The sequence below is a fragment of the Acomys minous genome (genome assembly GCF_964271855.1).
Source record: "Acomys minous genome assembly, chromosome: 20".
Lineage (NCBI taxonomy): Eukaryota > Metazoa > Chordata > Mammalia > Rodentia > Muridae > Acomys > Acomys minous.
The window spans coordinates 10,124,675-10,191,695 of NC_140502.1; the positions used below are offsets into that span (position 1 = coordinate 10,124,675).

The 67,021-nt window shown below is 52.7% G+C and overlaps 6 protein-coding genes across 15 annotated transcripts in view; 1 reads left to right on the plus strand and 5 right to left on the minus strand.

Annotated features, from left to right (window-relative positions):
* The window catches only part of EPS8L1 (EPS8 signaling adaptor L1), a 15,791-nt gene extending 13,203 nt beyond the window's left edge, over positions 1–2,588 (plus strand). Inside the window, exons 15-20 of one of the 4 annotated variants that reach the window (XM_084770316.1) lie at positions 696–825; positions 950–1,081; positions 1,223–1,334; positions 1,452–1,626; positions 1,887–2,019; positions 2,129–2,588. In XM_084770316.1, coding sequence (XP_084626442.1) covers positions 696–825; positions 950–1,081; positions 1,223–1,334; positions 1,452–1,626; positions 1,887–2,019; positions 2,129–2,215 — 769 coding nt within the window. In that variant the 3' untranslated portion in view covers positions 2,216–2,588. The remainder of the gene's footprint in view (positions 1–695; positions 826–949; positions 1,082–1,222; positions 1,335–1,451; positions 1,627–1,886; positions 2,020–2,128) is intronic. The other 3 variants (XM_084770317.1, XR_014777007.1, XR_014777008.1) reach the window with 3 other exon arrangements.
* Positions 2,589–4,751: 2,163 nt separating this feature from the next.
* On the minus strand, positions 4,752–26,284 carry PPP1R12C (protein phosphatase 1 regulatory subunit 12C). 2 transcript variants are annotated; one of them, XM_084770312.1, is made up of 22 exons: positions 25,841–26,284; positions 22,022–22,152; positions 21,823–21,941; positions 13,687–13,846; positions 10,136–10,280; positions 9,966–10,040; positions 8,959–9,032; positions 8,757–8,884; positions 8,567–8,640; positions 8,204–8,356; positions 8,044–8,111; positions 7,248–7,379; positions 6,950–7,040; positions 6,686–6,769; positions 6,555–6,615; positions 6,333–6,415; positions 6,202–6,242; positions 6,020–6,122; positions 5,817–5,921; positions 5,616–5,666; positions 5,474–5,524; positions 4,752–5,394 (listed from the first exon to the last, which is right to left on the minus strand). In XM_084770312.1, exons 1-22 carry the CDS (start codon positions 26,165–26,167, stop codon positions 5,308–5,310), a joined length of 2,343 nt encoding a protein of 780 aa, XP_084626438.1. In that variant the 5' UTR covers positions 26,168–26,284; the 3' UTR covers positions 4,752–5,307. The 2 variants fall into 2 exon arrangements, with proteins under 2 accessions (XP_084626438.1, XP_084626437.1); XM_084770311.1 differs by having other exon boundaries at positions 6,333–6,418.
* A 3,313-nt stretch (positions 26,285–29,597) lies between these two features.
* On the minus strand, positions 29,598–39,680 carry TNNT1 (troponin T1, slow skeletal type). 2 transcript variants are annotated; one of them, XM_084770363.1, is made up of 10 exons: positions 39,651–39,680; positions 38,536–38,557; positions 35,336–35,399; positions 34,977–35,093; positions 34,586–34,663; positions 34,094–34,207; positions 33,551–33,660; positions 32,649–32,739; positions 32,512–32,552; positions 29,598–29,734 (listed from the first exon to the last, which is right to left on the minus strand). In XM_084770363.1, the coding sequence occupies exons 4-10, from the start codon at positions 35,073–35,075 to the stop codon at positions 29,689–29,691; spliced, it is 579 nt and encodes a 192-aa protein (XP_084626489.1). In that variant the 5' UTR covers positions 35,076–35,093; positions 35,336–35,399; positions 38,536–38,557; positions 39,651–39,680; the 3' UTR covers positions 29,598–29,688. The 2 variants fall into 2 exon arrangements, with proteins under 2 accessions (XP_084626489.1, XP_084626490.1); XM_084770364.1 differs by having other exon boundaries at positions 38,536–38,554; positions 39,651–39,679.
* A 6,218-nt stretch (positions 39,681–45,898) lies between these two features.
* On the minus strand, positions 45,899–49,778 carry TNNI3 (troponin I3, cardiac type). Its single transcript, XM_084770355.1, has 8 exons — positions 49,634–49,778; positions 49,212–49,224; positions 48,956–49,042; positions 48,466–48,507; positions 48,066–48,197; positions 47,488–47,577; positions 46,826–47,002; positions 45,899–46,045 (listed from the first exon to the last, which is right to left on the minus strand). The coding sequence occupies exons 1-8, from the start codon at positions 49,642–49,644 to the stop codon at positions 45,962–45,964; spliced, it is 636 nt and encodes a 211-aa protein (XP_084626481.1). The 5' UTR covers positions 49,645–49,778; the 3' UTR covers positions 45,899–45,961.
* Positions 49,779–50,306: 528 nt separating this feature from the next.
* Positions 50,307–58,933, minus strand: DNAAF3 (dynein axonemal assembly factor 3). Of its 3 annotated transcripts, none has more exons than XM_084770313.1 (12): positions 58,799–58,933; positions 58,609–58,697; positions 58,134–58,276; positions 57,402–57,495; positions 55,969–56,126; positions 55,485–55,667; positions 55,109–55,234; positions 54,862–54,984; positions 54,372–54,483; positions 52,190–52,301; positions 51,752–51,826; positions 50,307–51,674 (listed from the first exon to the last, which is right to left on the minus strand). In XM_084770313.1, exons 2-12 carry the CDS (start codon positions 58,691–58,693, stop codon positions 50,684–50,686), a joined length of 2,202 nt encoding a protein of 733 aa, XP_084626439.1. In that variant the 5' UTR covers positions 58,694–58,697; positions 58,799–58,933; the 3' UTR covers positions 50,307–50,683. The 3 variants fall into 3 exon arrangements, with proteins under 3 accessions (XP_084626439.1, XP_084626440.1, XP_084626441.1); XM_084770314.1 differs by having other exon boundaries at positions 58,609–58,713; positions 58,799–58,893; XM_084770315.1 differs by having other exon boundaries at positions 58,805–58,881.
* Positions 58,934–64,434: 5,501 nt separating this feature from the next.
* The window catches only part of SYT5 (synaptotagmin 5), an 8,672-nt gene continuing 6,085 nt past the window's right edge, over positions 64,435–67,021 (minus strand). For all 3 annotated transcript variants that reach the window (XM_084770521.1, XM_084770519.1, XM_084770520.1), the window contains exons 7-9: positions 67,001–67,021; positions 65,949–66,082; positions 64,435–64,983 (exon numbers count right to left, since the gene is read on the minus strand). The exon at positions 67,001–67,021 is cut by the window's right edge. In XM_084770521.1, coding sequence (XP_084626647.1) covers positions 64,783–64,983; positions 65,949–66,082; positions 67,001–67,021 — 356 coding nt within the window. In that variant the 3' untranslated portion in view covers positions 64,435–64,782. The remainder of the gene's footprint in view (positions 64,984–65,948; positions 66,083–67,000) is intronic.

The following is a 67,021-nucleotide window of genomic DNA, read 5'->3' on the forward strand; positions in this document are numbered from 1 at the left end:
GGCGGAGGGGGAATTACCGGTGAGATCTCTGGAGAAGGACGTGAGCAGTGTCCAAGCTCACGGAAGTCAGGGTAGCTCCAGGAGAGTCGAGTCTGAAGAGGATTGGTATACAAGCATGGGCGTTAGCTACCGTTTGTACCCTACTCATTCTCCTAGCGAATTAGAGGCCTGCTGGCTCTAGCTGTCCTGGGTCTCCCTGGTCTCACTTGTAAAATGCAAGTGAAGGGGCTGGAGAGGTTGCAGAGGACCTAGGGTCAGTTCCCAGCGCCACATGATGGCCCACAAATGTCTGTAACTCCAGCACTGGGAAGCCAGCTTCCCACAGAGGATGCCCTCCTCTGTGACTACTGTACACGCGTGCAGGCAAAACACACACACAAATAAAGTTAAGAACAAAAAGGCAAAAGGAAGTGAGGGGCTGGAACTCAGAAGTAAAGCACTTTCCTAGCATGCACAAGGCCCACAACCCCATAAAGAATTAGATAGTAATCATATTACATCATGTTTACTGCATGGTGCCAGGCAAGGAAATGAGCTAACTATAGTCAAGCTGTGACTCCAATGTCAAGTCTGTATTAACATATTAACCCTGGGCCCCTGCTTGGCTCTAACCCCACCTTCACATTAGCACCTTATAATCCAGACCAGCAAGGCTGGCTATCTCCTCAATCTCCTGTCGCTTTCATTCTCCCCAGTCATCAAGATCCAGGACTGGAAGCTGAGCCCCAGCTAGAAGAGAGAGCCAGAAAGTGGGTTCTGTGTAATTATGACTTCCAGGCCCGAAACAGCAGCGAGCTGTCTGTCAAGCACCGAGATGTGTTGGAGGTTAGGGGTGCGCGGGGGGCGGGGGGGGGGGATTGGGAGCTGAGACCCTGGAATTGGCCAGTCCAGCATAGACTAGGCATAGGATAGAACCAGGGCACAAATTTTCTGTTTCTACTCCACTTAGGTCCTGGATGACAGGCGCAAATGGTGGAAGGTTCGGGACCATGAGGGACAGGAGGGCTATGTGCCCTATAACATCCTGACGACCCACCCTGGACCTCAGGTGCACCGCAGCCAAAGCCCTGCAAGAAACTTAGTAAGTCAGAATATTTTTTTTGGCTACTTCAGGGAAAAATCGGGGCGGGACCGTAGGTCCTTGGAAAGTAGAGTTGTTTAGGTGTTTGTTGAGGAAGGGGCTGGAAACCTTATTCCTCCCTCTCTCCTTATTCCCCTCCAGGAGACTAGCACCCCTCCTCCTCCCCCACCTGCCCCAGCTCCAGCCCCTACTCAGGTGCGGCCCCAGTGGGACAGCTGCGACAGTCTCAACACTTTGGACCCCAGCGAGAAGGGTGAGTAGTGGAGGGTCACTCTGGGAAGTGATCCTTGCCTTTGCTTTTCAGGCTCCTCCCGAATCCCTGGCCCCGGCGCCCTGAGTGCGCACTCCCTTCACGGTTTCCCTCCTGCAGAGAAATTCTCCCAGATGCTCTGTGTCAATGAGGAATTGCAGGCGCGCCTGGCGCAGGGCCGTTCGGGTCCTAGCCGGGTAGCCCCGGGGTCCCGCGCCCCGGAGCCCCAGCTCAGCCCGCGCTCTGAGGCCTCGGCGGTCCGTGCCTGGCTGCAGACCAAGGGCTTTAGCTCTGGGTGAGTGGGGTCCCGCTGCTAGTCTGCTGAGAGACAGTTAGCGGAGCTGGAAGTCGAAGCTCCAACTGGTCCAGGGGCGGGGGGCGTGGCACTATGGTATCCCCCGCCCCTTAGTGAAGCCCCTGGTCTCTAGAGCCTGAACCCCTCCGCCCCAATTTTCTTGCTTGAGAGCTCTGATTGGACCAGCAGATAGGTGGGTGTGACACGATTGGTGGGGCTGTGGATGCTGAGCTGGGAATGGTCCCTGCTGCCTTGCTCAGGACTGTGGACGCACTCGGTGTGCTGACCGGCGCACAGCTCTTCTCACTGCAAAAGGAGGAGTTGCGGGCAGTGTGCCCCGAAGAAGGGCCGCGAGTGTACAGCCAAGTTACTGTGCAGCGCGCGCTGCTGGAGGTGAGAGAATCACTCGCCCCCACTCCGCCCCCGGCCTCCCCCCAGCCCACGAGGCGATGGTCACCCAGGATTCACATATTCAGGTCTTGATTTCCACCCCACCCTCCAGGACAGAGAAAAAGTGTCAGAGCTGGAGGCCGTGATGGAGAAGCAAAAGAAAAAAGTGGAAGGCGAGAGCAAAACAGAAGTCATTTGATCCTTCCTGGCTCGTTTACAAAAAGTGATAAGACGGCGCGGGGTTCCCAGCGCCCCCTAGGACTCCTCCCCGTTGCCAGCGGCTGTAGATGCCCTAAAGGATCTCCCTCCGACGTCTCCCCGCTACCCTGGCAGGCAGACTGCACTGACAGAGGGACTGAAGGGACCGAGGGAAGTGGGTAGAGCATAGACACTACCAGAGAGGCACACCCAAGAGTCGCAGTGGGGGACCTGTGCGTTGTGGTGTGTTATAAACAGCCTCCTTCTAGGTCGTGTCCACCTGCTGCCCCTCCTCACTTGCCGGCTACCAAAGAGCCAGGAATCTGGAAGGTGCCACACATTTTCTCTCCATAAACCTGGAGATTCCAACCCAGGCTTTCTCCTATTCATTCGTCTATTCTCGCGCTAGGCCCACCTACAATCTCTGTCTTGTTCAAAACCCTTCCCTGGCTCCTCACTGTTCTCAGTCCTGTCACTGGGCGTCAGGGGCCTTAGGTTTTTCTTTCAAACAGCAGAAGGTGTCTCCACCCACCCTCCCTTTTTTGGCCCAGCCCCTTCAATCACAGGCATTTCACACTTCCTGCCTCTGCTTATTGGAGTAGGTGCCAGCCTCTAAGGATCGCGCTGTGGAGAGCTGGGTGCTCACTAGGGTCTTCCTGTCTCAACAACGTTCCCCCTGCAACTTGTCCGGGCTATTTAGGCAGCTGATAAGAGATGGTTTTCTCATTCAGATTAGGTATCTCTAAGGTCTGTCTTTTCCAGAGTGGCTCTTCTTTCTGTATCCCTGAAATACACTTCCAAGAGTCATTCTCCGGTCCCAGAGCAGTTCAGTTCTTACCTGGGCCACCAGAGGGCGCACCCCAAATCCGACCCAGAAGTTAGCCTTGGGCTGACGGCAAGTCACTAGACCACCTTCCTGCGAGAACGTGAGCCGCTACAGATCTCCAATATGCCTGACTTCCCTGTCCACTCCTCAAGCATGTCCCTTGGCTACTCCTGACACATGGGATAACACCTAACTCCAGCATGACAGGTGATGGCCTATGACCGCTCCAGGCTCAGGGCCCCCCGCCTGCCTCTTCAGGGCTCCAGGCATTGGGGCCAGGGCCACCACTCCTTATGTTAGGCTATTTGGTTTTGTTGCACAGTCTGGCTATAGCCTCAAACTCTCTCCATCCTCCGGTTTCAGTTTCCAGCTGCTGGGATTACTGACAGATGCCCCGCTGCCATCCTCTTTTCTAAAAGAGAAACCAAAACTGCAAGCAGTTGCCCAAACTGTTTTTGACTGCTGCAGTGAGCTCCTGGGCTGCAGGCTGAAATGCCGGCAGGAACCAGCTGGCTTGCTGGGACATCAGATGCCTGTAGGTCTCCGTGGTCTGGAATCTGATCGTTTCTGTCTGCTCATCCTGACCTCACCCTTTGTTGACCCCCCCTGTCACTCCTCCCATCCACACTGGTGTACAGCCAGAGGGACCTGCAACAACTCAAGTCAGATGGTAATCTGGTAGCCAGACCTCCCACCTCAGAGTTCAGAGTTCAAGTCCCTGCACAAAGCTATCACCTCAACACTAACCTTTGCTACCTCCTTTCAGCCCCAAGTTTCTTCCTGCACCTTAGCGTGCCAGACCTGCTCTACCCCATGCAAAATACGCTTCCTCCAGCCATAGGCCTCACCCTGCCACCTTCTAGGGTCTGTGCTGCCTGCTGGCTATCATAAACACCACACACAAACACGCGCGAAGCACACCACGTACAGCCCACATCCACACACATGCACAGTCCACCCCAGACAGCACCCCCACACTGCCCTCTCCCCCTTCTCTGCTTTCTCCACAGCACTGATGCTGAAATCCATACATTAGCTGCCTCCCTCCTACAGTGCGCACTGGCTCCTGGCCCAAGCTCTTCACTCCTGGGACACCAGTGAGCACAAGAGAGCCCAGCTGGTGGTGTGGGCAGTCACTCCTAACTCTAAGGATGGAGGCCCCATGCTTCTCAAGACTGGCTTCTTGGGGAATACCTGTAATCTCAGCAATCAGGAGGCAGAGGCAGGAGGATCTCTGTGAGTCCAAGACAGCCAGGACTACACAGAGACTCAGAGAAACTCTGTCTCAAAAAACTTAAAAAAAAAAAGACAGACAGACAGACAGACAAGACAGACTGGCTCCTGCTCTGCTCCAGTCGTGTAGCCATGAAGGGCTGAAGGACTACCTGCCAACGCTTACTCCTTTCCCAGAGAAGCTAAGCTTGCAGATTTTTCTATGTGAACCAACCCACATCTTCAATGTCAGCCAGCGACTCCACTCCTTTCAGAGGAACTGAGGGCACATCTGAGCACCCCAACCCCACATCAGCGCCACAGCTTCCTTCTGACCCTTCCCACCCGGTCCAGCTGCTCACTTTAGCAAGGTGGCCTCCCCACAACTGTGAGCACGCCCCGAGCCACCCCCTGCACCCATCAGAATGGACCAGTGGTTTAGTCAGCCTGAGCACACAAGCAGGAAACAGCACCCTACATCCAGCAGGAGACCAAGTCGCTGAGTGGCAATGTCACGACTTTATTTGTGGTGCCTGTGCTTTGTCTCAAAAATACCTTCTCCCCCTCCCCAGACAATGGGTGGGGAGGAGGCAGCAAAAATAGAAGACATCCCTCCCTATTGCACATGGACCCTATATACAGGCCCACCTGGCAGAGGCCAGTGGGACTCTTGGCACATTCCTGGATCCCTGCTGGGGAGGGGAGGGGTGCTGGGGAGCATCACACGTGAGGTGGGACCCGGGGGCAACCACTCCGCTCCTGGATTCTGATCACTGTGTTTCTTGGTCCTTGCTTCCTTCTTGGTCCCATCGCTGGTGCTTGTCCACTCTCAGCAACATCTCCCTACCTGGCTCAGCTTCCCACCTCCATCCTGGCCTCAGAGGGCTCCCTCTTGGTTCCTGGGGTCTCTGTGCTCTCCTCCCGGTTCTGAGATCCCGAGAGGTTATGGCTTCTCAGCAACTTCCCCCGGAGCCCTGTCACTCATGTTCACTCGGGGAAAGGGGTGCGTGTGTCGGAAGCAGCTGTATAAATACGGTGCGGGAACTCCTCCAGAGTCACTTGGATAGTTTGCTAATGACGCGGATCAGTGCTGCATTCTCATCCTTGAGCCTCTGGTTGTCAGCCCGGAGGTCAGACAGGGCCTAGGACACAGGGTGGAGTCAGGTGGCTAGTGCTAGGCAGGGCAGCCTCCGGCCACTGCCCACCACAAGCCCCGGTTACCTTCAGCTCCTCCTCCAGCTCTGCTGCCTTGCGCTCCAGGGCCCTGCGCTCCTGCAAGGCATCGGGAAGGCTCAGAGCAGGGAAGGGCAGGGGACAGGGTAAGGCGGGGACACTGCAGGCCCACCCCAGCAGCCCAACTCACAAATCTCTCCAGCTCCAGGAGGGCGGGCCTCTCAGCAAAGCGTTCCTGCCGCTGCAGAGGACAGAGAAGGCCTGGTCAGGAGCTATCTCCTTATTCTACTAGTCTAGCCAGAGTCCTGACCCCAAGGGAAGGAAGCTCCAGCCGGAGCCAGGCACCTCACCACTGGAGCTCTGCCACTCACTAATCCCAACACATCTGTACCTGCGTGGCCCGCTCCAGCTCCACCTTGAGTTGAGCCAGCCGCAGGGTGGTCTCCGTCAGGGCCTCACGAAGCCTTTCGTTCTCTCTGCGAAGCTCCGTGTACAGCTGGGAACACAGAGGGCAGACGGCTCAGGAGGGGCAGTGAAGGGGCTGGATGTGAAACCCAAACAGGGGAGGATGGGGCCTGGGGTGGGATACTGCACCTTCCGGAAGCCTCCATCAGGCTCTTCCTGCTCCTGCTTGGATTCTAGATTGAGCTCCCTCTGTGAGCGCTGCCTGCGGACCGTGGGGCCGCCATCCACAGTGCTGGACAGAAGGGACGCGCCTTAGGGACCCAGCTCTGCCCCAGAGATGTGCCCCAGCTCCCAAGCATGACCCAGCCTACCTGCACTCTGGGCTTCGGTCCGCAGGCCCCGCCTCCTCCCCCTGCAGAACAGTCCCAAGAGTTTAGTCTCTTCCCACTGTCCAGGCCTGCCCTCCCTCCAGCCCGCCTACCCTCCACACAAGTGTCCTCACCTCTGCAGGCCCCCTCCGCTCATGGCCGACTTTCCGGTGCTCCCTGGCCGCCTGTGGTCCCTGGCCCTGCCCGTCGGGCGCCTCTGCTGGGGAATTGGCGGGAATCAGCCCTTGTCTACTGTGCAGGGAACTGATTGATTTAGTCCCCCAGTTAACAAAAAGACTCTATGGGAGAGATAGGATGGCTCCCTGGGGAACTACTTCCCCAAAAGCAGACCTCACCTCTCTGGGCAGGGCCCTCAGCGTTCTCCACTCCTGGGACCCGAGGTCTTCGAGCAGGGTCCTGCCAGGAAGAAGCAGTCAGAAACATAGAGATGGGTCCCACCCACGCCACCACACCTTACCTTGCTCACCAGGCTGGGCAGGACAGGCTGCTCTGGCTCTGGGGCCTTCCCTGCCACCTTCTCTGCTTCCTTCAAGTCTGTCAAAGTCACACCCTAGCAGAAAGAACATAGTCAGAGAAAAAGGCCTACACCGACAGGATTCCAGTTCGGGTCCCCAACCCTTCACCCCCATACTCAAAAGCACAGACCCCAGCCTCCTCCCTCAGACCCAAGAGTACAAGTCCCAGCCTCCTCCCTCAGACCCAAGAGCACAGGGCCATCCCAACCCCACACCTGTGTGGACCTCCGAGACTGTCGCATAAGGCGGGAGCGAGCCTTCCGCTGAGACTCGGACTCCTCATCACGCACAGGCATCTGGTAGGACCTGCATGGAGAACTGTTATATGAGAGAGTGTCCTGTCCCTTGGGTGCCGTCACACCCATGAATGACATTTTAGAAGGGTACGCATTCTGGCAGAGAGCATCTCAATTCCCATAGCCCCTGGACAAACAGTACGCCAGGAGCAGACCCAGGGCCCTGGAGACACCCAAACACCGCCACCTGAGTGCTGTTTTCCCCTAACCCCTTTACCTCCGACGATCCCTGGAGTCGGCCAGGGGTGCCGCAGAGGCTGCGAGGACATTTGGCTTCACAGGGGATCCAGGCTCCTTCCTAGAGGGTGGAGCGGAGTGGTCCAAAGAAGGAGGCGTGGCAGCCTCACACCTGCATGGATTCATTCATCAGCAAATATTCCACACGCCTGCCGTCTGTGCCAGGCATGGGAGAGACCACAGAGAGTTAACTAGTCATCACTGCTCAACAGGGTCAATTCTGGGCAAAACAAACAAAACGCAAACAGCAGCCAAAAAGACAAGTCTGGAGCATGGGAGAAAGGTGCTTGGAGAAAATAAAGAGAACAAACCAGGGCCAGGTACTATGCCAGTACTAGCAAGGCAGGCCTGGCAGGCCCCAGGGAAAAGGTGGCATATAAGCAGACACAAAGAGCTGAGGAAGAAGAAAGATGGCTCAGAGGTTAAGAGCAAAGGCTGCTATTCCAGAGGTCCTGAGTTCAATTCCCAGCAACCACATGGTGGCTCACCACTATCTATAATGAGATCTGGTGCCCTCTTCTGGCCTGCAGATGTATATGCAAGCACAACACTGTATGCATACACAATAAATAAATAAATAAATCTTAAAAAAAAAAAAACAGCTGAGAAATAGCCCTATAGATTCTACACTAGTGCAAAGGCCCTGAGGCAGACAGACCACAGTGGCCTGGGAGTTTCACAGTGAGCATTTATTTGATGTACCCTAAAGACTTTGTCAGGATCTCAACTACCAGGATAACATAGACTTGCCCCCTTGCCCTGGCCTGGGTACTTACAGGGTAAAGGGCTCTGGCACTTTCTGGGCAGGGGTAGGGGTTATTCTGGCAAGACGGGGCTCCCTGGCCTGTAGAGACAAGAGAGAAACAAAAGAAGTACTCTCTGCCCCAAGGCAGGAGCCTTCCCGCCCCCCACCCCACCCCACTTCATGACACACACCTGAGTGGAGGCCCTTTCAAGGACCGAGGAAGAGGCTGAACGCTGTAGACCAAGAACTCCCTCTGTGCCCCTCCTTTCTGAGGGACCCAGGGCACTAGAGCTCCCTGTCTTCTGGAGACCAAAGCGCCTGGAAAAGGGAGCCTCTCCTGGCAGCTGGGAGAAGAGGAAGGTCTCCATTACTGAGCAAAGCAATGACCCCTCTCCTGAGAACCAGAGTGAATCTCAGGCAGGGCAGGTGCCACCAAGAAAACAGTTCTTTATCATCCACGGGGCCTAGGAACCAAGCCTGACCAGAGGTGAAGTATTTACAGCATCCCACGCACTGCCCCAAACCTCACATCTGCTCAGGGTGCTCAGACTCACCACAGGGCTCTTGGGGCTGGAGGACACAGGGGAAGACACACCATTGAGGGCCCTTGGTTCCACAGGTGGGTGCTCTGTGGCACAGGAACAGAAAGAGAATGCCATAGGAGACGCCAGCTGCCTCTGATAGTTAGGAGTCACAGGAATCCAGGAGCAGCCCCCTCCCAGGCCCGGGGTCTAGTGTCCCTACCAGCTGGGGCTTCTTCTCCCTCGTCCTCATCCCGAATCAGGGGGCCCCCTGCCCCACCAGGCCGGCGCTCCTTCGACAGATCCTGCAGAGAGATCTTCTCACGGCTGCTCAAACGACACACAGAGCTCCTAGGGAAAGGACAGGGCGTCAGTGTCCACGTCTGGTGCTAAATCCAACCCACTCCAAGCCTGGCATTGCATACCTCCTGTGCTTGCTGTTTGACGGCACCTGTGGCTCCTGGCCTCGGCTCTGAGATGCTGCCTTTTGGTTCCGAAGCTACAAGGATGGAAGGGGGCAACTGGGGAGGGCCAGAGAGCACAATCCCTCCTGGATCTCCGGGCTGGCCCCTCTCTGTGCCACCTCCCCACCTCGATGGCCGTCAGGCATAAGTGGGTAGCCACACTTTATGCAGGTCCTGCAAACATTGGGAACTCAGTGTCCTGGCAGCACACCACATCTGGAGCGTATCCAAGCTCTCCCAGGCTTGGCCTTGTCCAACTGTCCCTGGCCTGCAGTTTATCCCAGAGGGATGCTTCTACTCCCTGGGGCGAGCCACTTGCTCACACCTCCTCCCTACCCTTCAGTACATGTAGGATGCTGGGCAGCTGTTAGCAGCACAGGCCAGGGCAGGTGACTGTCTCCTTTACGGTTATCACAGACAAGCTTCAGCTCAATGACAGTAGCCATTATCCCAGACTAAATAAAGTCTGTTGTCGTAAGTCCATGTCTTGTCACAGCAGCACTCTACCAGAAATGCCACTTGCCCATACCCTCCTTGCATCTCTGTATGCCACAGGACTCATCTGTGGAGAATTCTCAATGGTTCTTCCTGGCTGGCTCCCACAATGCCTGGGCCACCTCACTAAACACAGGAATTGCAGCCCATGCCATCTGCCTGGACCCACATCCATGGTCCCTTCACTCTGCATATTCCTAGCAAAGTGCTAACTAGAGACATCAGGGAGGGCAGGTCCAACTTGTGTCATGGCTGTCTCCCCAGCAAGCAGGCTGAAACTCTGGGCACAGCCTCATCTCCTCCATGTACCCAGAGGTGCCCCTTTCACAGACTTCCACCAGAGCTGGGCTACTAGGAAGGAACAGCAGGTCCCAGGACTGAAGGTATCAAGGGACAAAGGATGTCAGGCCTCCCAGTTACTGTTACCTCCTCAGAGCTGCCAAGTAAAGAGGCAAACTAGAGTCGAGACTCACGTCCTCCTGTTTCTGGGCTAGTTCCTCCAAAAGATTCATCACTTCCTCATCAGCCAGGTCACAGGGACGCTGCCCCTGAGTGGGGAAAGAGGTAGATGATGATGATGATGATGATGATGATGTAAGGGCTTCTCTCCCTACCCTGCCCCACCACCTGACATGGCCCTCACCGCATGGGTCAGCGAATCCATGCCCCCGCCATGCTCAGCCAGTAGACGGCAGGCATCTTCCACACCCCAGTGGGCTGCTGCGTGCAAAGGTGTCCAGCCATCTCCATCCCGGAGCTCTGTGTCATAGCCAGCTTGGAGTAGCAGCCTAAGGGACAGGGAGGCTGGGGTCAAGGGTCAAGCGAGGCCAATGGCTGATTTCAAATTCTATGCTGTGGCCACAGTACTACTGATCAATACAAAAGCACTGCTGGATTTGCTGGCAGCCATCCCTCCCTTGGAAAAGCAGCTACAAATCAAACCTGCAAGAGGCTCCTCGTATCACAGGGAAACAACTCTTCAAGATCCCCAGGTTAAAGACTTGGAACAGGGGTGAGAGGTGATGTGGTAGGTGCAAGACTCCCCCACTAAGCCAAGCCCATAAAGAGAATGTGACCCACAAAAGGGACTGTGTAATTCTGGGACCAAGCTGATTCAGAATACTGGTTCTCTCCCTCTCTACCTCTCTCCCTCCCTCCTCTCCCCCCCCTCTCTCTCTCTCTCTCACACACACACACACACACACACACACACACACACACACACACACACAGCTAGGAAGATCATCCCTGGAATCCTAACTTACAAATAGAGACAGGCAGCATCAGGGGTCGGGGCTGAAGAGGCTGCTCAACATCCCGCAACATGCAGGACAGCCCCACCCCAGAACGACCAGATCCAAGACATCAGAATGCTGGATCTCAAAGAGCCTGCCTCAGCCAATGACGTTCCAGGAAGTAACACCAGGGAACTCTCCAAATTCAGCCCGGAGCAAGGCGCTTTGTTCTGTTCTGTTTTGTTTTGGGGTGTGAAAGATAGGGAGTTTTGAGCAGGGGTTCTCTGTGTAATGCTGGCTGTCCAGGAACTCGCTCTGCAGACCAAGCTGGCCTCCCACTCACAGAGATCTGCCAGCCTCTGCCTCCTAGGTGTCGGGATTAAAGGTGTGCGCCACCACTGCCTGGCTGCAAGGCCTCTTTTGACAGAAGTAGGGTGAGGTCCTATGTCAGTCAGCAGGGCCTCAAGCACAGGGAGGCGGAGATACTCAGCAGACTGCCAAGGCACTAGGTCCTGTCTACTCAGTCCCTTGCGCTTCCCAAGACCCCCTGCTTCCCTGCCCCAGGGCATGCTGGGCTTCTTGCTATACTCCCCCATGCTGGGGCTGGTGTCAGGACTAGCTGTGCTCCCCGCTGGAGCGCGCCACCTAGTCACGCCCCCTGATCCGTCAGCACTTCCTCACCCAGCAGGCCCTCCCTATTATATGCTATTTATATCCTCCAAGGCCAAGGTTTTCTTTTTATAAACTTAAAAGTCTTATTTGCTGTTATTGTATATGTGTCTGATGTGTATGAATGTGAGCACACATGCCACAGCATGTATGACAATCAGAGGACAATATCCACTGGACTAGTCACCAGGCTCTTGTGTGGCAAGCTCTTTTACCCACTGAGCCATCTCATTGGTCTTGAAGCCAAGGTTTTCTTTTTTTTTTTTTCTTTTGGTTTTCGAGACAAGGTTTCTCTGTGTAGCCTTAACTGTCCTGGACTCGCTTTGTAGACCAGGCTGGCCTCGAATTCACAGCGATCCACCTGCCTCTGCCTCCCAAGTGCTGGGATTAAAGGCGTGTGCCACCACGCCCGGCTGAAGCCAAGGTTTTCAACTGGACCTTGCTACACCCCCAGAGGACTGTGGCAGTGTGCGAGGCCATCTTACAACTAGGTCAGGGGTGCTCTGGCACCTGGCGGGCCTCAATGGACAGGACAGAACAGAATGACTCAGCCCACCGTGTCTCACTGTTGCCTATGGCGGCACATATCTGAAATGCCAGGGAGACTAGGAGGGTAGGCAGTTTGAGACCAGCCCAGGAGGAGAGCACTAACAGACATCAAGTAAATGTTTACCTCTACTTCAAGGAGAATAAATAACAGAGTACCGCAAACGCAGTAACAGACAAGTGTAAACACGAACCCACATCAAGCTATCAAACATCAAGCTAGTCAGGACTACACAGCAAGACCCTGTCTCAATTTCTTGAAAAAAAAGAAGAAGAAACTATGGGGGAGGGGGAACAAGCAGGTGGCGCTCACCTCTAATCCCAGAGGGAGGTGAAGGAGGAAAGATCAGAAATTCAAGACTAATGAACTGGAGGCTATCCTTGACCAACATGAGGTATTGACTGAAAAGATCAAATAAACACAACAGTTGTAACCGGTGCATTTTTCCCCAGGCCTGGGACTGGAACCCAGAAGCACATGGTGGGCATGTGCTGCAGCACTAAGTCACAGCCCCAGGCTCTCACAGGCAGACTCTAGGTAAGCACCTGATGAGAGGGCCTGCGCCCACAGCCAATGGATATTGCTGAGCCCTGGTGCTTCCGTTCTGTGACAAGAGAATGAGGCGGTCCACAAGCATCAACACTTTCTCCACTTAAGAGCCCTCAGGAACAGGCCCAGCATCCACTTAAAAACTGAGTGGACATGGCAGCACATCTATAATTCCAAGAGGCAGAAAGCAGAGACAGGAAAACCTCAGAGGGAGATGGCCAGCTAAACATGCCAAAAAGGCAAGCGCAGGGTTCAGCCAGAGACACACATGCACATCATACAACCATTAGCCAGGCACACGGCTGGGTGAAAACAAACCTAGTCTTCCTTGATGAGAATTGGGTAAATGGAACACAGGCATTAAGAAGTGCACACACCTCTGGAATGTTCTCCTGAAAAGGAGCAGACACTCGCTCCCTCTGCCTCTGCTTCTCACTGACTTGGCATGGAGATGTAAGACAGGTGAGGCAAGTCACAGTGGCTCCCATGCACACAAGGGAGGCGTGTCTGGAGAAGGGATGGGCTCGGGGCTCAACCTCAGCCCTGGGACTCATCCCGAAGCCTCTCCCTCAGGAACAGAACTATGCAGACAGGCTGTAAGGCTGGGGGTGCTGTGAAGTCTTAAATCTGCCAGTATGAAAAGCAGAGAGGAGCAGAGGTTCACCTGATGCTATGATCTGGGGTTCACAGGATCCCTCTGAGGCACTAGCCTCAAGCTCAGCATGTAGACAAACTGGCCTCAGAATTCCAGTAATCCTCCTGCTGCTACTTCTCAGGGCTGTGATCACAGCACTACCATCACGTCAGGCACTCTCCTTTCCTTCTTTTTTTTTCCTTGAGACAAGGTCTTGCTATAAAGCCTGGGCTAGCCTAGAACTCATAGCAATCTTTCCTTGACCTCCTAAGTACACTAAGGCGTGTACCACCATGCTGGTTTAACAACATTTTTTTAAAGGTTGATTTATTTTTATGTTTATGAATGTTTTGCCTACACGTATGTTTGTAAACATACACATACATACACACACACACACACGCATGTGAACACATGCACAGTAATAAATTACTTTTTAAGCCTCTTGAGCACAACTAGAGAAAGGGAAATGCTTCATTTTAGGTGTGTACACTACAAGAAAAGGACAAGAACCACCAAGAAGCTTCAAGACACGAAACACACGCTCTGGCCTAACTTACCTCATCACCTCGATGTAGCCCTTGGCAGCAGCCACGTGCAGGGCAGAGGCCCCAGTCCGGGGGTGCCGGGCCTCCGGCATGGCACCCCCATTCAGCCAGCACCTGGTGTCATGAAGCAGCAGTTCCTCTTCAGCCCGCTTGGCTGCCTCAACATCCACACCTGGGAGCATGAGGAGAAGGTGACAGGTGGGTTCATGCAAGATGCTTTGGAAACCTAGGCGACAGTCTCCAGTGGGCACAGCGTCGCCCACGACTTGTCAAGTCTCTGCCATCCAGTTGCCTGCTTGGCCTCAGGAGGCCTGCTCTGACCCAGTGTTTCCCAACTGTGCTCTCTGCAGAGCTGGGTACCACCGAGGGGACCCAGACCAGGAATGGAAACCCCAGGTCTTGACCCACATCAGTCAATAACCTATTTATGGTTTTTTGTTTTTTAAACATAAACCCTCAAGCTTCCCAAGCAAACCCAACACCTGACTCCATTTAAATCTTCCTATTTCTCCCACTATAATCCATAATCCAGCACCTTTACACACTGACCCCTTACCAGTTCCTCTCTTTCCTAAGGGTGATAAACCAAGCAAATTGAGAACAGGCTGTGCCACATAATGAGTTTCTTCCTTCCCTTTCTTTTTTTGTTTTTTTTTTTGTTTTGTTTTTCAAGACAGAGTTTCTCTGTGTAGCCTTGGCTGTCCTGGACTCACTTTATAGACCAGGTTGTCCTCGAACTCTGAGATCCACATGCTTCTGCTTCCCGGGTGCTGGGATTAAAGGCATGCGCCACCACACCTGGCATGGCTTTTTCTTTAAAAATGTGTGTATATATATGTAAGTATTCTTTATTCTCACATGCACAGCTCCAACTTAAATGCAACCTTTATAGCACGTATTTGATGAGGATCAAGATTTAAATGTCTAATGATTTTTCCCCTCTTTTTTATATTTCTTCCACAATATGTGTGTATACACACACACACACACACACACACACACACACACACATCCTTTTTTTTTTTTTTAACATCCCAACAGCAGTTTCCCCTCCCTCTTCGCACAGTGAGTTTCAAGCCAACCTGGTCTAAAGAGTCAGATTCTGTCTTTAAAAAAAATAAAAAATAAAAATAAAAGCAGCAGGCTGGAGAGATCGCTCATCAGTTAAGAGCACTGGCTGCTCCTCTAGAAGACCCAGGTTCAATTCCCAGAACCTACACGGCAGCTCACAAGTGTGTTTAACTCTCGTTCCCAGAGACCCATGGCACCAGAATGCATGTGGTGCACATATCTGTTCATGTAGGCAAAATATCCATACACATAAAATAAAAATTTTATAACAAAGCAAAATATTGCAGTACGTGGGAGGCAGAGGCAGGTGAGTATCTGAGTTCGAGGCCAGCATGGACTACAGAGTGAGCTGCCCAAAATTTTCCCACCTCACTTTAGGACCTGTGAGTACACATCTACACCAGTGCCACCAACTTTTTACAGCGGTCCTAAAGATGGAGACCTGGGTCATAAGGTCTCCTAACATAATGCACCTAACATTTTATTGTCTCAGCCACCTCCTCAGCTCCCCTGTTTTAAATGCACTCAATTTGAAGACTGGGTGTTGTTTTTTTGGGGGGGTGTGATATAAGAGAGAGAGACATAGACAGACAGACAGACAGACAGACACTGACTGACTTATATATCTCAGATGGGCTTCAAACTCACTACACAGCAGAGGATGAGCATCTGGTCTTCCTAACTCCAGGTCTGGAGTGCCAGGACTGCAGGCCTGCACCACTACATCTAGCTTACGCAGTGCTGAGGATCAAACTGAGGGTCATGTTTACCAGGAAACTCTACCAACTAAGCTGCATGCCCAGCCTTTGTGGCTCACCCTGAATTTCCCCTGGGTACCACTCGCAAAGACCTTTAGGTTCCACCTGGCTTTTAAAATAAACAAAAAAAGGGACTGAAGAGATAGATGACTCAGCCACTAAAAGCTAGGCTCAAAACCAAAAACACAAAAACCAACACAAGGGGGTAAAGTAAAGACTCACTAGTTCAAGGCCAGCTGGGACTAATAAAGCAAGATCCTATCTCAAAACACCAGCCATCAGGGTCTCTCCAGTGGCAGTGTGCGTGCCTGGAAATAGGGGCCTCAAGTTCAGCCCTACACACAGTGTTCTGGTTTTTAGTCTCACTACACTCCCTCATAACCAAAGGTACCAACTGCTCCCTCAACACACGTACTGTACACTTCCACCACACAGCTATAAATGAGATCCAAGAAACAGTCCTGGAAGTTGGTTAGGGGTGTCCTTCCTCATCCCAAAGCAAAACCAACTCCACGCAGACATCAGCTGCAGCTTGGTGCTACCTGGCAGCAGCCGGGTCCTCGCCCTGGTCCTCCAGACTCCTGCTTCCTTACAGGGAGCCGCCCACAGTTCTTTCTGAGGCTGCAGGGAAGGGGAAGGGCGGAGTGCCCTTGCTTTCCTTCAGCCACAGCCAGTGTTCTTGTGCATGCTCAAGGGTGCCCTGTGCTTTCCACACAGCCAAGACCGGCTTGTGCTGCTCCAAGTTTTTCTTGCATAGGCTCTTTTGGGCTAGCTGATTTTATGTGTTCCTATGTATTACTTGTGTGTATGTCTGTATACATGTGTGCCTGGTGCCAAGGAAGGCCAGAAAAGGGTGTCAGATTCCTCTGGATCTGGAGTTACAGATGCCATGTGGCTGCTAGGAACTGGACCTGGGTCCTCCAGAGGACCTGCAAGTGCTCTTAACCACTGAGCCACCAGCCCTCCACTTGATGCCTTGAGAATGGCTCGCTCACTGCTTCAGCTAGACTGACTGGCCTGCAGGTACCAGGGATCCCGCTACACCTGCTTCCACACCTGCTAGGATCACAGGTGCTGGCTGGGCGTGTCTATGCGGTTGCCAGGAATCCGAACTCAGGACTTTAGTTTGTAAGGTTTCTCTCTACTCACTTAGCTACATTCCAAAGTCCTGAAAATGGATGTGTGTGTGTGTGTGTGTGTGTGTGTGTGTGTGTGTGTGTGTGTGAATTTGCTGTAAGAAAAATGTTTATTACGTTTACTGGGTCAATGTCTATGCACTCGTGCACACATGTGCAGTCAGGGGACAGCTTGCAGGAGTTGGTGCTCTTCTTCCACCAAGTGGATCCCAGGGGCTGGAATCAGGGTTCAGGCTTGGTGGTGAGCGCCTTTACCCACTGAGCCATGTCACCCGCCTGAAAATGGCATTCAGCCACATCTGGTTTTTCTCATCTTATCCCTGGCTCATTTCCCTGTATAGCAGCTGGTAAAGTCATTATAACAGGGACTGTATGCCCTGTAAGGCCTGAAATATGTACTGTCCAGCCTTCACTGGAAGTCAGCTGACCTCTCCCTGCTGGGACCACTTGCTCATAAGTCAGGGTATCGTCCGCCGCCTGATGGAGGCGCCACTCTTTCAGTCCTACCAACAATAAACACTGTGCAGCATTCCTACACACTCACACCACCTAGGAGCACAAACGCCAGGAGAGGAGCTCAGGTCTGCAGCATCTTCCTTGTCCAGCTTCTGCCGGAGCGTTCCTGCAGGCACAGCCTCCCTGTTCCTCTAGCCTGCGCCTGTAACTATCACAGTCCCCTGCGCCTGTCTCTGCATGCCGCAGTCGGCAGCTGTCTTCTTCCACCAAGCACATCCAGGAAGGGAGATCTCCGAAGGAGAGGGCTTCACTTCTCACTTTTTTACTTCGTAAGTCTCCTTCCTACCCTGTCCTCCTCAGGGGCTTTGCCAAGGGCCGGGCTCTGCAGCTGGACCACAGCCTAACTGCTAGGACCCAGCAGCGTCCACTCTTCCTCCTTCAGTAACCACATCCTGACTTCCTTCGCCCATATGGCTTCCGTGTGACTCTGCTCAAAGCCTAGTCACAGGGTGACAAGTCCTCCTGCACAGTGATGGACTCCAGGTCTGACATGAACTCATGTGCCACAGCGTCACACAGAGAACCGTGACTCACCAAGGAGGGTCAGGTTCTAGTGCTCCAGCTGGGCAGCATCGGCCTGCACTGCTGGGAGCGTTGCTAAGCAGCTCAATGAAAAAGGTACCTGACATGAGGCCAAAGCAGCTGGTGGTATTAGGAATCCATCTCCAAAGACTGAATCACTAGGGCTTGAAAAGATGGCTCAGTTGGTAAAGTGCTCAGCACACAAGCATGGGAGCCTGAGTTCCACCCCCAGCACTGACGTTAAAATGCCAGGCATGGTGGTATTCCTGCAATCCCAGCCCTGGGGAGGCAGAGACGGAGGGTCTTTGCGTTCACTGGCCAAACTAGCCCTGTCATCGAGCTCTAAGCTACTGAGAGACCCTGTCTCAAAACTCAAGGTGTGCAGCTGAGGAACATTCCAGGTTGCCCTCTGGCCTCCAAACATACATGCATGCATCCATGCACAAACAGGCATATGAAGACCTAAAATTCTGCACACACTAAACAGTAACTTTATCCTCCCACGTTTTTATTACATTCATTTATTCATGGGTATGTGTGGGTATCTCACGACAATCTGTGGGGTCAGCTCTCTGCTTCCACCATGTGGGTCCGCGGGATCAAACGCAGCTGTCAAGCTTGGCGGCAAGCACCTCTACCTACTGCACCACCGAGCCAGCTCCTCCTACCCACTTTGTTTGTTTCCTTCATTGAGTCAGGGTTTCTCTGTGTGGCCCTGGCTGTCTTGGAACTCACTGTGTAGATCAGGTTGATCTCAAACTCAAAGATATACCTACCTGCCTCTGCCTCTGCTGGGATTAAACGGATGTGGTAGGATTAAACCCAGCACACCCAGCCCCATTTCCAGGGCTGTCAGCACCTGGAGAGCACATCTGATGCTCTGTGCCTATGCACTTGGGAGAGCTACTATTTTGATTATTCTCAGTACCTCACACAAATGGAAACTGCGCACTTTACTTCATTGAAGCCCTTAAGGTCCATCCACGTAGGTAGATGTGCCAGCTTCCTCCCTTTTAAAGATGAACAGTATGCGTATCCGTATAGAGTACACTTTGCTCATCCATCCATTGATGGACTTCCTATCCTCCCTGGTACTGGAATTCACATACTAGGCCACGTGCCACAGGCTGGACTACTAGGCCACACCCAAGCCCTAAGCTATTGTAAATACGCCTGCAGGCAGCTTTCTCTTATTGCCCAACACCACAAAATATAAATCAGAGAAGCCAGCATGGAGGCTCAGAGCTGCAATCCCAGAGGCTGAGGCAGGACGGCCTCAAGAGCACACTGGACTACATGGTATGTTTCATAACAGCCGAGGACAACTAACTGAACAGTACAATAACAGACACTGTGGGTCTGTATCTTGGGATGCTTGTTCTGCTGTGTTGTGGTGCTGGGGATTGAACCTGGGGCCTCGCCCATGCTCAGCAAGTGCTCTATCCCTGAATAGCATCCAGGCCCCTCACCTATATTTTTTTTAAGATTTTATTTTTATTCTTTTTAATTGTGTGCATGTGTATCTGTGGAGGGGCAGATTCCGGTACCAGAAAAGGTCAGAGATATGAGATTCCCCCAGGTGCTGGAGTTACAATGAGCCCAGATACTGGTGTTGTGAACTGAACCTGCTCCTCTGGCAAAGCAGAAAGTGCTCTCAGGGACTGAGCCACCAGCTCGACAGGGTTTTTTGTTTGTTTGGTTTGTTTTGGGGTTTTGTTTGTTTGTTTGTTTGTTTGTTTAACTTTTTGAACAGAGTCTCACTAAGTTGCCCAATTCTGAACTCAGTCTGTAGTTCAGACAGACCTTGAACTCCCAACTCATCAGGCCTGGCAGAATAGAGTCTGAGAATGCTGTATCACCACAGGCAGGGGGAAAGCAAAGCTGACGGCCTCAATCTCACTGACGCCTCTAAGTGGGAGAAGCTAAGGCCACAGCAACAAGCTACCTTGTGGTACCCAAGGTAGAAGGCTAGGCTGCCCCGCCTCATTGTTGGAAAGGGTAAGGCAGCAGGACCTGATGAGGGAGGTACTTCCCACTATCTGGGCAGAGTCTACAACATCAGCAACATAGTCTCAAAGGGCTGAGGAGTCAGCGGGAGGAAGGCAGCTTACAAAGGGAAAAACAAGGAAAGTACTGATGCCCATGTGTATGGAAGGGAGGAGAGCAGGACAAGACAGTAAAGGGCGTCTGTTTAGACTGTGCAATTTCATCTCTGCGAAATGTCCTTAACAGATAGATTCCCTAAAGACGAAGGCCTTAGAGGCTGCCAAGAGATGGGGTGGGTGGAAGAAGGGGGCTAAAAACTATAGGATTTCTTTTGAGGGTGACTTTTAAAAATGCTCTGAAATAAACGTGGTGTTGACTTTATACCTCTGTGGGCCACAGCACAACCATGAACTGAGAACTTTGAATAGGTGAACTGCTCAGTGTGTTAATTATAGCCTCAAAGGTTGCTTTATTGGGCCAGGCAGTGGTGGTGCACGCCTTAAATCCCAGCAGTCAGGAGGCAAAGGGAGACAGATATCTGTGAGTTCGAGGCCAGCCTGGTCTACAAAGCGAGTCCAGGACACCCAAGACTAACACAGAGAGAAACTGTCTTGAAAAACAAAAACAAACAAAACAAAAAGTTGCTTTATTATAAAACCCACTGGCAGGCTAGCGGGCTGGCAGGTTGGCAGGCTAGCTCAGCAGGTAAAAGTGCTTGCCACCAAACCTGACAACCTGAGTCCCATCCCTAGGATCCAGATGGTCCAAAGGACAAGTTGTCCTCTGACCCCCACAGAGCACAAGCATTCACATGAATAATAAATTAAATAAACCTAGTTTAAAAAAAAAAAAAGATTTTAGAACAGCAGCTGGAGTGCTGGCACACACATATAATCCAAGTACTCAGGAGGCTGGGGCAGGATGGTTCCAAATTCAACAGCCTGGTCTGTATAGTAAGTACCAGACCAGCCAGGACTACATAACAAGACCTGATCTCAAAAATGTAAACATGGCTAAAGAGATGGGTCAGTGGTTAAGCACACTGGGTGCTCTTCCAGAAGACCTAGATTCAATTCCCGGCACCCAGGGTGCTTTACAATCATCTCTTCTGGCCTGTGCAGGCAGCAGGCAGGCATGAGGAATACACACATTCAAGCAGCCCAAACACCCATACACATAATTTAACAATTCTGTGATAAAGCCCAGGCACTAGTCACAGTACTGGGGCAACTTTTCTGAGTTTGAAGTTTTACCAAACTAAAATAAGGAAAGGGGGAGGGGAGGTCAGCTTGAGCACTGTTACTCCCTGCTCCACTGCAGCCCAGGGAGCCTTCCAACCTGAGCCCCCTCTCACATCCCCAAGTGAATTCACCATGGTAAGGTGTTGAACCCAAGTCTTTCCATCCTGGGTGGTAGCATGCAGGGACAGGGAGCCAAGACTACGCTTCCCATGATCCGTGTGTTCTCTGTCCCGTCTCACCTCAACTGGGCTCTCCCCAGTGTGGACCTGAATCCTGGGTACACTGGCACCTTCTGCTGCTGCCTGATCCCCGTCCTCCCAGGCCCTGGACTCTGAGCTGTCTGTGTGCTGACAGGCCGCCTCATGCAGCCCAGACTGGCCTTGCACTTACTATTCAGGGAAGCAAGGACCTCGAACTCCTCCTGACCCTCCTGCTTCCAAGGCTGGGATTCTAGGCGGGTGCCACCACACCTGGCCCGCACACTAGCTTTTCAGGCAGGCAGGCTGTTGGGAACACACACACCCCATCCAGGAAAACGAATAGGGCCAAACATGGAGATCCAAGGGGCTCCTAGTTCTCACCGAAAGAAACCAGGACATGATGGTCCTGGAAGCTCATGGCAGAATCCACTACATGTCCAGGCTTCCTTACTCCTAGACAAGCCCTCGCTCACAGTCCCTCCATCCCTCAGTGCCTCAGGGCTGAAGTGAAAGATACACTCACAGCAGCTTGGGCTCTTATTTTGTGTCTGGCAGCATCCCAGTAGACCCTTGGCAACCCTGGACACAGGCACCTCCACTCCCACTTTACAGGAGACAAAACTAAGGCACAAAGAGAGCCTGAGTCCAAGGTAATGAATGAGCTGAGCCTTTGAGCCCTGACTCCCAGATTTGAAAGCGCTCAGTCCCACAGGCCCACCTCGGCGGGTGATCTCTGCCTTGAGCAGCCCCTCCATGGCATCCGACTCAGCCAGGTCCAAAGGCAGGTCCCCGTCACTGTTGACAGCAGCAATGTTGGCCCCATGGCTCAGGAGGTACCTAGGGGCAGGGGAAGGTCAGAGCTGCCAGGCCTGAACCCAACATCGAACCCAAGCCCTGCCCTTCAACCCTCACCTCACCTGGCAATGTCCAGGTACCCACAGGAAGCGGCCACATGCAGAGGCGTCCAGCCCTCGTTGTCTGCCTGGTTCACAGTAGCACCCTGCTCCACCAGGAAGCGCACAACTTCCAGGTTCTCATCTATGCAGGCCTGAGGATGCGGACAGGCCCATCAGCTCTCCTCTCACCCAGCCAGAGCCCCAACAAGGAGACTTTCCCCCAAAGGCAGGCCCAGGGACTCGGGGCCAGCGAGCGGTGGGGAGAACAACGCCAATGGCCTCCAGCATGGGTCCCAGGGGTCCTCCAGCCACCAGCCACTTAGAACACCCCTAATTACCCCATGCTTGGGTCACTAGTGCATGAAGAGTTCATGGGGACTAGGAACAGGCTCCAGAAGCCAGACTGAAAACATGGACATGGAAGAAATGCGGCTGCCATCTCCACATGCGACTGCCGAACACATCCTGTGAGATGGAGGAGCCCCAGAGCCCAGCCATGTTCTCCCAAGGGACAGGGCACCTTGGGCAGACACACACCAGGGATCATCTACTGCGGAGAACCCAGGCCACAGAGGCTTAATAAAGTCCATGCCCAGGTAGGTAGGGCTAGGACGCTCACCCGTCCCTGAGTTCCAGCCACAGCACAGGGGGAAAGATTATCACCACAAAGAGATGCATGTGGAGCACATCCCAGACGCAGAGCCACGGGATGAGTCCGTTATGTTCCCTGTGCCCAGGAATCCAAGCAGACCAAGCTCTGGGTCACTGAGGGCCTACCTTGCACAGGTTGCCTCAGAACATCTTTTCCAAACACCACACACCACACTACACCCCTACTTCCTCACTCTTAGAACTGACAGTCGAGGAGAGGAAGGCCTCACCCTAGCCAGGACAGCACCTAGGGCTGGTCCCAATCCCCAAGGACATTGGCTGGACAATGGAACCACTGAGTCTAGGGAGGGGGTTGGATCCGGGACTCCTGGGTCCTCATGAAAATTAACCCCCTTCTTCAAGCTCAACCATCTGGAGAAAGAGGGAAGGAAGCTACGAGGGCCAAGAGCATGAAGTCATGGAAATTTAGGCTGCAAGAGGGGGGCCACACGTGCCCTGGGAACGGGATGAACTCTGGGCTTCACTCTGGGCTCAGTTTATTTCCACCCTGTTGTCATGGTGATGGGAGGGGGGGCAAGGAGGCAGATGGGCCTTTCCCTTTCAAGGACCTGGCCGGGCACCGGCATCCATGTGAAAGATGCCTGAGGCTGGGCATGAGGGACCCAAGAATCCAGACCCACCCCCTCCTCCCTCAGACACACAACTCTGGCCAATGCTCCTTCCTTAGACCCAGGGTCCACACTTGCCCCTCCTCCCTCAGACCCATGTGTTGAGCTCCCAATTTCTCCCCTGCTCAAACCTAGGACTCTTAACTCCAAGCCCTGCCTACTCCAGATGCAACTCATAGCCATTATTGGACAAGGCAGACTATTGAATAAGGGAAGAGAAAGGGGTGTCCCTGCCTTGCTGAGGTACAGGCTGCGGCTCAGGGAACACCACTGCAGGAAGCTGACGGCTGAAGAAGGTTCAGAACTGAAAATGTAGGCCCAGGTGTAGAATCGGGAGCCACCAGAAATCACCAGATACAGACCAAATGTCCCTGAGACTGAAACTAGCTCCAGGAACTCTCCCTGCTAAAGCCAGAGCAGTACCAGGTAGTGACACTACACTCTAAACCCCAGCTCCCTCGGCGTTCTGGCCCTGTAAGCCAATTGCTCTTTTGGAATCTGCTCCCCCCACCCCCACCCCCATCTTCCAAGCCTCCTGCAAAGCCTTGAAGAGTGAGTTTACCAAGACCTCTCCATGGTGGGGGGAGCGTCTCATCTGGAAGGCTGCCTGGCAGGCCAGGCCTGACATTACAGGTTCCTGTCAGAGGAGGTGGTCTAGTGGCCTCCAGCACACGCACAAGGGTGCAGTCAGAAGGGAAAGCTTAGGAGGACCAGGGACCTGGGTGATGTGCAAGTGTGAGCTGCTCTCCTGGGCTGGTCAAAGACGCTGAGACCCTGAGAGGGGCCTCAGGGAAAGTGTGCCCTTCTGTGTGTGGAGGAAAAGGACCCAGACAGCACTGGGAGCAAATTCCCAGGGTAGACCTGCAGCTCATGCAGGCCCCCAGAAGGAGTTTTCCACATGACACCTCTCACTATCGACAGAGGCGGTCACTAGTCCCATCCCACAGGTAAAGAAACTAAAGGACACAGAGACAAGATCCTCAAGAGATAAGAGCCAAGGGATGGGCAGCCAAATTGACAAGAGGACTTGTTTGGGTTTGAGTTTGTGACTAGGTCTAATGTGGCCTAGGATGGCCTCATGCTCGCTGTGTAGCTAAGCTGACTCTGAACTTCCAAGCCTCCTACTTACCCTTTCCAGTCACCTGGCTTCCTGCGTGCTAGGCAAACACTCTACCAGAAGCTACATTCCAACCCAGGATGGACAGATTCTGTTTTCCTCTACCTGGATGTGTGAAAATTGAATGTGTCAAACATCCTCCCCTTTATTTTTAATCTCCACAGGCAAGCCAGGCTTCCCTTGCAGGATCTCCTCTGTTTCCACGGGTAACTAAACCACGGGGATCCTAGCAGGGAGTAGAGACTACCACCCAGGAGATGGAGGTTGACATGAAAGTGAGCTGCCCACCAAAAGACTGACAGTGGACCAGCACTGAGACCAGGCGGGAGAATTGGGATGTAGGCTTTTGTCTTGTCTCTGGTCATCCCAACTATAAATCAAAGCATCCTGAATCCAGAAGAATCCAGGCAACACAAGGTGGTCTTCATTCTCCGGCACAGATCACTGGAAAAAAATAATCACAGTGTCTCGGATACCCAGGGTTTTAGTGACATAGAATCCTAGAATCCTCTAGGAGGTGATAGGGAGGAAGTCTAGGAGAGAGGCCATATGTTTTGAAGGATGCTGCCCAAATAAAGTCTAAGAAATGACCCAAGGATAGGTGAAGTGGCCATGCCTGTAATTACAGAAATGAGGGGGGCAGAGACATAAGGACCTGCATTTGAGGCTGTCCCGGGCTACTTAACTAAGGCCCTGCCTCAGGAAAAACAACAAGAGTTCTAGGCCAGCTTGGTGTACAGAGCAGGTTCCAGGACAGCCAAGGCTACACAGAGAAACCCTGTCTCGAAAAACAAAACAAAACAAAACAAGAGGAGTAGCCTCGCATCTGAAAGAGTGAATGCTTAGTACTTTCCAGAAAGGCAAATAATGTGGACAGAGAAAGAAAGAGTTGAGGAGAAACCTCCCTAAGAAGTGGCACGATTCCCCAAAAGGGGGATGAAGAAAGAACTGAATTAAGATGACATGGGAGCTGAGGGTAGGAGAAAAGATAACCGTGGCATGGGATGACCCAACGGAGGAAGTGTCTATTCATGGGAACAAAAAATATTGCCTAAAAGGGAAAAGACCATCCCGAGGTCGCAGCGGACAACACAGGTCATGGGAAGAAGAGGGTGGCACAAGGTGAACACTCAAAGAAGTGACCCTGAAGGACCTGGGCCTAGAGAGAGAGGACAGACTGCAGGAGAATGAAACCTCAGGCCTGGGTCAGGAAAGACTGCAGCACAGCTAAGCAAGTAGCAGCCAAGAAAGGAGAAAACTGGCCGGCGTATGCACGGAAGTTAAGTAAGCACGGCTGCAAAAGATGCACGGGAGAGAGATGACAGCACAGATGACAGAGAAGAGGCGGCCCAAGGGCAGGCGGGGTCCTCAGCGAGGTCGCTCCGGGCCGAGGATGGAGGACGCCTGCCCGGGTGGCGGAGATGCGGGGCGGGGGGCGCTGACCTGGTGCAGGGCGCTGATGCCATCGGCGTTGGTGGAGTCGAGCACGGAGCGGGCAGACGGCGGGAGCGCGGGGTCGGTCGCAGCGCCGGAGCCCGGGCCAGGGTCGGCTGCGCGAAGCATCAGGCGAGCCTCGTCCAGATCGCCGCCCGCACAGGCCGCCAGGAACTCGGCGGCGCGCTCGAAGCGGACAGTACGGGTGCGCCTCTCCCCGGGGCCCGGCTCAGCGCCCGCCCGCGCCCCCCATTGCCGGAGCTGCTCCTGCCGCCGCTCACGGGCCGCCGCCGCCGCCGCCCCCGGTCCGGCTGCCGGGCCATCCTCACCGGACATCGCGCCGGCGGCTCGCCCGCCCGCCCGCCCACCAAACCAGCGAGCGAGCGCCGGGCGACGAACAGTCGCCACCCGCCCGCCCCGGGGGCCGCCGGGAACGGCCGCGCCACAAGCACCGCCCAAAGGTTCGCCGGGCGCTCCCCCCCTCCCGCTCGCCCGCCCGGCGCGTGACGTCGCCGCGCCGGCGCAAAGACCTCTGGGAAATGGAGTCCCGGTTGAGGCGCTTGCATAACCACCGCTTGAGAAGTGACGGCGAGGAAGGAAACCCCCGCGAGGCAGGCTGGGAAGTGAAGTCCCCATTGAGGAGACTCACAGAACGAGCGCAGAGAAGTTTAGAGAATGAGGCAGCAGGCGGGCCGCCAGGAGGGCTGGGAAAGGATTCTATAAGCGGAAGTTTTCGCTAGACTCGCTTTATCCTGTGGCATTTAGAAATCTGGGCTGGAAGGGTCGGATGGAAAGCGCCAAAAAGACGTGCCTTTAATCCCAGCACTTGGGAGGCAGAAGCAAGCAAATCTCCAAGTTCAAGGCCAGCCTGGTCTACAGAGCGAGTCTCAGGACATCCAGGATTACACAGAGAAACTCTGTGTCTGGGGGAGGAAACCTAGAAACAAAAAGAAAACTGCCTTAACGAGAGCATGCCCCCAGGCAATGCTAGAAATCAGGGTATCGCGACTGGACCGGCTATCCTGGAGCATGCTGGGAAATGTGTGCTTTGTAAAATGACTAACCGGTGGCTTTGATGTGAGCGAGCAATAAAGGCGGATAACGGATCCTGAAAGCTACAGAAATACATTTGCATACTCTTTGTGGTGTGGTTTGAGATAGGTTGGACCTCGACCTCACTTTGTAACTCAGCACGTTCTTTAAACTTCTGATCTTACTGCCTCCGTCTCCTAACTGCTGGGATCACAGGCGTTTCTTTTGGGTTTTGTCTGAGAATAGGCAATAAAAAAAAATATTTAGAATGAACGAATGTGCTCCCTAGGGCATCAGAAAGACCCGGCCCACAGGAAATTGAGTTCTCAAACAAGATTAAAGACTGTCACCGCCAACCATGTAGATAACCACTCTTAACAATCTGCAATAAAGCTCCTGTGCAAAATTCGAGGAAATCAGATAGCATAGGGCAAGCTGGGAAATGTAGTCTCAAGGCCACGCCTCCAGGCTTCCGCTCCAGATTTCCAAATGTACCTCAGAACCCAAGGTACCCTGGAAGTTAGTTTCCAGATCAAGAGAAAGCCTACGGTTTCTAAAGGTAATAACCCCGCAAACACACCAAGAGGAGGACTCCCAAACGTGACCACAATGGCCACACGCTTTTCTTCAGGACACCTGGGGTTTCAGAGAAGACTATATATAATTCAGATTGTATCGTGCTCTCCTGGCATGCTGAGATTTTGTAGTCCAAAACGTGTAGCTCCACTTGGTTTGAAGGTTTTATAATAGACCCAACAGATAAGAGCACCTGGGTTCGGCTGGAGAGATGGCTTAGAGGTTGAGAGCACTGACTGTTCTTCTAGAGGTCCTGAGTTCAATTCCCAGCAACTGCATGGTGGCTCACAACCATCTATAATGTTAAATGATGCCCTCTTCTGGCCTGCAGGTGTACATGAGGGTAGAGCACTCAGAAGTGATGTGCTTTTAAAGGTTTGGGATTGAATTCTCTCCTATATGCAGCATCTGGACTTCGTGTGGAGAATGAATTTCTTTCTGTTCCTTAGTTGGAGGTGTCATTTGAGGGGACCCAACCTTTCAGGAGGCTAATAATCTTAAGATATGCTTCTTGTAAGCTCACATTCGTGTAGGGTCACAGGCACACCATCCAAGGACACTGGATCTCCTGTAGGAAGAGTTACAGGCTATTTGTAGCCATCTGACATGGGTGCAGGCAACTGACCTTGGGTCCTCTCGAAGAGCAGCAAGAAACTCTAACCATTGAGCCATCTCTCCAGCTCCAGAACTACATCTCTCTCCTTTTTTTTGGGGGGGGGATGTTTCAAGACAAGGTCTCTCTGTATTAGCCATGGCTGTCCTGGACTCGCTTTGTAGACCAGGCTGGCCTCGAACTCACAGCGATCCACCTGCCTCTGCCTCCCGAGTGCTGGGATTAAAGGCGTGCGCCACCACGCCCGGCCAGAACTACATCTCTTTTGTTACTCATTACGCACTGTAGCCTTCGCCGTTTCCAACCCTTCTTTATTTCGGGTTCTTTAAATGCTAATACCTCCCTTCCAACCCACCTGCCCTAGATAGGAGAGAAGGGAGACTTAGGGGAACAAGAGAAGTAGATCTTGTTGCATTCAGTTCCTGAGAGTGATTCCCCTGGCGTAGTCGGCAGGATTTCAGCAGACCAGCAATTCCACCAAAGTTGCTGCTGGAACCTGCAACAGTAGCCCGTGCCCAAAGCCCCTAAGCATTCTGGGGCATCTCGAAGTGGAGCGATAAACAGCCAAAAAGTGCCAAGACCCAAAAAGCTCCAGTCTCCTGTTTGGGGTATATATATTCTCTCAGAGTCTGTACTAGGATGTTTTTCAGCTGGCAAAAGTCAAGCCCCGCTCCCCCCCCCCCCCCACACACACACACAAAGTGGATAACCATCACCTGTTCTCTGACAAGTCTGTTCCCCATCCCACACTTGGGATCAAAACAAAAACATGTTTACATCCACTACAATACTCATTGGGACGTTTATGCTCATGCTGCCAACACACATGGAGGTCAAAGGGCAACTTTACAGGAATTGCTTGTCTCCTTCCACCATGTGGGGTCCCGGGGATCCAATCCAACCCAGGTGACAAAGCTTGGGGGGCCACACTGCTGAGCTGTGCCCTGCGCCCTGGAATCACATCTTACAGATCTATCTACTTGCGTCTCATTTGCTTGTTTTTATTGTTCCAGCGCTTGTTTATTGTCATCCTTTTATTTCTCTTTTAGTTGACTGGTGGTTGGTTGGTTGATTTTGTTTTTTGGTTTTGTTTGTTCTTTTTTTTTTTTTTTTTTTTTTTTCAAGACAGCGTCTCTCTACTTATCCCTGGCTGTCCTGGGACCCACTCTGTCGATAGGCTGATCTCAAACTCAAGAGCAATTCACGTGCCTTTGACTCCCAAGGGCTGGGTTTAAAGACACGTGTCACCACCACCCACGTTATTTTTGAGTCGGGAATCTCACGTAGCCCAGGACGGTCTTGAACTCACTGTCCAGCCAAGGATGACCTCGAAATCCTCCCCCTCCCAAACGCTGGGATTACAGTCACTCACCATCACATCTAGTTTAAGCAGAACTGGAAAGTTAAACTAGTGTCTTCCAGCCATCATGACTTGAAAAATCTCTTTAATGACAGTTAGAGGGCTCTCCCAGGCAACCATGGAGCTGTCAGTCAACCCCGCACAGCCAGCCACACACGGCAACAGCCCTGAAGAACTCAAACAGATGCCTGGGGAAGTCTTTATTTTGAGTTACAGACGGCACACGCTCCAGGCGACTCCTGGGCTCCGTACAGTGGGGGCAGCGTCCGGGCAGTTTCACTTCCAGCGACCTCCAACGCGACCCTTCCCGGCCCCCTTTCGGCTGTGGGAGAAGAAGGTGGTGTCAGGAAGAGGCTGTGAGCCTCCAAGATAAGCTGCACACAGCATGTTTAAACTTCAGGAAGTCCAACAAATACCCACCCCCACCCCCCACCCCCACCCCAGAGGAAGACAGGAGCAGAGGCCAGCTGTTTCTTTCTTTTTTTTTTTTTTTTTTTTTTTTGCACTACTGAACAGAGTCAGAGCTTCACATGTGCTAAGTAAGTACTCTACCACTGAACTACAACCCTAGCCTTTCACCGGGAGGTTCTGGGTAGTGGCTCTACCACTGAGCCATTGCCCCCCCCCCTTGTATGCCACTCTTTCAGATAATGCCCAGTAATGGTTGGTGGCCAAGTGGGAGTTGACTTTCTTGGGTTAGTTCAGAGAACTCAAGCAAATTTATAAGTAAGGGCCTGGATGGTGAAGGAAGGGTGAGGTGAAGGTGGTGACACGCAGCAGGGCTCAGGGAGGCAGCTGGAACAGCACAGAAAAGGCTAGAAAAAAGAAAGAGGCAGCCGGGTGTGGTGGCGCACACCTTTAATCCCAGTACTAGGGAGGCAGAGGCAGGTGAATTGCTGTGAGTTCAAGGCCAACCTGATCTACAAAGCGAGTCTAGGACAGCCAGGGCTACACAGAGAGACTCTGTCTCGAAAAGAACAAAGAAGAGGAAAAGGAAGAGAAGAAGGAGAAGGAAGAGGGCAGGGAGAGAGGGAAGGGAAGGAAAGAAGAAAGAAACACAGAGAGAGAGAGATGCTGAGCAGGAAGCACAGAGGAGCCCGGACATGGTGGCCCTGAAGAAGATGAGGCAGGAGGATTGCCAAATGTTTGAGGACAATCTGGCCTATATAGCAAGGATATCTAAAAAAAAGAAAAAGAAAAAAAGAAAAGCCATGTATGATGGTTCTGTAATTTCTGTGCTTGAGAGGTGGAGGCAGACAGGTGTCAGGAGTCCAAGGCCAGCCTCAACTACAAATGAAGTTCCAGGCCATTCTGGCTTACAGGAGACCTTGTCCTAACGGTAAGAAATAGAAAGGAGGAAAGCAGGCAGGAGAGGGAGGACAAAGAGACAGAAAAAGAAGGAGAGGGGCCAGTGAGGTGGCTCAGCAGGCAGAGGTGCGTGCACCCCATACTTAAGACCTGAGTTTCATCTCTGGGACCCACATGATAGGAAGAGAAAACCAAGTCCTCCAAGTCACCCTCCGAGCACACTCGCCATGGTGGGTAGTGCACAACCGCCTGTAAGTCAGCTCCAGGGGATCCAAACCTTCTGTTCTCCATGGGCACCCGTATATACTACATAACACACACACACACACTCACACACATACACATACATATGCACACACACATTCACTTACATACACATGCACACACACATAGATACACACACATGCATGCACGCACCCATACACACACACACATGCACACACACCCATATACACACATACTTACACATACACAGATACATACACATGTACACATACACTCACATACACATACATATACACACACATGCATGCACTCATACACCCTCACACACATATACACTCACACACACACACACACATACACTCACACACACTCACACACATATACACTCACACACACACACTCACACACACTCACACACACTCACACACATATACACTCACACACACACATACACTCACACACACTCACACACATATACACTCACACACACTCACACACATATACACTCACACACACACACATACACACTCACACACATACACTCACACACACTCACACACATACACTCACACACACTCACACACACATGCATGCACTCACACACACTCACACACACTCACACACACATATACACAGAAACATATGCATGTCTGAAGAGATGGCTCAGATGTTAAGGGCACTGACTGAATCCTGAGTTCAATCCCAGCAACCACATGGTGGCTCACGACGCCCTCTACTGGCCTGCAGGCCTACATGTAGGCAAAACACTGTGTACATAATAAATAAATCTTTCTTTTTAAAAAAAATTTAACTCAGAAAGGGTGGGAGGCAGAAACCTAAGAGCTGATAAAGAGGAGCAAGAGATTGTAGTATAGACCAATAATCCCAGCGCTAAGGAGGCTGAAGCCAGAAGATCAGGAGTTCAAGGCCAGCCTCAGCTACCTGGCGAGTCTGGGCTATGTGAAACCTTGCCATAAAAATGAACAGTCTGACTCAAAAGGCAGAACTGGCCAGTCATGTCAGTCATTGCAGCGTTGCACTGGCCTGAGGCAGGAGGATCTGCTCACATGGTCAAAGTCAGCCTGGGCTACATAGGGCGTTCCAGGCCAGCCTGGGCTACAATGTAAGACTTTGTCCCAAAACAATAAACAAACTAAACAAACTAAAATAAATAAATAAAACCACAGACCAAAAAAAAAGAGAAAAGTATCTCAGGGAGCAAGGCACAAAGACAGAACATGCCAAAAGGGCAGTGGTGTGCAGGGGCCACAGAAGGAGGGAAGGACGGAGGGAGAGAAGGAGGGAGGGAGGGTGGGAACAGAGTCTTATAGCCGGGCGGTGGTGGCGCACGCCTTTAATCCCAGCACTCGGGAGGCAGAGGCAGGTGGATCGCTGTGAGTTCGAGGCCAGCCTGGTCTACAAAGCGAGTCCAGGACAGCCAAGGCTAACACAGAGAGACCCTGTCTCAAAAAACCAAAAAAATAAAAAATAAAGAAAATGAAAGAAATCACCAAAAAACTTTTAAAAAGGGGGAGGTCTTATGGGGATGCTTGGGGTGGCACTTACAATTTCTGGGCGTGGCTGATGCGGTTGTACAGCACATTGATCTGCAGAGCGAGAAGGATGGAGTGGATGGATGCCCAGCCGCACCCCTGACTGCCACCCTTTCACCCCGCCTGTGCCCGAGAGAGGCAGGGTCCCACCTCGTATTTCTGCTGCTTCAATTTCTCCATCAGGTCAAATTTCTCTGATTCCAGCTGGTGGATCCATTCTGACAGTTCCTGGGCCTTCTCCCTGGCGAGATGAAAAGGACCAGGGATGCGGCGAGCTCCGGACTGTGTTCTGGGTCCAGAAAGGTTGAGCTACCTACCTACCCCAAGCCACACAGCAACTCTCTTCGGCTTTGGTATTGTTGGTGTGCACTCTTGTTAAGATAGAAGGCTAAAGGTTTATAGCTGGGTGGCCACGTTCCTTTCTGGAGGTCTCCAGAGGAGAGAAGAAAGTGACGGCTGAAGCCCTAGAGTGAAACTTGTTGGTTTTTTATTACGTATGTATTTATTTATTTTGTGTGTGCGAGTGTGTGTGTGTGTGTGTGTGTGTGTGTGTGTGTGTGTGTGTGTAACCCAAGCCTGGCCTCCAACTCAATATACAGCAGACTTTGAACTTTCTTTTTTCTTTTCTTTTCTTTTTTGTTTTGTTTTGTTTGTTGTTGTTTTTTGTTTTTTTGAGATAGGGCTTCTCTGTGTAGCCTTGGCTGTCCTGGACTTGCTTTGTAGACCAGGCTGGCCTCGAACTCTCAGCGATCCACCTGCCTCTGCCTCCCGAGTGCTGGGATTAAAGGCGTGCGCCACCACGCCTGGCAGATTCCTCCCTCCTCTACCTCCTGAGTGCTGCAATCGCACCTAAATGCGGGAGGAGGCACTATGAATGCCAGACAGCACAGGCCATCCCAGCCACAGGACAGCTTGCATCTGAGTGACATCTTGAACAGAGAAAGCAATGGTAGCCCAGAGAAGAAGTGCCAGGCGCCTAAAGTAATACGGGCACCAAGGCTCAGACTCAGAATGTCGCCCGTGGAAACCCCGCGAGAGCCGCCAGCACCTACCGGAGCTGGTCCTCGCCCATGTAGTCGATATTCAAGGGCTTTTTCCTCTCGGACAGGATCCTGAGTTTCATCTCCCGGCCGGTCTGCCGTTTCCCGCGCTTCTGTTCTGCCTAGAGGTGGGGAGGGGTCCCAAGCAAGGGATGGAACCTGGAGGCTAAGTCCACTTAGGGTCCTGCAATCAAGGCCAGTGCCTCCACCACATGCGCAGAGTCCACCTTCAGCCCTCCTCCCTCAGACCCAGGGACCCAGACGCCCGCCCTCCTCCCTCAGACATCGGAACGCGGGGCCGCACTCTTCTTCCCTTACACCCAGACACCACCAGAAGGCATCATGGACAGAGGATGGATAGAGCCTGATGGGCAGGCGTCCTTCCCCCCCCCCCCCCCCCCCACATACGTGCCACGTACTATCTAAAGCGACAGCTGCCCTGAATGGGATCCAGGCTCAGTCATCCTCCTCAGGCCCAGCGCTCTGAAGCTTCTCTCCCCTTCGTCTCGTAAATGCAGACCGCCCCCCCCCCGGGCTTCCATAGGCTAGACTCACCTTGACCAGGTAGCCCCCAAAGTGAGCCCCCATGTTGGACAGAACCTTCTTCTTTTTGGCATCGTCCTCTGCTCGCTTCTTTGCTTCCTCCTCCTCCTTCCTCATCTTCTCTTCCTGTGGGGACAAAGGGGTTCGCTCCGTGTGATCCTAGAGACCGTAGGGAGGAAGACCCCAGCCTGGGAACTTTGACTTGGGGGCCACGGAGGAAGAATCCACTCCGTAAGTTGATATAAAGTTCAAGCTAGCCTCAATCAAATTCCTCTCCTGCCTCAGCTTCTCCGCCACTGGGATCATAAGGTCTGCGCCCACCACACGCGCTCAGTCTTGGTGCTACGGTTTCAGTCTCTTGATCCTTTTTATTTGTAAGCACTGTTGGTCCTTCCAATAGAAAAATCCTTACGCTACACACTACGGGGGACTTTCTGAGAACCGCAGAGTATACCAAACGTGAGAAATGAGGTATTCTTCCATAGGGAAGGGACAGACACCCACCGCCAGCTTAGCCTGGCGTTCCCGCTCCTTTTCCGTTCTGAAGCGCTGTTGCTCGGCTCTCTCTGCACGACGCCTCTCCTAGGGGTAGAAGGGAAAGAAGAGTTGGGGGGCGGGGCGATTGGCCCCTCCTCCAAGTCATCCCTCCACTAGTAGGCAACAAGCAAAATATGTATGGTTTCTTTCATCTTATTTCCTTCTTTAAGGCAGTCTCATATAGCCCAGGCTGGACTCGAACTCGTGGCAATCCTCCCGCCTTGGCCTCCAAAGTACACACTGGAGTGCAGCCACCCAACGTCCCCACTGTTTCTCCTAGAGACCCCCAAAGCACTGAATGAAGGGAGGTAAGCGGGCGTGGGTGGGAGGACTCGAGGCCCCAGGCTTCCTGGCTCACGATGCGGTCTTTTAGCGCAATGAGCTCCTCTTCCTCCTTTTTCCGCTGCTCAAAGTGCACGTCGATGAGCGTCTGCAGCTCCAATAAGTCTTTCTCCATGCGCTTCCGGTGGATGTCCTGAAGAGGGAGCCCGTGAGACCACCAGACAGGGCCCTATGGCCCGCCCTTCCCCCTAGGGATGATTGACAAGCAGCTGGGACCGTTTCCAGCATTTGTCAGCAAGGAATGCTTTGCTGACAACAGGGCATTGGGATTTGGGATACATCCAGGCTTTTAAAGGAGGGAGCAAAGAGGGGCACCTGTCCGAAGGCGCCAAGGATCCTGCAGCTGAGTCTGGGGTAGGGACACCTGTCACTTACATCAAAGTCCACACGCTCCCCTTCTGGAATCTTCGGGGGGATCAAAGGAGGCACCACGGGACGGCTGTGTGGACAGAAATGGATAGAGTTCATCAGCAGGCTGGCCTCCCTCACCTACCTTGCCACATGCTGTTCAAAGTGACAGCTAACCAACCCCCTGTGTCCGTGTGCATACCACAGTCAGAGAAATACGCAGTTTGAATATGTTGGGTTTGATAAAACATGTAAGACGGTTTGTTTTGTCTGTTTTGACATACTTGTAAAACGGGGGGGGGGGGGGGGGGAGGGGCAGGACCTGGTGACCCAAACCTATCATCCTAGATACTTGAGGGACTGAGGCAAGTTCAAGGCCTCCCTGGTCTAGAAGGAGTCTAAAGGCCATTCCTGGAAACTTATGAGATCCTGCCTCAAAATAAAGAGTAAAGACAGGACTAGGGATGGAACTCAGCTGTAGAGCCCCTGCCTAGAATCCCCCAGTGAGGGGCTGGGGTGTGGCTCAGTGGTAGAGCACCTGCCTAGAATCCCCCAGTGAGGGGCTGGGGTGTGGCTCAGTGGTAGAGCACCTGCCTAGAATCCCCCAGTGAGGGGCTGGGGTGTGGCTCAGTGGTAGAGCCCCTGCCTAGAATCCCCCAGTGAGGGGCTGGGGTGTGGCTCAGTGATAGAGCACCTGCCTAGAATCCCCCAGTGAGGGGCTGGGGTGTGGCTCAGTGGTAGAGCCCCTGCCTAGAATCCCTCAGTGAGGGGCTGGGGTGTGGCTCAGTGGTAGAGCACCTGTCTAGAATCCCCCAGTGAGGGCCTGGGGGCGTAGCTCAGTGGTAGAGCACCTGCCTAGAATCCCCCAATGAGGGGCTGGAGTGTGGCTCAGTGGTAGAGCCCCTGCCTAGAGTCCCCCAGTGAGGGGCTGGGGTGTGGCTCAGTGGTAGAGCCCCTGCCTAGATTCCCCCAGTGAGGGCCTGGGGGCGTGGCTCAGTGGTAGAGCCCCTGCCTAGAATCCCCCAGTGAGGGGCTGGGGTGTGGCTCAGTGGTAGAGCCCCTGCCTAGAATCCCCCAGTGAGGAGCTGGAGCACTTGTCTAGAACACATAAGGCCATAGGTTGAATCTTTGCATTAAAAAACAGGCAGGGAACTAGAGAGATAGCTTGGCAGTTAAGAGCACTGGCTGCTCTTCCAGAGGTCCTGAGTTTAATTCCCAGGAACCATGTGGTGGCTCACAACCATCTATAATGTGATCTGATGCCCTCTTCTGGCCTGCAGGTAAACACGCAAATTTAACACTCACATAAAATAAATAAATCTTTAAAAAGAAAAGAAAACAAATGTATTTGAAAAAAAAAAAAGCAGGGATAACTTAATAAGCAAAGGCCCAAGCACCAAGCCAGATGGTCTGAGTTCCAGTCCCTGAGACCCACATGGTGGAAAGAGAGAAATGACCCCTGTAAGTCATCCTTGGAACCCCACATTTGCGGCATGAACACACCTTTGTGCTCACACACTCACACACAAAATAAATAATAAAATATCTTAGTGTTTAAAAGTACTGCTTTTTTTTTTTTGCACATACTCCAAGATACTTTGCTTTCTTTTTAACTGCTTTTCTTTTATTTTATGTGTGTGTATGAGGCTTTGCCTGCTCTCTCTAGAGCATGTGTATGGCCAAGTGTCCACAGAAGCCAGAAGAGGGCATTAGATCTCATTAGAGACGGCTGTGAGCCACCATGTGGTTGCTGGAAATTGAACTTAGGACCTCTGGAAGAGCAGCCAGGGCTCTTAACCTCTGAGCCATCTCTCCAGCCCACTTTACTTTCTTTTTAACTTTTTCTATTTAACATGTATATGGCTGGCCGGGCGGTGGTGGCGCACGCTTTTAATCCCAGCACTTGGGAGGCAGAGGCAGGTGTATCTCTTTGAGGTCAAGGCCAGGCTGGTCCACAAAGCGAGTCCAGGACAGCCAAGGCGACACAGAGAAACCTTGTTCTCTGGTGGGGAGAGGGGAGAGACCAAAAAAAAAAAAAAAAAAAAGACAAAACAAACATGTGTATGGCTAAGTGCCCACAGAGGCCAGAAGAGGGCATTAGATCCCTGGGAATAAAGTTACAGATGTTTGTGAGCCACCACAGGGAGTCCAGAGGGACTGAACCTAGGACCTCTGGAAGAGCAGCTAGTGCTCTTAACCACTGAGCCATCTCTCCAGCCCAGGGCTCATGTATGCTGAGTTCCATAAATGTTAGAGATTTATCTTCTCTAAGTAACTTAGTGTCGTGTGCCTGCCCCACCACCACCAGCAGCTGTGTTAATACTTTGCCGTTGGCTGTTTAACATATTTAACAGCAGCGGCTCATGGCTGTAACAAGAAGCATGCCTGTATGCTCGCTCGGGACACCTACAGCTTCTTTATATAGCTGTGATTTAAGAACGGCAAAACCCACAGATGCTGAACTTGGAATTACCAAGCCCTACTGCGCTGAGGATGCAGTGATTATGTGCCCGGCTGCTCACACTCTTTCCCAAGACCCAAGTTAGCAGAAGCCTCCTGAATAATTCATATGTCACCACACGCCATGCCTTGGCAGGGTTCATCCACTTCGTGTCTCTATGGTCCTAGGTTGTCAATCCCAGAAGCCCTTGGGAACCGCCCTTCCCTTCCCTCCTCTCTTCCCGGGCATCTCTCTAACTAGCCCGTTCACTCTAGACGCTTAACCTGGGACCTCTCTGGTTGTGCTCCTTCCTAATAAGGTCTCTCAGACCTGGCCCTAACGTCACCACGCCGGGCTTCCTCTTAGCTCAGTGAGCTTTGCACAGCCTGCACTGGCCTCTCTGGTTTAACCATACTCTCACAAAGACCCGCATCGGGACCGACTTTTGTATATAACCACTAACTTTGAACACAAGACATGGCTTTCCTTGCCTACAAGGTACCCAACGCCTCCTTCAACTAGCAAGGTCTCTATCCATTAGGATCCAGGTATTGCCTCCCTCCGGAAGCCTTCTTTGAGTGGCCTTGGCCCAACACAGAGCCCCTCGCACGCCGTTCTAGAACCTAGACTCTTACTCTAGCTGACCTGTCTCACAAGGTAGTTCCTGAATTCCCCCTGGGAGAATTAATGCTAGCTGTTTCTCTGCCCTTTCAGGTGCCCTGTCTCTCCAGGTGAGGGAGCAAGAGAGGACAGGCTTATGACCCACGCCCAGCCTGCAGCACCTCACCTGGGTTTGGGGCGCTCTTCTTCTGGTGGCAATGGGGGAAATACAAAAAGAGATAATTAGCAAGATCTGGGTATAGAAAGGCTTGGTACCCCCTAAAAGGAAACCCCAGGGAACCTGAGAGTCCAGTGCAGGGGGAGGAGGAGGAGGAGGGGAGGGAAGGAGGGCATTAGGAGAGGAAAGGGAAGTTGAGGTGGGCAAAAGGGAGGAAGAGAGTCACTCGCATCAGATATACATTCTGCATTGGTGTGGGGACACCCCCTCCCCAATTTCTGAAAGCCCAAAGAGACCAAACTCGTGGAATATCTCCAATTATATCCTCCCTGTATCCTGCCTTCCCCGTCCTACCCAGCAATGGAAGGGACCCCATTGCTTCTCTTCAAGAACCCTCAGACCTCTGCCCCACCTCCCCCCCCACTTCTTACTGGTACCCTAAAATTCAAGTTCCTCTTAGCTCATGCCTGTAATCTTACATGTGGGAGGCTGAGGCAGGAGAATTGCTCCGAGTTCAAGGCCAACCTAAGGTGTATAGTGAGCTTTAGGCTTAAACTACAGGTTGAGACTGTCCCCAAAAGAAAACAAAAACAAACCCCCCAAAAAAAACTAAATAAATAAGCAAACTGAGCGTGGCAATGAATGTCTGTAATCCCAACACTCGGGAGGCTAAGGCAGGGAGGTTGCTGCAAGTTCAAGGCCAGCCTGGGCTACGTCAGCTCCTGTCTCAAAAACAAAAAAAAACAAAAAAATAACGTAAGATTTAAAAGTCCAGGCCCCAACCTTCGAATGTATATAGGGGAGAAATATAACATACATGGTCAGGGGCTAAAAGGAGAGGAGATGGGGCACCTCTCCGCCAACACTCAACTTCTCCAAGATTGGAACGAAGACTTACACAAAAGGGTTCCTTTAAGGAAGGGAAAAGGTTAAAGGCACACAAGGCAACTTCCCTTCACGGCCACCAGAGGGTGCAGGGCCCTAGGGGCTTAAAGGATCCGTCTGGGCCGGGCCGGTTATCCAAGAGCCAATGGGTGATGATGGATTGCAGACCTGATGATATCGATATCGGGGGTCCCCAGACACCCCGAATCAATCCCAGGAAGCGAAGAAGCTATGGTTACCTCGCTCTGCCACCGGCTCCGGCTCCTCGGAGGCTGGGAGGGGCGGGAGGAGAAGCGAGAATTGGGAGGTGCAGGGGAGGGGCAGCCACACGGGAGCGGGAGCGTAGAGGGATGGGGAGAGAAGCGAGATGCTGTTAAAGAGAGGACCCAGGATCTTCCAGCCCAACACAGTGTCCCTTCCTCCACCTCCGCCCCAAGGCCTACTAGGACCTGTGGGAGTCAAGCCTCACCTTCCTCTTCCTCAGCGGCTTCATCTGGAAGGGGTGGGGACATACACAGAAGAAGTTAGGAGCTCTGCGGCATTGACTGTGTACCAGAGACTCAGGGATTAGTCCCAGCTCTCTGCACTCACACGGGAAAGGTGAGGCCCCAAGGTCTTTTCACCCAGATCAAGAGTTCCGGTCTCCATCCCTCCTCCCTCAGACCTAGGAGTCCAGACCCCAGCCACCTCCTTCAGACCTGGGAGTCCAGGTCCCAGCCTCCTCCCTCAGACCTGGGAGTCCAGGCCCCAGCCTCCTCCCTCAGACCTGGGAGTCCAGGCTCCAGCCTCCTCCCTCAGACCTGGGAGTCCAGGCCCCAGCCTCCTCCCTCAGACCTGGGAGTCCAGGCCCCAGCCTCCTCCCTCAGACCTGGGAGTCCAGGCCCTAGCCTCCTCCCTCAGACCTGGGAGTCCAGACCCCCAGCCTCCTCCCTCAGACCTGGGAGTCCAGGCCCCAGCCTCCTCCCTCAGACCTGGGAGTCCAGACCCCCAGCCTCCTCCCTCAGACCTGGGAGTCCAGGCCCCCAGCCTCCTCCCTCAGACCTGGGAGTCCAGGCCCCCAGCCTCCTCCCTCAGACCTGGGAGTCCAGGCCCCAGCCTCCTCCCTCAGACCTGGGAGTCCAGACCCCCAGCCTCCTCCCTCAGACCTGGGAGTCCAGGCCCCCAGCCTCCTCCCTCAGACCTGGGAGTCCAGGCCCCAGTCATAGAGAGGAGATTGGGTTAACAAGATGACCCTCTGAGCTCCAGCTGCAAATCCAACAGGGAGCACTCCCACCTGCTGCTGTGCGGTAGGGATAGGGGAGTTCCCGGGAAGAGCTTCAGAACATCCCACCCCCACCCCCAAAGTTGTGCTGAACTGCCCCCACTTCCCCTTCAAGGAGCCAGCTTCCTCCTGCGTCATCTAAGCCAAGACTGAAAAGGGCCTTCCCTTACCCTCTAGGCTGGCCCGCTCCCCGCCCTCAACCCCCACTTACCTTCTGCCTGCTCCCTAGACACACGGACAAGGAGAGAGGAGGGAAGAGAGGACAGTTAGACATCTTGGCATGGGGTGATCTCCCCACATGGCAATCCCCCAGCCCGGCCAGACTGCATCACTCACTCCTCGTATTCTTGATCTTCAGTGTCTGACATCCTGGAGTGGCCTGCAGACCAGAGAGAGGAGGCTGAACACAGTGCAGTAGGTTCCCGAGGAAGAGGGTCGGTCGGTGCCTGGACTCTTGAGTCTGAGGGAGGTGTGATGGGATCAGCACCCCAGGGTCAGAGCAGGGAAAGCTGGCACCCAGATAAGTGAGACCAGACCAAAGAGGCCAGGCCTAGCTCCACACCAAGCCCGCATACTTTGACCCCCCTCGTCACAGCTGTCTTCTTTTGTCCTGTGACAGGTCCCTGAGAACTTGATCCCAGCAGGGATTAGGAGATGTTGGAAAAGGGACAGGTTTTAAGACAATAGCTGTCCCCACCCCTAGTGCTATTCTGGGGGAATGTCACAGACAGGAGAAACAGAGGACATTTCCCAATAAGGAATTGCAGAAGCGGGGCTCCCCCCACCACTGCCCCTCTCCTACCACAGTCCCCTTGTTCGCCTCAGATTCCTCCCGTCCTGTCCTGTCACTCTTTCCCTCCCCACCCCCCTGCATTCCGCAAAGGGGGTGGGTGTATCAAGAGCACCTTCATCCGGACCGACCCCCGAAAGACCTTAACTCCCTCCCCCAAACTCTGCCTCTTGGGGCCTGTAGGTCGCCAGATTGAGACTGTTAAAGCCCCTGTGTCTGCGGGTTCTAAGATCCAAATCCTATGGCCTTGTTATGTGAGACCAAGAAATCTTAGCGCCTCTAGACTGAGCACCCGATCCACGCTAGTACATGGACAGGCACTTACATTCTATGACCGGCAGGATTTTGTGGGGGCTTTGGAGTATGGTGTTGAGACAGGGTCTCATATAACACAAGCTAGCCTTGACCTCACTATGTAGCCAAGGATAACCTTGAACTCCTGATTCATCTGCCTCCCAGCCTGCCCCTGTCTGACCTCCAGGTATAAGACCTCAGAATATAAGATGCTTAAAAAAGACCTGGTACCCAAACTCAGAGGTTCCTCTCACAGCACCCTCACTAACGGTGCCACCCTTCCTAATAGTTGTTTGCTTCTTTCTCTGTTTTCCAAGACAGGGCCTCACTGTTTCTCTGGTTGTCCCTAAGCCTGTAGATTCTGAGCCCCTTCCCAGTTCCTCACGCCTTGAGACTTCCCAAACCCTAATATGTGGGGGTATCTGCCCTTCTGAAATTCCTCCAGCCTCTGAAACCTCCCCCCCCCCCACAATTTTACTCTGTTTTGAGACAGTATGATTACGTAGCCCTGGCTAACCAGAACTCTTTGTAAACCAGGCTAGACCTGAACTCATAAAGATCCATATGCTTCTGCCTTCCGAATGCCTCCTACACAATGTTAGGGAGAGTGCCCCCAGATTCTGCAACCCACAAATCCTACCCCTTCACCCTTCACCCCTCAAGTCCTCCCACAGCCTCAGGCTTAGCCGGGTAGCTGCTGCCTATAATCTCAACGTGGCAGAGGGGTTACTGCGAGCTCAAGGCCAGCCTGGGCTACACAGTGAGCCTCTGTCTCAAAGGAGGAGGAGGAGGAGGAAAGGACAAGAAGGAAGAGGAGGAGATCCTGCCCCGACTGTTGTCACACTTGGTTACCACTCCTGTTATGCCCACTTCCCAAAAGACATCAGTGAGAAGAACTCAGAGCCCGGTTACCTAAGGCTGGGTCCTCAGATGCCGTAGAGGGAGTCTGACGCTTCTGAGGACAATGACGCACCCCCTGGGTTTATAGGTAGATGCTCAGCCCCGCCCCAGGCTGGAGGAGAGGGCGAGGATTCCTCTGGTCAGAAACCATCCCCCATGCTCAGAGCCTGCTCTGCCCCCTCTGGCTCCAGTTTCGGGGTCCAACACCTGCCATCTGCTTCGAGAGAGCCCTGCTGCATTCCATCAGCAACAGCCTAGAGCCCAGGCTAGGTCAGACCACCCCCACAAGCTCTCTGAGAGAACCCAACAGTTCCCAGTGCTTTGGAGTCCCTATAACTGGAAACAGTACAGGAAAAGGGGGCTTAATGGCAAAAGGGAGGGCTCTAAGCCACGCTTCCTGCTTCTACCTCTGGGTGGCTTTTCTCAAATTTCTCCTCTAGCCTGTCTCTGGTTTCCATCTGCAAATTCCACCTCTTTTATTTTTTTTTCCCTGTTCCTCCATCTCTTCCCCTCTGTGTCTCCATCCAACTGTCTCCCCCACCCCCACCCCCACCCCCTGGCCTCCCCACCCCCACTCCTTTGTCTGCCACCGGGATTCCACCACGGTGACAACAGGCGGCTAAAGCTGGGAAGCAGGTGTGGGGAGGAGGGAGAGGATGAGGTGTCGGGCTAGAGAGCCCTCACCCTCCCAGCCCCTCCCCGCTCCATCTGACACAGATCTTTTTTAGTATCCTCCCACCCACCCCCTTTCCAGCCAAGCCATGACCTTGAACTCTAGGGGAGCCAGTGCCCAGAAAAGTAAGCGCCCCTGCCCCCCCATCTGTGTGGGTTTGTGTCTGTAGGCGTTCTGGGCATTCATTTGCTTCCCATCTTGGGGTTGATATCTCTCATCTCTCTCTCTCTCTCTCTCTCTCTCTCTCTCTCTCTCTCTCTCTCTCTCTCCCTCCTTTCCTCCTTCCCTTCCCCCTCCCTCCCTCCTTTCCATGGACTGCTGTGAAATTCTGGATAGTTTTTGTTTCTTTTGTTGGGGGTGGGTGGGAGATAAAAGATTTGACATGAGAGACGTACCATGTAGCAGGTCTCGTGTAGCCCAGGCTGGCCTAGAAATCGTTATGTAACTAAGGATGACCTTGAAGTCCTGGCCCTTTCAGCCTCCACCTTTCAGTGCTGGAATTAACATAGTTTCTCCGCGGTTTTGCCCTTGTGTGTTTCTGGGGTATCTCTGCATATTCATCTATACCTCCGTTTTTCTGTATCACTTTGGCTCTGCCTCTCTGTGTCTGGGCCACGTGTCTGTATTTATCATTCCTTTTGAGTATCTTGCTTTGCGACTCTGCGCTCCCTCCCTTTAGTTTTCTATTTCTGGGAGGGGGGCGAGTTGTGGGTTTTGGTTTGTTGGTTGGTTGGTTGGTTGGTTGGTTTTGGTCTGAGTTTGGTTTTGGGTTTTTTTTGTTTTGGGGGGGTTTGCTTGTTTGTTTGTTTGTTTGTTTGTTTCACTGTTTAAGACAGTTTTATTAAAGCAAGAATTTTTTAATCCAAATTACGTTTCCTTGCTTAGTCATCAATTCTGCTACTTAAAACAGAACTGACATCCCAAACTATTCCACAGTAAAGAATTACAAAATTAGCTGGGCGTGGTGGCGCACGCCTTTAGTCCCAGCACTCGGGAGGCAGAGGCAGGTGGATCACTGTGAGTTCGAGGCCAGCCTGGTCTACAAAGTGAGACCAGGACAGCCAAGGCTACACAGAGAGAGCTTGTCTCAAAAAACAAAAACAAAAACAAAAACAAAAAAAAGAATTACAAAATTAAAGAAAGGAATGCTTTAAATTTTTGTACTTTGCTGAAAATTCTTTTCCCAGGGTCTATTGTTTTTTGAGACAGGGTTTCTCTGTGTAGCCCTGGCTGTCCTGGACTCACTCTGTAGTCTAGGCTGGCCTCGAACTCACAGAGAAGTGCCTCCTTCTGCCTCCCGAGTGCTGGGATTAAAGGCGTGCACCACCACCGCCCAGCTTGGTGTTAACGTGCAGGTGATTATGCTGGCCTGCCCTCAGGGACCCAGCAATTGCTTAGCAGCAGGTGTGTGTGCCTTGATAAAAGGGCCCCCACCGCATCAGCTCCCTTGCTCTGTTCCCTGCGGTCTGTGCCCATCTGTCCTTCTCTGCCCCCATGGCCCTGTTCCTGTCTGTCCCCCTGTCTACGTGTGCACTTGGCTGCCTCTACCCCTTCTTCATGTTCTCACGCCTCTCCCTTCCCCCCCAATAAACCCCCTTTATACCAGATCTGTTAGATGGCATAATTTCTCAGGGGCCCACCTTGGCATGGGCCGACCATGGCACCCCATAGGTACATATTTCATAACACTAAGTGTGTATCTCTGGCTGTCCTGGAATCCTGTATGTAGACCAGGCTGGCCTCAAACCCACATAGATCCACCTGTCTCTGCCTCCTGAGTACTGGGATTAAAGGTGTGCAACAGCATGCATGGCTTAGTTTTCTGTTTCTGTCTCTTACAGGGTCACCATCATCTGTCTACCTCACTGTGAATCTATTTTTTTTTTTTTTGCACCTTCAAATTCTTATCTTTAACTAAATTTTTTAAATATGTATAGTTTGTTTGTCTGAGCAGAAGCCAGAAGCCAGATAGTTGTGAGTTGCTATGTGTGTGCTGGGAACTGAATCCGGATCCTCTAGGGGTGAAAGCCAGAGCTCTTGACCCAGAGCCACCCCCGGGGCTCATTAACACGGTTTTCTTTGGGTTTAGCATGTTCTATGTCCTCTGTAAAAGAGATTACCCCATGTTAGAAATGTGCCTGTGACTACACCCCATGGCTTTGAGGCACACCAACCCTCAATTCCCCCTCCTCTTCCTCCTCCTCCTCCTCCTCTTCCTCCTCCTCCTCCTCCTCTTCCTCCTCCTCCTCCTCTTCCTCCTCCTCCTCCTCTTCCTCCTCCTCCTCCTCCTCTTCCTCCTCCTCCTCCTCCTCCTCCTCCTCCTCCTTCTTCTTCTTCTTCTTCTTCTTCTTCTTCCTTTTTTGGTTTTTCGAGACAACCTACACAGGTTGGTCTCTCTGTGTAGCCTTGGCTGTCCTGGACTCACTTTGTAGACCAGGCTGGCCTCCAACTCGCAGCGATCCTCCTGCCTCTGCCTCCCAGAGTACTGGGATTAAAGGCGTGCGCCACCACCACCCGGCTCCCCCATCTTTCTCATGCCTAAGCCCCAGGGTAACAGACACACCATCACTTCCAGTTTAGAGAGGTGTATTCGTCAGGAACATCCTCAGAGCAAAGTGTGGGCGCCATGGACTCAGCCCTCAAACTTTTTCTTGCGGCCCTCCATTCCACTTAGTGCGTCAATGTTCTTGCGCCAGTCTCCCACCTCCCGGTTTTCCTGGAGGTGAAAGGTCAGACGTTAAGGACTCTTTCTGGTCCCTATCCCCTGAATATCCTCCACCTGCCCTCGAGATTGCTAGACCATTCTATGCAGGAAGCCTATCCAGGAATCTGGTTCTAGGAGACAACTTGGACAATCTGGCAAACTGTCTGTGAGCATTTCCCATCCTCCCGTTCATCTCCATTTCCCTGCCCCCCCCCATGAACCTCCAGTCACCCTGATTCATTTCCCGTCTCCCTCATGCACTTCCTGTTTTCCCCATGCACTTCCTGTCTCCCCGTGTACTTCTTGCTTCTCCCATGCATTTTCCTGTCTCCACTATGTGCTTGTCTCTTCCATTCACCTCCATTCTTCCTCCATGCACTTCCTGTCTCCCCCATGTACTTCCTGTCTCTTCCCACTTCCTGCCCCTTACTACTTCTCTCTCCCTAAGGCACTGTCTTTCCTTCTGGCTTCCTTTTTTAAAAAGATTTATTTATTATTTATACTGTATTCTGTCTGCATGTGTGCCTGCAAGCCAGAAGAGGGCACCAAATCTCACTACAGATGGTTGTGAGCTACCAGGTGGTTGCTGGGGATTGAACTCAGGACCTTTGGAAGAACAGCCAGGGCTCTTAACCTCTGAGCCATCTCTGCATCCCCCTCTTCTGACTTCTTGAGGTCCCTCCATCACTAGCTTCTCACTAGAACCCCAAGCGCATCTGCTCTCTGCTGACGTTGTGGCCGTGGCCGCTCAGACCTTCCCAAAGCATCTTCCTAAGCCTGGCGCACACTCACCTTCTCAATGTCCTCCTTCTTAACCTGCTTGAGGTGGGCCCTCAGGTCCAAGGACTCCTTGGCCCGAGTGCCCAGCAGAGCCTGCATCATGGCATCGGCTGAGATCCTCACTCTTCGAAGTGTGGGCCGCTTGAACTTGCCACGCAGGTCGTAGATCTTCTGGGTCAGATCTGCAATCTGGGGAGGGCGGGGACGGGGGGGGGGGGGGTTGACCGTGGTGACCGTGGAGAACCCTTCTTTCCTCTGCTTCCTTCCTGCACGCCTCTTCTAACCTACGATTTCCCTATATGCATATCTTGCTCTCCGTATCTAAGCCCCATCCTCTCTTCCAGACTCTAACCCGCGACTGCGTGCTCTTCCCGATATCCCCCAGCCCCATCCATCAATCAAAGCTTCTAACGCGACTCGGTCCAACACTGTGCGGATCGTGACTCCCCGACCCGGGGCTCAACTCATTTACTACGACTCAATGCTCCAGTCGCGCATGTCCAGACCTGCTTAAGCCACTCAGGCTCTGCCTTGCAGGTGTCATCTCTCAGCTGAAACACCTCCCCTTTGCCACAGTGTACCCACGCCACTGCCTGCTTTCTGACCAGAGCTGTGTCAAGCACAGACAGCCAACAGCCTGAGGTCTCAGTCGACTGCGGAGGTGCTTCCCCCACCTCAGTGACGTTCTTGGTGACTTTTGCTTCCACATCGTATCTCTCTTCGTCCACTTTGTCCACCCGAGCATGAAGCTGCCGGCATAAGTCCTGATGAAGGAACGCACGCATGTGTGTTGAAAGGGAGGCTGGACCCAGCACTCAGGAGGCAGAGGCAGGAGGATCGCTGCGAGTTGGAGGCCAGCCTGGTCTACAAAGCGAATCTAGGACAGCCAAGGTTACACAGAGACCCTGTCTTTAAAAAAAAAAAAAAAAAAAGGAAAGGAAAGAAAAAAGAAAGGGAGGCTGGACACTCGGTTTCTTAGTCTGAGGGAGGAGGCCTAAGGGTCAGACCCCCAAGTGTGAGGAGTTGTGGACTCCTGGTTCTGAGAAAGGAAGGAAACGACATTGGAATGTGGACTCCAGAGACTTAAATTTCTCCAGAGACTGGAGAAATACACTAAGTTTTGAAACTGTTTTGTTTGGCACAAGCAGATGGCGCTTGTGCTCCTAGTCCTGGTACCCGAGGGATGCCGGGCCAGGGCTGAGGAACCTCCGGTCCCGGCCTTAGCAGGAAGCCCTGCTTTGTGAGGTGCTACCTGAAGCTCTTCAAAGCCCAGTCCATCCAATTCCAAAGGCTGGCAACGAGTGCTGAGAACGCGCCCTTTCTCTCCACGTCGCTCCTCTGCCTCACGCTCTATCTCCTGCTTTGCAATCTGCAGCATCAGAGTCTGCGGAATGAATGGTTGGAGCAGACATCAGCGTCCCCAAAAGTATAGAAACAAAAATTTTCCCTTCATCTCTCAGAGAAACAGGACACCCAAGCTGGTGTCTTTTATTTTAAAACTTTGTCTCGTTTCTGTACGCACCTATGTGTTTGCGCGTGTCAGTGCGTGCGGGGGAGGGGGACGGGGGAGCAGGGAAAGACTCACTCCGAAATAAAACCACGCCCCCACAGCTCCGCCCACCAAAGCCCCGCCCCTCCGAGCTCATCCTCACCTTCAATTGAAGTTTTCTCGAGGCGGAGATCTTAGACTTTTTCTGCCAGGGTGATATGGAGAAAGGTCGGTGAGAGGTCCCAAACTGGACACTGGGAGAAGCTGTAGGGCATCACTACCCACTAGAGTGCATGCCTACTACCTGAGTCCACCGGAAGCCATGGCCCTCGATCCCATCCGCCAAACCAGAGCTCTGACTAGAGTTGCACACCCACCGCCTATCTATCCACAGCTCCCCACGCTCATGCCTCAACCTTGATGTAGGCAGAGGAGTTCTACCCACGGGCAACTGTCACCAAGCCTAACATGCACCTTTCTGAAATTCCAGCCCACCCATCGGGCTCCGCCCATCACCAAAGTGCAGCTTACCCCTTTTTTCCAAGGCCTTACTGCCGCCCCCTCCCTCCGTCCCAGAGGATTCAGAACCCAGAAGCCCCGCCCAGCGGTGGCCTCGCTTTTTAGGACCTCCCACCCCCCTCCCACCGCTCCACCTTGGCATGTGGCTCCGTGGCATAGGCTCGGTAGTTGGCAGAGGAGCGGCGTCGGACTGGGGCGGGCGCCGGCTGGGGCTCCCCAGCCTGGAAGTGAAACACGCTACGTCACTACCCAAATCCTCCCACCCGGTCCTTCTAGGTACCCTCACCTATAGCTGCAGGTTCCCCCGCCAACCGCGCCCCAGTCCCCTCCCTGCAGTGCCCACTCTGAGCTGACGGTTCCCTACCCTACTTCTTAGCTCACAGCGCTCACCGCATCGCTGCTCCTGGAGGGAGAGAAACCGTGAAGAAGCAATGTTTGGCAGCGGTCCCCCTGACCAAGAGGTTGGGGCTACTAGCTTCCACTCTCTCCGATCCCAGGAGCTCCCAAATTGGCTTGTTTGTTTTTTGTTTGGTTGGTTGGGGTTTTTTTTGTTTTTGTTTTTTGAGATAGGGTCTCTCTGTGTAGCCTTGGCTGTCCTGGACTCGCTTTGTAGACCAGGCTGGCCTCGAACTCACAGCGATCCGCCTGCCTCTGCCTCCTATGTGCTGGGATTAAAGGCGTGCGCCACCACCGCCCCAAATTCTTACCTTGTTTCCACCCCCTAAGTCCTATCAGCTAAGGACCCTGAAAACGGATCAGGTCTCTCCCTCTTCCTTGGGGCCCCCAGGCCAAGGTTACCAAGATTCACTTACTCATCCGCCATGCTGCTCTCCAGAGGCCCTGAAAGGAACAGGTGATTCCTGGAGGGTCCTGGAGGGGTGTCCCCTGTGACCTTGGAGGTCTCTAGGTTGGGTCCCCTTCTGGGCTGCTCGAGCCTCACTGAGGACACTGAGATAAGGAGGAAGGACAAAGACTAAATATACTTGCTGTCTCCTCCCCTGCCCAGGGTGAGAGATAACCGGGCGTGAGGGGCGGAGTGTGCAAAGCTCTAATTGGATCAACCGAGGGAGGTGCCGAGATCCCGTGGATCCATGCCTCTTGTCCTTCTGACGAGCCCACAGCTCCCTTCTCCCTCAGAATCAGGAAAATCTGGGAGCCAGGTCCCTGGTTCTCTCAGACCCAAGAATTCAGCCTTCAGCTCCCCTTCTTCATACCCAAAGCTCCAGCCCTCTCCTTCCCTCACACCTAGGGAGCCAGGCCCTGGCACGGCACTAAACCGCAGTCTTTCCAAGACCTAGAAATTCCCTCCTCACCTTCATCTCTTTGTCACTTTCAGCGTCCCTAGTCCCTGGTATGTTTAGTTTGAAGGTTCATGTGTAGGACCCCAGGTTCTCAGCCTACAACTGTGGCACCCAGCCCCCACAATCGGGCTTCGACTTGCCTCCCTACCCTTCCCCCATCTCCTGGCACTGGACACCATCCGAGGACAGAACACACAAGAGGTGACCCTGCGCTCTTTATTTGAACCACATTCAAGGGTGGATACGTCCTTGTCCCTCCCAAGGGTAGCGTGTCAGGAAAGGCCCAAGGCAAAAGAGAGGACCTGGAACCCAGGCTTGGACCTCCAGCCAGCGATAAGGCTCAGAGAACAATCTAGGACTCCCCCACCCGCCAAAGAGCAGAACTGAGTTCCGTGGAAGATATTTGAAATTCTAGCTATATCACTGGGATTGGAGAAAGAACGCAAAGTAAAACAGGCCACAGCTGTAGGCTGAAGGTTGGTTGTATCAGCTGGTGTCAGTCCAGGGGCCTGCTTCAGCGGTTAAAGGTGGGATGCTTGGGTCTCTAGAATTGAGGTTAAACTATAGTTTTGGAGGTGCATTCACCATGGACATTGCCAGAGCTTCCTGGAGTGGGCTTACTACTTCCGGAGCAGGGGCCAGGTCAGCCTGAGGTGGGCTCATCTCTTCTAGAGGAGGGGCCTGGTCAGCCTGAGGTGGGCTCATCTCTTCTAGAGGAGGGGCCTGGTCAGCCTGAGGTGGGCTCATCTTTTCCAGAGGAGGGACCTGGTCAGCCTGAGGTGGGCTCATCTCTTCCAGAGGAGGGGCCTGGTCAGCCTGAGGTGGGCTCATCTCTTCCAGAGAAGGGGCCTGGTCAGCCTGAGGTGGGCTCATCGCTTCTGGAGGAGGGGCCTGGTCAGCCTGAGGTGGGCTCATCGCTTCTGGAGGAGGGGCCTGGTCAGCCTGAGGTGGGCTCATCGCTTCTGGAAGAGGGGCCTGGTCAGCCTGAGGTGGGCTCATCGCTTCTGGAGGAGGGGCCTGATCAGCCTGAGGTGGGCTCATCTCTTCTGGAGGAGGGGCCTGATCAGCCTGAGGTGGGCTCATCTCTTCTGGAGGAGGGGCCTGATCAGCCTGAGGTGGGCTCATCGCTTCTGGAAGAGGGGCCTGGTCAGCCTGAGGTGGGCTCATCGCTTCTGGAGGAGGGGCCTGATCAGCCTGAGGTGGGCTCATCTCTTCTGGAGGAGGGGCCTGATCAGCCTGAGGTGGGCTCATCGCTTCTGGAGGAGGGGCCTGGTCAGCCTGAGGTGGGCTCATCGCTTCTGGAAGAGGGGCCTGGTCAGCCTGAGGTGGGCTCATCGCTTCTGGAGGAGGGGCCATGACTTCGGAGGGCTCAGGCACAGATTTCACAGCTGAGTCTCCGCCTCCCCTAGTAGTGTCCCCTAACTTGTAGAAACGCGCAAAGGCCTCCGAGGGTATGGTTCCAGTATGAGGGGTGAACCCGGCCGCCCGTGCTATCTCCTCAACACGGTCTGAGAACGCCTTCAAGTCCTTGGGCCGCAGGTCCACCAAGTACCTGGTTCAGGAAACGGCGTGTGAGGAAACCCAGCGTTTGGGCCACTGGGACCTTCCCACCCCGCTCCTCTGGCTCACCGAGCTAATTCCACAACCAGGTTCCCTCCGGTGGCCACGCAAGCTCCGAGCTCAGGGCTGAGAAGATGAACCATCCTGAGGAAAGAAAAGGCTAGGAGCTAAGATCCACAGGTGGGGACGAAGGCTCAGAGCAGGGTAGACATTACAAGGCTGAAGTCCCAGACCCTCACAAAGAGGAAACTGGCGCCCCATCCTAGTGTTTTTTTTTTCTTTTTAAAATATTTTTATTTAATTTTAATTTATGTGCATTGGTGTGAGGGTGTCAGATCTTGGAGTTATAGACAGTTGTGAGCTGCCATGTGAGTGCTGGGAATTGAACCCAGGACCTTTGGAAGAGCAGACAGTGCTCTTAACCACTGAGCCAACTCTCCAGCCCCCTAGCGTTTTTTTTTGTTTTGTTTTTTTGTTTTTTTATGAGTACATTTGTGTACCACATACCCACAGGACACATAGAGGAGCTGGAACCGGCCTTGGTAGCAGGTCTTGTGGTGGAGAGTCTGCGAAGAATCGAGAGGCAGAAAGTGCATAGTGAAGTGTTCCTGAGTAGGCACTGCAAAAGAAGGGAAGGAAAAGGTCAGCGCTGGGGCTGGAGAGCTGGCTCAGCTGCCCAGAGGGCTGGCCACTCTTTCTTTCTTTTTTTTTTTTTTTTTTTTTTTTTCTTTTTTTTAAAGATTTATTTATTATGTATATAGTATGCATCAGATCACATTATAGATGGTTGTGAGCCACCATGTGGTTGCTGGGAATTGAACTCAGGACCTCTGGAAGAGCAGGCGGTGCCCTTAACCCCTGAGCCATTTCTCCAGCCCCTGGCCACTCTTTCAGAGACCCTGGGTTTGGTGCCCAGCACCCAGAACCCAGGTGGGACAGCTTACACGTTTTTTTTGAGGCAGGGTTTCTCTGTATAGCCTTGGCTGTCCTGAACTCACGTTTTAGACCAGGTTGGCCTCCAACTCACAGAGATTCACCTGCCTCTGCCTCCCAGAACGCTGGGATTACAGGCATGTGCCACCCCACCCAGTTTACAAACTATCTCTAACTCCAGTTTCTGGGGATATGGCGCCCTCTGTGTCCTCTGAAAGTACCTGCATGTGTGTGTTCATGCTCGCATAGATAGAAATCTTGAGATAGCCAAGGGGCTGGAGAGTTGGCTCAGCAGTTAAGAAGAGCATTGTCCAGTCAGGCAGTGGTGGCACACGCCTTTAATCCCAGCACTCGGGAGGCAGAGCCAGGCGGATCGTTCGAGGCCAGCCTGGTCTACAAAGTTAGTCCAGGACAGCCACAGCCAAGGCTACACAGAGAAACCTTGTCTCGGAAAAAAAAAAAAAAGAAAAGAAAAGAAAAGAAGAGCACTGTCTGCTCTTCCAGAGGTCCTGAGTTCAATTCCCAGCAACCACATGGGGGCTCACAATTGTCTACACTGGGATCTGATGCTGTCTTCTGGCATGCAGGTAGAGCACTCATGTACATAAAATAAGTAAATAAGCCGAGTGTGGTGGCGCACTCCTTTAATCCCAGCACTCGGGAGGCAGAGGCAGGCAGATCACTGTGAGTCCAGGACAGCTAAGGCTAACACAGAGAGACTCTATCTCTAAAAAAGAAAAAATAAATAAATAAAATCTTGAGAGAGAGAGACAGAGACAGAGACAAAGAGATATACACAAATGGGCAGACAAACAAATATTAGAGTCAACACTCCTTGTCACCTATTTTTGGTTTTTGCTTTGAGACAGGTTCTCACCTTGTACCCGAAGGTGTCTGGAATTGTTACCTACAACCAGGCATTTCTCCCTCCTCCTGCCTGAGCCTTCTGGATGCTTGACAGTCACGTACTGCCAAGCCCCAGATTTCTTGTCTTTTTTTTTTCTTTTGGTTTTTTCGAGACAAGGTTTCTCTGTGTAGCCTTGGCCATTCTGGACTCACTTTGTAGACCAGGCTGGCCTCGAACTCTCAGCGATCCGCCTGCCTCTGCCTCCCGAGTGCTGGGATTAAAGGCGTGCGCCACCACGCCCGGCCTCTTGTCTTTTTCTTTTTTAAAAAAAAAATTCTTTTGGTGATTTTTTTTTCTTCTGATGATGTGTGACAGTCAGGCGACAACCTTTATTGGGTCAGCTGTCTCCTTCCACCTTTACTTGTGTCCCAGGGTTGAACTTGAGTAGCAAGGCCCTGCCTGGCAGCAAGCACTTGTCCCTGCTGAGCTATCTTGTCAAAAGAAGCTTCCTTTTTATCCTTTCCCTGAGCTGGATTGCTGCAAATCCAAAGTGGTGGGACCAGGAAGGAAAGAAAGTGGGGGTGGTCTCTTGAATAGGGGAACAGGCAGCTAGGGTGGAGTGAATTAAGGGACGGGATAGAAAAAGGGACAGCCAGAATCCATGTAGAGAAAATGTCTTGGGAGGAATCTAGACGCATCCCAGTCAGACCTCTATAGAGGGCTGAGAGTTCTCCTACTGCTGGTGTCAGGGTTTAGGAAACGGAGAACAAGAGAGAAGAGAGAGAGAGAAAAAAACAAACAAACAAACGAGAACAAACAACTGCCCAGGTATTCCGAACCAGCTCCATCCAAGCTTGGAGGGGGTAAAACACAGCACCTATCTGAAGTTTGCAGCTGTTGTCTACCCACCGTCCGGCGACTTCGGCTCCTGCAGGTTCCCCTGGACTGCTCTCGGGCCCCTCCTGGCGGCCACTTCTCTGAACAGCTCTGCAACGTTATGCTGTGTGATCTCGCTCGCCGTCTGCCGGGGAGAAAGGGTGGGGGGGTGGGGGGTGGGGGACACGACGACATGAAAGCTAGGAACGTTAAGGGTGGGCGAAGGTGGCTGGGACGAGGCTTATTGTGCGCCAGTGACAGCTAGATCCGAGCTAGACTTCTTTGTTCCTTTGCTTTGGAACTAATAAGAGGACTGGATTTCCTCCAGGAAGAGGAGGTAGGACCCAAGAGGCTGGGGGACAAAAAGCCTGTTACTTGGATGGAGACACTGGACCAAAATAAGTGATGTAGCTCAAAAAGTTTTGTCGTAGCTTGGCGGAAGGGGAAGGGCTTGGAAGGCAGAGAGCAGGAATTTGTTTTACTGGGCCTGATTCTAGCACCATCCCACATCCCAGGCTCACACCTTGACCGGTTGTCCATTGCTGGTCCGCAAGAGGCTCTGGTCATCCGCCTCAATACCAAAAGCCACAAAGGGCCCCGTGGCGATGTCTCCCCAGTATCCACGCACTGCCACGCGTTCCCCACGCTGGAGGAAAAAAAACAAAACAAAAACAAACAAACAAAAACAAAAACAAGGTTAGGTCCAAATTGGGGACCTTTACTCGTAGATACCTAAAATAAGCACACCAGACCTGGGAGTAGACACTCACATGGCTCAGGAGGCGACCCGACGCCAGGGTCCTGTTGGGCACCTGGTAAGCACTCGAGTCTCTGAGTTCAAAGGCGACACCTGTGTCCCGCCAGCGTCGGAATTCCTGGATGTGGATGACTCGGGCCTGGAGAAGAGGATGGGAAAAAAAAGGCCCCGACGACTCTGGTATAGGACTCCAATTTTATACCTAGAGGAATCCCTCCTACCTCAGACTCAGAGGTCCAGACCCAGCCCTCTTTCCTCACCCACAGGTGTCCAGACGCCAGCCCTCCTCCTCCCGCAGACTCGGGAGGGGAATGGGGAGGGGGGCAAAGTTTCAGTCCTCTCCTTTCCCTCAGGACTCAGGTGCAGGCCACGCTCCTGGGTTTCCTCACCCCTCGATCGTGCAGCTTCATGCTGAGGTCCCAGTCAGCAACACCACGCCGGGAGTCGTAGCGGGTACCCAGGTAGTGGCGCAGCCTCGAGTCCCAAAGGCGACTCATGGGGAAAACCTCTGGTCCCTTCTCCCCACCTGACCAGAAGCGGAACACGGCCTCCAGGGCATCCCGCTCGCGGAACTGCACAGCCAGGGACGCATGGAGAGATCCAGAGATACAGGGAGCGCACCCCTCCCCTCCCATTCGGTGGGGATGATTATTTAGGGATGGGGGGGGCAAAAAATGAGACTCAGACAGCAAAACCTCCCCTAACCCTAGACCCCAACAGTGGGAGTCACAGTGGTGGAGTTGGGACCCCCATACCCAGTCTTCTCCAGCCCCTTAATTCCTCTGAACCCCTTGTTTCCATTCTTCCTACAGCCACCCAAATTTCAAGCCACGCTCGCTCCCTTCCCCGAGCAGAGGTGCGCAGCGGCGGCACCTTGAGCGGCCGGAGGCTGAGCCAGGGTAGCTGCTCCTCCAGGCGATCCGGCTCCGGGACCAGGTGGGCCAGGCAGCTGGCCTGGGCGCGCACGAAGGCAGCTACTGATGGTCGCAGCAGCGCATTCCCCCACAGCTCCAGGAAGGTCTCACACCGCTCTGGAAGGAGGCGGGAAGGATGAAGCGGGGGTGAGGGTGGGGGTGGGGAATTTGGGGAGGCATGGGGGAGGGGGGGAGACACGGCAAACTGCACCGATCCGGGAACCACAACCACCACCCAGCACTGCGGATTGACGCTGCGAGTTCACGAACGCAAGGCAAGCTGGCCTATATCCTCAAGCCTCTTTTTACATTTTTATTTTGAAGAAACTAAACTTTTAATTCATTCTAGGTGTAAGTGTACATCTGTGCACCACGTGCAAGACCTTTCAGAAGTCAGAAGAGTGTGACACAGCCCCTGGAACACAATAAAACTTTATCTGAAAGCAAAGTTAAAACCAAATCAAATCAGCCAAAACTCCGCAATAAAGATGAAATAATTTAATATTGTAAGGCCATTTTTTTTTATTTTGTCATTTTCATTTGATATTAAGAAGGAAACCCACCTGACAATGGTGGTGCATGCCTTTAATCCTGGCACTTGGGAGGCAGAAGAAGGCAGGTGTATGAGTTCAAGGCCAGTCTGATCTACAGAGGGAATTACAGGGCATTGAGGGATACAGAAAGGGAAGCACAGAGAAAGCCTGTCTGGAAAACCAGAAGAAGAAGAAGAAGAAGGAGGAGGAGGAGGAGGAGGAGGAGGAGGAGGAAGAGGAGGAGGAGGAGGAGGAAGAGGAGGAAGAGGAGGAGGAGGAGGAGGAAGAGGAGGAGGAGGAGGAGGAAGAGGAGGAGGAGGAGGAGGAGGAGGAGGAGGAGGAGGAGGAGGAGGAGGAGAGGAGGAGGAGGAGGAGGAAGAGGAGGAGGAGGAGGAGGAAGAGGAGGAGGAGGAGGAGGAGGAGGAGGAGAAGAAGAAGAAAAAGAAGAGATGGCTCAGAGGTTAAGAGCACTGGCTGCTCTTCCAAAGGTCCTGAGTTCAATTCCCAGCAACCACATGTAGGATCACAGGCATCCGTAATGAGATATGGTGCCCTCTTCTGGTGGTCAGGCACACATGCAGGCAGAATGTTGTATACATAATAAATAAACTTTTTTTTTTTTTAAAGAAAGAAACCCAAGGGACTCCCCACATGTGCTATTGGGCAAGCATCTTACCAAATGAGCTATATGCTCAGACAACGGTTTCTCAGAATAGTCCTGGCTGACCTGGAACTCACTCTGTATGTAGTCCAGGCTGGCCTCGAACTCAGCGATCTGCCTGCCTCTCCCTCCCAAGTGCGTGGGCCACTGCTGCCGCCACCACGACCTGGCTGAGTGCTAGGTTCTTAAGCAACTGACCTTGGAGCCCTATCTTCTCCGGTTCCTCTAGGGCTAGACTGAAGATCAGCATGTGTCTCGCCACAGCTTCCAGATTATTCTCCAGCACGTAAAACTGGAGGCCGGACAGATAAGACAATTCTGCAGGCAGACCTAGGAGCCCAGAACACCAGCCTCCCCCAACCCCCCCATCCCCCACCCCCCACCCCCACCCCCCCACCCCCGCTATGGAGAAGGAACCCAACCAGGGACCTTGCACAAACTACCGCAGCGCTCCACCACTGAGTTACATGCCCAGCTGTATGCAGTAAAGTCTCCCTAGGGACCCTTGAACTCTAGCCCAGGATGGCCTTGAACTTGACGTGCTTCTCCTGCCTCAGCCTCCTGAGCACCTTCTAACACTAGGTACCAGCTTGCCAGTCCCGTTTCTTCATCCTACGTCTGTATTCCATATCATCCTTCAACACCACGACTGGAGACCTGGTCCCTGATCCCTCGTCCTTACCGAATGAAGCCGAGGAGCCCCAACCCCCAGGGTCTTACTTCCCCCTAAGACATGGGTCTGAGATCCCCAGCTTCCACCTCCTCAGACCCCCCCGCCCCCCCCCCCGACACACACAGCTTAGCCTCCAGCCGTTCTCTCCTCTAGGACTTGGAAATTTTCATTCCAACCCTCTCTTCTCTCAAGGGCTGGGGGAAATCTAGCCTCTTAGTTCATCCCGCCCCATCCACGACATGGGGGTGCCAGCTCACATTGAATCTCCTGGGAGGCCAGAGCGCCGCCCTGGCCAGCGTCCGCAGCATGTGTCTGCCATCTACAGAGCCTAACAGCAGGGCATCCAGCTCGGGGAGCTTGTCCTCTGTAGCCGCCTGTGACTCCGGGTCCACAGGAGGACCTGGCAAGACGACAGCAGGTAGGGGTGGTGGCCCCATCTCCTTCATTCCTGCAGCTCCCTTTAGAAGCTACGAATCCAGCAGACCTGGTACCCCCCCCCCCAAGCCCTGGGTTCCAAAGAGAGCCTTACATGCATTCAATATTATCAAAGAAGATTATGGGGGCGCTCCTCTCCCCGAGCCATTTAATTTAGGGAACTTTGGCATACACGCCCCATTAGTATCCACCCCGCCACCCCAGCCACGGACACAAATGCTGTGGGGGTGTGCGCGCGTGGGAGTTGAAAAGGCACCTCTGTCTAAGACCGTGTGTGGTCCTAGGGTAGAGACTCACTTTCAGCCTGTAGGTCCAGCGCTGGGGACAGACCCCACCAGGACACAGTGCCGAAGCCGGCGCCATAACCCGCAGGTGTGGTCATCGCCCTGTGGGACAGGGATCCTGGGAATTCCACGCTTGTCCACCCCATCCCTTTCTCACTGCCCCCTCGTTTATTGCCCCTTCGCCTCCAAGTCAGTCCCCTCACCTTTACCCTTCCAAATATCCGGAGGTAGCCGTTCTCCTACAGGATCCTGGGCTGATGTCCTGAAAGCCTGCACAAACTGTCTCCCAGAGGATCCGCCCTCTCTGAGTTGTCGGCCAATTGAAGCAGCTGGTCTTGCATCATTGCTATCAACTAACCAATGAACGTAAAAGGGTACCGCCCATTGCGAACTTTTGACCAATAGAAACGCCGGTGGATGGCTGCGGCGCGGTCCGGAACAGGACGCCAGACTCGGTTGTCATAACGACGGCGCGCGGTCAGAGAAGGGTATCTAGATTTGCCCAGATTTCTAGGAAGCTGAGGACCTAGGTTGCTGCTTCAAATTAAATCAGAATTGAGCGAAATCTTTTTCGTTTTCCTGTTATTTCTCTTTGTTTCTTCCTCCTCCTCGTCCTCTTCTCCCTCTTCTTCCTCCTCCTCCTCCTCCTCTTCCTCCTCTTTCTGAGACAGGGTCCCTCTGTATTCGAGAGCTACTCCAAACTCACAGCAATCCTCCTGTCTCTGTCTCCGGAGTTCTGGGTTTAAGGGTTGTGAGCCACCCCTCCTGGCTTCGAATGAAATCTCTGTGAATCCAAATTATAGCGGAGAGCCCAGACTCAAGCCTTCAGACCTCTGTTTTGTTTTGGTTTTATTTTTGATTTTGTTTCTTTCACGCCTGGGCTCTGCATGAATACAGGCCTCACCAGGTGGAAAACAGGGCCCTGCTCAGTAGATGTTCAAAAAAATAAGAGATGAGGCTGCTTCTCACAGTTCATTTCTCAATAATAAAGCCTTAGTGGGCACCGTGGCGCAGATCTGTAATCCCAGCATTCTGAAGGCAGAGGCAGGAGGATCAGTGCTTCAAGGCCAGCCTGGTCTGTATATCTTATTCCAGGCCAGCAAAGGCCACACAGAAGGGCTCTGTATAAAAGCAAAAACAAAACCAACAACAACAGTAACAGCCCTCCTTCCAGGAGCTAGTTAAGGGCACTTGATGCTCTTCTAGAAGGCTGCAGAGTTCAGCTCTCAGCATCCACCTCAGGAGGATCAGACCTGCCTGTATTTCCAGCTCCAGGGGGTGGGGATGTGACATCTTCTTCTCACCTCTTTGAGCACTCACAAACACATGGCACATGGGCACACACGTTCGCACAAATAAAGGATAAAAAAATTTTAAATATAAAAAATATTCTTTAATCTCTCGTTCCTGGGAGATACCTAACATTGGTCTCTCAGACCCAAAGCAATTAACAGAATTTACTAGAACGAAGGAAAAATCAAATGAGGTGGTTTTAGCTACAAAGATAATAGCTTCGGGGCTGGCATTAGTTTTGGCAGAGCTCTTGATAAGCATGCTTGAAGCACTGTGTTCCATCCCCAGCGCCACATAAAATCAGATGTGACAGCGCACAGGCTATAATCAATTACTGGGGGGTGGGGGGGACAGGGGGGAGGAAAGTATGGTTAACAGTTCAAGCTTGGTTATATAGAGAGGGGCCGGAAAGATGGCTCAGCAGTCAAGAACACTGGCTGCTCTTCCAGTGGGCCTGGGTTCGGATCCCAACACGCACATGGCAGCCGGCTTATAACCCTCGGTATGTAACTCCAGTTCCAGGAAATATGATGTCTTCTTCTGGCCTCTGAAGACACACATAGAGGTGGCGCACAGGTATACATGCTGACGGCATACGTGCAGGCAAAACACTCATACACATAAAATAAAAAGAAAAGTACCCTTTAAAAAGAAGTATATGGGGGCTGGAGAGATGGCTCAGAGGTTAAGAGCACTGGCTGCTCCTCCAGAGGTCCTGAGTTCAATTCCCAGCAACCACATGGTGGCTCACAACCATCTATACTGAGATCTAGTGCCCTCTTCTGGCTTGCAGATGTACATGCAGGCAGAACACTGTATACATAATAAATGAGTAAGTAAATCTTCAAAAATTAAACATTAAAAAAATTAAAGAAGTATATGTTATACTATCAACAAATTATAATTTATAATATGTCATTCCAGGCTGATGATGAAACATAATGCCTCACTCCTTTGTGTGTGTTTTGTATTGTACACATGTGTGCACACACACGTGTGGGTGCTTGTGCCCACAGAAATGCAAAGGCCAGAGGCAGGGAAGGGAGTGGGGACAGGGGTGGGCGGTATTGATGTCTGGTGTCCTCCTCTACGCCTGCCTGTCTGGTTTCCTGATGGAATCTCTCAATAGACTGGAAGCCTATCACCTCTGTTGGGCTGCTCCCTGCATCTGTGAATCTCTGCTCCTTGATGGTAGTGTTACTGACGCTTTTGGCCATGCCTGTCTTTTTTTTTTTTTTTAAGGTTTATTTATTTATTATTATGTATACAGTGCTCTGCCTGCATGTACACCTGCAGGCCAGAAGAGGGCACTAGATCTCAGTATAGATGGTTGTGAGCCACCATGTGGTTGCTGGGAATTGAACTCAGGACCTCTGGAAGAGCAGTCAGTGCTCTTAACTGCTGAGCCATCACTTTAGCCCTGTAATGGTTTTCTTTTTATCGGTCTGGATTCTTGTTGAGATGAAAAGACCAGTGACCCTGAAAAGTTAACCTAAGTCATAAAGGTTTGGGGAGTAGAGAGAGTTGGCTCTGCAATTAAGGGCACTTGTTGCTCTTGCAGAGGACCTAGGTTTTGGCTCCCAGCATCCACAGAGTGGCTCACGATGCTCTACTTATTCTAGCCCCAGGGGGTTCAAAGCTGTCTTTTGACCTCAGTGGGTGTCAGGCATACACAGGGCTGGTGCACAAACACAGGGATGGGAAATACACCATAACAGGTTCAAGTACCAGGACTTAAAGTCAAACTTATGGGCTATGTGACTCTAAGCAAATTCTCTTCATTTGTCAATAAAAATAAAGATTGTATTGATCATGAGGCTTATTTATTTAATTATAGGTAGATAATACTGTCTTGGTAAGAGCAACACAGTCACATCAGAGAAACAAGTGATATTATCTTGTAGAACTTTTTAAAATATATTTTATTAATTTATTTATATTATATCTCAATTGTTATCCCTTTCCTTATATCCTTCCATTCCTCCCTCCCTCCCATTTCCCCCTTATTCCCCTCCCCTATGACTGTGACTGAGGGGGACCTCCTCCCCCTGTATATGCTCATAGGGAATCAAGTCTCTTCTTGGTAGAATTTTTTTCTTTCTCTTTTTTCTTTTTCTTTTTTTCTTGTTTTTTGTTTGTTTGTTTTTTTTTCAAGACAGGGTTTTTCTGTATAACAGCCCTGATTATCCTAGAACTCACTCTGTAGAACAGACTGGCCTCCAACTCACAAAGATCCACGTGTCTCTGCCACCACGCCCAGAGATTTTTATGGAAACATCTTAAATCCCACGACCACCATAACCCATGTCGCTGATCTAATTTCCTTGCTGACTGGCTGCCAGGAAGCTCAGGGGACAAATTTATACTCTTTTCCTAGTATCCAAGGATACTTCATTCCCCATTTCCTTCCTAACCTGCTGTTCAGAAGACTCCCTTCCCAAACAGCACAGACTTTGTCTACCCTGCCAAATCCTGTCAGGGGAAAGGTGATAGGAAGCAACATGGGTTAGGAGACAGGGTGGGGGGAGGGGGAAGGCTGGAGAGATGGCTCAGAGGTTAAGAGCACTGACTGTTCTTCCAGAGGTCCTGAGTTCAATTCCCAGCAACCACATGGTGGCTCAAAACCATCTATAATGGGATCTGATGCCCTCTTCTGGCATGCAGGTGTATATATGAGCAGAGCAATGTATACATAATATATATATATATATAATATATATATATATATATATATTTTTTTTTTTAAAGAATACAGAGGGGGAAATGGTACCACTGGCTTTTCCTCAAACAACTGCCCTTCCACAGATATGATCAGGCACCTTGAACATGGTATGGCCGTAGATCCTCTGAATATTTCAGGGTGGTATAGTCACGGACTTTCTAAAATTTCAGTTGGAAACCTATCTTCTTTGTTTCCTTGGTAAGAGTAAGTCACGGCGGAGTAAGGTGTGGGCTTGCGTCTAGTCTTGCTCCACACTTCAGGCAGAGGCTCTGCGCAGAAGACGTCAGGGTAGATAAGACGGAAGTAAAGATGAGAAAGCGAAAAGGGAAGAAACGAGGAGCGGGGAGAGCGCACAATGAGCATGAAAATCTATGTGCACAGGGGCCTGGTGTTGCAGGCCTGTGATACTAGGGAGAATGAGGCAGGGGGATGCCACATTTAATGCATGCCTAGGCTATAGAATGGGTTTGAGGTGAGGCTGGGCAACTTAGGTAAAAAAGAGAGCTAAGGGTGAGGATCAGTGGTAGAGTGATTCCCTAGATTCCCCCAGTGAGGGGCTGGGGTGTGGCTCAGTGGTAGAGCCCCTGCCTAGAATCCCCCAGTGAGGGGCTGGGGTGTGGCTCAGTGGTAGAGCCCCTGCCTAGAATCCCCCAGTGAGGGGCTGGGGGTGTGGCTCAGTGGTAGAGCCCCTGCCTAGAATCCCCCAGTGAAGGGCTGGGGGTGTGGCTCAGTGGTAGAGCCCCTGCCTAGAATCCCCCAGTGAGGGGCTGGGGTGTGGCTCAGTGGTAGAGCCCCTGCCTAGAATCCCCCAGTGAAGGGCTGGGGTGTGGCTCAGTGGTAGAGCCCCTGCCTAGAATCCCCCAGTGAGGGGCTGGGGTGTGGCTCAGTGCTAGAGCCCCTGCCTAGAATCCCCCAGTGAGGGGTTGAGGGTGTGGCTCAGTGGTAGAGCCCCTGCCTAGAATCCCCCAGTGAGGGGCTGGGGTGTGGCTCAGTGCTAGAGCCCCTGCCTAGAATCCCCCAGTGAGGGGCTGGGGTGTGGCTCAGTGCTAGAGTTCCTGCCTAGAATCCCCCAGTGAGGGGCTGGGGGTGTGACTCAGTGGTAGAGCCCCTGCCTAGAATCCCCCAGTGAGGGGCTGGGGGCGTGACTCAGTGCTAGAGCCCCTGCCTAGAGTCCCCCAGTGAGATGTTGGGGGCGTGGCTCAGTGCTAGAGTTCCTGCCTAGAGTCCCCCAGTGAGGGGATTGGGAACATGGCTCACCTGGCTGGCGAGCCCACAAACTCATTCACGGGTAAGGGAACTCTCCCTCGCTCCTCACAGCAGGCACATACCAGGCATATATTGCTATCACACATTTCTGTTGTTGCTTTTGTTTGCTTGTTTTCTTGTGAGGAAACCAAGGTTCAGGGAAAGAACGGCTGAGTGTACAAATGAGTTAGTGGTAGGTGAGTGGGTTCCCTGGGTGAATTTCCAGGGTGTTTACTGTTTTTTTGTTTTTTTTAAAGATTTATTTATTTATTAAGCATACAATGTTCTGGCTGCACGTGTACCTGCATACCAGAAGAGGGCACCCGATCTCATTATGGATGGCGGTGAGCCACCATGTGGTTGCTGGGAATTGAACTAAGGACAGCCAGTGCTCTTAACCTCTGAGCCATCTCTCCAGCCCCCAAGGGTGTTTACTGTTATCTCTGTCCTGGTATCCCTTTGGGCCTGGAGATGAGCTTCATTCTTGGTTCCAGGCACAGTGTCCTGTTCCCCACAACCATCCCCCACCCCCCACCCGCAACCCCCCACCCCTACCTCAAGGAGCACTGGGGCCAGGCCTCCAAGCCATTGAGTATTTATTTGGCCCCAGAAGCAGCACAAGGGTCAAGCAGGTGTGGAAGGAGCTAAGAGATTGGGAGAAATTGAGATAACAGGGCTTCACAGCTGATTGTCAGAGCAGAGGGTAGGACCCTGGGGCAGGGGATGCTGGACGTTCCCACCTCCCCCGCAGGGTCGGTCGCTGTGGTTTCCGGGTATGGGGGCGGTGCCAAAAATTGGAAGCATTTCCAGTGTGGGGGAGGGGATGAGTGCAATGTTTGGGGAGTAGGGGGCGGGTGTATAAGGGGGAGAAGAGGAGTAAGGGGCTGGAAGCAAGAGATCCAGAGTCAGGTGCTTGCCTGATGGGGATCAGGGCGCAGGCATTGGCCTGGCTCGGTCAGGGGGCCGCAGAGAGTGCCACTGGGCAATGGGCCGCCTCGGGTTGGCCAACATGTCAGCCCAGTGCCGTAGGCCGGCCCCACCGACTGCGGTGCCCACCGCCACTCTCCCGATGGCCTCATTCTTGCCCAGTTTGTCATAGTCCAAAACAGTCAGCTCCACGTGGACTTTCTGTAGCGGGCAGGGAGAAAGAGGAGATATGAAGGCAAAGAAGAGCCTGGCATGGTGGCGCACGCTTTTAAGGCCAGCAGTTGGGAAGCAGAGGCAGCAGATGGGTCGATGTGAGTTCATGGCCAGCCTGGTCTACAATACGAGTCCAGGATATCCAGAGCTTGAGGCAGAGATGGGTGGCAGTTGGAAAGGACAAAAAGGTACCCTGGAGTTTGTGTTCCTTAAAAGGAGAAATTCTTCCTTTTTTTTTTTTTTTTTTTTTTTTTTTTTTTCTGCTTTAGACAGGGTCTTGTTATGTAGCCCTGCCTAGCCTGGAGCTTGCTATATAGAGCAGGCTGGCCTTAAAACTCACAGAGATCAATTGCCGCTGACTTACGGGATACTGGGATTAAAGGCATGCACCGTAACACCCCCCCACCCCCCCACCTCACCCTCCCACCCCACCCCCCCACCCTACCCCCCCACCCTATCCCCCCACCCCCCCACCCCCCCACCCCCCACCCCATCCCCACCCCCGCTGAAAACAAACTTCTACAAGACGAACCCTCAGAATCTATTTTTTAGAGGTTAGTAGGAGCCTTCTTAGAGATCGGGGCTTGGGAGAAGGGCAAACATGCACATCCTTGATGTGGGTGCCGTGGGCAAGCCATAACCTGGCCAGCCCTGCGTCTAAAGAGCACAGAAAGGCTTTTTTTTTTCCCCTATAGGACTTGGAAGGTGTGGGCTTGTGGGAGGCAGGGCTTGCTGGGGACAGCCATTCTCTCTACACATACAAGTCTTCCTTAGGGGAAAACACACTCACAGCCTGGTTCTAGGGCCAGGGCTCCCGAAGAGACAGGGATAGACAATGCAACGTCAAGGCTTTAGGATCTGACCTCTAGCGTGACACCCAGGCTCCTTCCCCTTGGCCCTCGCCATCTCTGGGGCTTCCTGGTGGAAGCCGAGGCATGCGTGGCTGCACTCACCTGCACTTGGTCGCAGGGCACCTCGAAGCTGAAGGCCTCGTTGTAATAGGGGTTCAGGGTGTTCTTCTTAATGGTGGTTTTCTTCTTCCGAACCTTTTTGCCCCCCTGGAGCAGGTGCACCTTGACATAGGGATCTGAGCAGAGGGGAGGCTTCTTTTAACACCCCACTCCTGGGCTCTTGGGGATCAGGTTGTGTGGAAGCAATGGGGGTTCTCCTTCGGACCTCCTTAGAGTCACCCATGCACCCGACTCAGGTCCCCTTTTCTGGATAAAAAATCAGATCTGTATTATCTTATAGGAGTATGGAGTTCTGCAGTCCCCTAAAGGAAGCTGTCAGAATCCTTAGGCAAAATACACTCCCTGTCCTAATTTCTTCTTCTTCTTTTTTTTTTGGGGGGGGGGTGGAGGGTCAACTTGACACAAGCTAGAGTTATCTGCGAAGTGAGTCCCACAAGTGAGACAATGCCTCCATAGTATCGGCCTGTAGGCATGAGTACGGGTATGGGGCATTTTCTTCATTAGGGATGGCTGTGGGAGACCCTGCTTCCTGTGGGTGGTGTCAAGCCCTGGCAAACGGTCCTAGCTGACATAAGAAGCAGGCTAGGCAAGCCATGGGGAGCAACCCAGAAAGCAGTTCTTCTCCCTGCCTCTCGGCATCAGCTCCTGCCTCCAGGTTCCTTGCCTTGTTTGAGCTCCAGCCCTGACTTCTTTCAATGATGGAATTGTGACGTTAAGAGTTGTAAGAGGAATTCTTTTCCTCCCCGAGTTTCTTTCTACCATAGTCTTTTTCACAGCAGTAAAATCTCCTCTCCTCTCTCTCTCTCTCTCTCTCTCTCTCTCTCTCTCTCACACACACACACACACACACACACACACACACACACTCACACACACACTCACACACACACTCACACACTCACACACTCACACACACACACACACACTCACACACACACTCACACACACACACACACTCACACACTCACACACACACACACACACACACACACACACACACACACACACCTGCATGTCTTTTGCTTCTCACACACCTGAGAGGCCTCCTACATCCA

What these genes read in the sequence shown, in the direction of transcription:
- PPP1R12C (XM_084770311.1), bottom strand. Translation starts at nt 26,167, where the DNA reads ATGTCCGGTGAGGATGGCCCGGCAGCCGGACCGGGGGCGGCGGCGGCG. An exon ending in GGGTACCTGGACATTGCCAG is followed by an intron (nt 21,942 to 22,021) that starts GTGAGGTGAGGG and finishes CCCTGCCCCTAG; the next exon opens with GTACCTCCTGAGCCATGGGG. An exon ending in TGGATTCGCTGACCCATGCG is followed by an intron (nt 10,041 to 10,135) that starts GTGAGGGCCATG and finishes TTCCCCACTCAG; the next exon opens with GGGCAGCGTCCCTGTGACCT.
- DNAAF3 (XM_084770313.1), bottom strand. Translation starts at nt 58,693, where the DNA reads ATGACCACACCTGCGGGTTATGGCGCCGGCTTCGGCACTGTGTCCTGG. An exon ending in GGCCTCCCAGGAGATTCAAT is followed by an intron (nt 57,496 to 58,133) that starts GTGAGCTGGCAC and finishes TCCGGCCTCCAG; the next exon opens with TTTTACGTGCTGGAGAATAA. An exon ending in GGAGCCGAAGTCGCCGGACG is followed by an intron (nt 52,302 to 54,371) that starts GTGGGTAGACAA and finishes CTTCTTTTGCAG; the next exon opens with TGCCTACTCAGGAACACTTC.
- TNNI3 (XM_084770355.1), bottom strand. An exon ending in TCACCAAGAACGTCACTGAG is followed by an intron (nt 47,003 to 47,487) that starts GTGGGGGAAGCA and finishes CGCCCTCCCCAG; the next exon opens with ATTGCAGATCTGACCCAGAA. An exon ending in AGAAGGAGGACATTGAGAAG is followed by an intron (nt 46,046 to 46,825) that starts GTGAGTGTGCGC and finishes TTTCACCTCCAG; the next exon opens with GAAAACCGGGAGGTGGGAGA.
- TNNT1 (XM_084770363.1), bottom strand. Translation starts at nt 35,075, where the DNA reads ATGGAGAAAGACTTATTGGAGCTGCAGACGCTCATCGACGTGCACTTT. An exon ending in TTGGGGGCTACCTGGTCAAG is followed by an intron (nt 33,661 to 34,093) that starts GTGAGTCTAGCC and finishes CCCCACCTCTAG; the next exon opens with GCAGAACAGAAGCGCGGGAA. An exon ending in ATGGGCGAGGACCAGCTCCG is followed by an intron (nt 32,740 to 33,550) that starts GTAGGTGCTGGC and finishes TCATCTCGCCAG; the next exon opens with GGAGAAGGCCCAGGAACTGT.